This window comes from Nelumbo nucifera, chromosome 2 (genome assembly GCF_055504915.1).
Source record: "Nelumbo nucifera cultivar China Antique chromosome 2, China Antique-T2T, whole genome shotgun sequence".
Taxonomy (NCBI): domain Eukaryota; kingdom Viridiplantae; phylum Streptophyta; class Magnoliopsida; order Proteales; family Nelumbonaceae; genus Nelumbo; species Nelumbo nucifera.
Window position 1 is genome coordinate 18,832,359 of NC_142650.1, and position 60,948 is coordinate 18,893,306.

The 60,948-nt window shown below is 39.7% G+C and overlaps 1 protein-coding gene and 1 pseudogene across 2 annotated transcripts; both read left to right on the top strand.

Annotated features, from left to right (window-relative positions):
* The first annotated feature begins 2,524 nt into the window (after positions 1–2,524).
* Positions 2,525–3,340, top strand: LOC148801969 (uncharacterized; annotated as a pseudogene).
* Positions 3,341–7,198: 3,858 nt separating this feature from the next.
* On the top strand, positions 7,199–56,500 carry LOC104595033 (uncharacterized). Of its 2 annotated transcripts, XM_088898623.1 has the most exons (5): positions 7,199–8,777; positions 12,457–12,751; positions 53,045–53,222; positions 54,615–55,249; positions 55,991–56,500. In XM_088898623.1, the coding sequence occupies exons 1-4, from the start codon at positions 7,439–7,441 to the stop codon at positions 55,221–55,223; spliced, it is 2,421 nt and encodes an 806-aa protein (XP_088754749.1). In that variant the 5' UTR covers positions 7,199–7,438; the 3' UTR covers positions 55,224–55,249; positions 55,991–56,500. The 2 variants fall into 2 exon arrangements, with proteins under 2 accessions (XP_088754749.1, XP_010253883.1); XM_010255581.3 differs by lacking the exon at positions 55,991–56,500 and having other exon boundaries at positions 54,615–55,384.
* The last annotated feature ends 4,448 nt before the right edge of the window (positions 56,501–60,948 follow it).

Sequence of the window (60,948 nt, forward strand, 5' to 3'; positions counted from 1 at the left end):
TGTAATCAAACAAAATAAGCTAAAATTTGAAACAAAAATAGGTTAGAATTTACACTCAAACCATTTGCACTGCCATGGTTTTGCATCAGTGCAAATTTATTTGCATTGCAACCATACACAGTTTAGAAAGAGTAATACAAATATGTACACTAATAGATACAAAATAATACAAAGTACACGATTTTGCACTCTACATATTTGTATTTGTGCTTCTTCCAAACATAATACAATTTACTATTTTTTATCTGAAATGTCATTTGACGTTTATGTTTTTTTTTAACATAATGTGACAACGTATTTCTTGTTTTTGACAACATATTTCCTCCTATTTGTTTGTATTGACCAAGGCAAAATGTTTCAGGTAGACTTGGCAAAAAAAAATGTTTCAGGTAGAAAGAGCAAAGATACCAAATGCAACATTAGTATTATTGGTGTATTTACCGTATTTATAAGAGTTCTCCGTTATATCTAAGGCCCCATTCGTTTTTACTTACATGGGCAAGTATATTTGTTCGGGTAAGTGTTTCCTAGGTGAAACTTGTTTGGAGAAATGAGCTTTCAGCATTCTTGTATGATAGAAATTATCTAGGTAAAGAGAGAGACTACAGGGAGAGAACATTATTGGCACAGGAATAAATTGCTTACCCACCTTGTAAGAGGGCGGATAACTAATACTCTTTGATATCTTCAATTATTGTAAAACCCAATATAGCGGCAAATGAACACAGGTATCACTTACTCCGTTAAATATCGGAAAATTAACGAAGTCTATCCACTATATCCAAAATTAAAGCCTATTATAGTACATTCATATTCAACCTTATTTATGTAAGATGCTAAAATTTTGAACCTTAAGGCTCCATTTGCTTTTTGGTAAGTTATTTACTTAGGTAAATGTATTTATCCATGTTCTTTTATTTTCCACATAAATAAGAAAATGATCATTTTAGTCATAAAAAACCATTATTAAAAGGGACAATTTTGTTCCATCCAAGTCTTAACAACTTTCCTTGAATTGGAAAAGTTACTTACCCATAAATGATACCTAGGGAAAATAAGATTTTCGTGAGCCCCACATTAATCTAAAAACAAAACATGGGTATCTCAGTCAACGAGAACCAAAATCCCACTTATCAACTTTTCCCTCCGAAAGTTCAAAAAAAAAAAAAAAAAGAGAGCAGACCCTAATTATAATACATCCATTAAGATATTTGAAAATAAGGGGTTTTTATTGTTCAGTCCACCATAAATTTTAGTATAGTTGGAACAATAGCAAATTTCTTAAATTACTCTTATGATGTAGTTAATTAGCTAACTCTACCCTTACTGTTTACCTATTGTCTTAAAGTACCCCTACTGTTTCTGACAATTGATATCATTGTTAAGTAACAACGAAAAAAAATGATATGTTGAATTTTCCCTCCACAATTCCTCAAATTTTCAAAATAAAATCCAATTGCCAAAAAATTTCTCCATCCCCGATGTTGCTACATCCATCGTCTACCACCTCACAATCTTCCAAAACCTTTCTAAGTTTTTCATCTTCATGCATTTATCATATCTCGTTGGCTCCACCGATGTACTTTCCATTCATCAACACCCTTATCGTGAGTGCCACATCTGGATCACACTCCCTGACCTTCAGGGCGATGTGCCTCTGCAGGCCATCACATTGAGATCGCAATCCCCTATGGCTTGACCCTTTCAATATCCTTATTGATGAGGACATCTTCAATGACCCTAGTGCCACTTCTCAACTCCATCGCCTCTCCAGTCATGACAAAACAACACTAACAAAGGTATTTTTGGACATTATGGGTTGATTGGGCCAACTAGGCCCGAATAGGGCAGATCTAGAAAAAGCATTGGTTTGGTCAATCTGGGGCTTCAAAATGAAATCTTGGTGTGATAAAGGGGCAAATAAAGGTAGTTTTGGGTGAAATTTCATAAGGTAGGTTTTTGGATAGTTTGATGTAATTGGTAAGGTCATATTGGGCCATCTGGGCCTGGATCAGAAGGATTTGGAATCCAATCAATATATAGTCTTGAAACATGATCTAGGTGCGATGGAGGGGTAAACAAGATGTATTTTTTGTTGAAATTTTATAGGTGGGAATTTGGAGGTGTCAGAGATATGATGGTGATGTCTGATTAGTGTTGGAGGGTCAAGATCATAGGAATTTGGGTCAATTAAATGTTCTGAAATGGAATATTGGTTTGATGAAAGGGCAAATGGGGGAATTCGGGGTTAAAACTTTATGTGCAAGTGTTTTGATGTATTCAGAGTTCAATGGTGTGGTCGGATCTGTTCGGATGTGTTAAGATTAAGGGAATTTGGATTCTAAGTGTTTAGACTAATGAGGCATCGGAATGGAATTTTCGTTTGATGGGAGGGTAAACGGAGGAATTTTGATTTGAGATTTATCGAGTAGGTATTTTGAGAGGTCTTGAGTCTGATGGTGGTGTTTGATATGAGGGTAAAAGTGTAGACAAGGGTTATTCTGGGGCATCGGATTGGTATCAGATGAGTTTAACAGTGAATTTAGGGACTTTGGGATTGAAAGTTAGGATTTTTGGGTGCTTCGGAGGGCTTGATCAGATGTTTGAGACAAATTTGAAATCAAACGATAGGCCGAACAAAAATCAAGTATTGACAAATAGGAAGAACAAGGAGAATGGAGAAGCGGGCGGAGGAAACGTTTATGGACGGAGGCTCCTTTGGTGTTAACAATGATAATAATTTAAGCGGATGAAATTTGTATGATGAGTATGATGATGACAAGATTATATGTTTCTTTAAGAGGCTATTGAATGAGTGGAATTAGGAGCCCAACGAAATACCAGAGACCGAGAAGAGGACTACCAAAGGGAAATCGATGGTTGACATGTTAAGGAGTGTGCCCGGTACCCAAATCCCCTCTTCAAATTTTGTAGAAAAAAGATTCTTCCAGGTGATATTCGTTAAGCATTGTTGGTGGTAGTTGAATGTTGCACGCAACGGGATTACTTGGCTGTAATGGATCAATCCATCAAGATGCCTATTGGAAATGCACCCTGGCTATTGGTGTGACTACGGTTGGTGTCCATGCATGTTTAGCTTGGAAAAAGATTGAAACCAACAGTGTGGCTCATGTAATGAGACGCCCCACAAGTATCTACATTTTGTGAAAAAGACTTGTGACGTTGTGCCAACAGAGGTACCCTACCATGCAATCCAAGGCTCTTGAGTTTAACAACTTAGCTTAATGAGATGACTTGCAAATGCAATCCCTTCTTAACGAAGAAAGGGCACAAAGCTCAGGAAAGGTTGCGACTGATACCTACATCCAAGGATAGCTAGTTACCATGTAACATTAATTTTACACCAGAGGTTTTTTCCTTTTCCAACTATGTTGTCCTTTTTTTAATCAATTTATCAGAGATGTCTTCTTTTCTTCTTCTTCTTCTAGTGGCAATCACCAGTGAGATGATTAAAGTATTTCCCGATGAGAAATTATGGAAGTATTTTTGGGTCAATTTGGTTTTAAAAGAAAAATAGAAAAAGTTGGAGATGGTTTTGACCATGGTTTTCAAATCCGGACCAAACCGGAAAAACTAGGAACTGGTCAGGTGACTGGTTCCAGTTTTCCCCAAAACCAATTTTTTTCCAAAAAATGTTGATTTGGTTAGCAAGCTACTAACCTGAGCACTCGAACCGTTCAACGGTTTTGACCTTTTTTTTGTCAGAACGAGTCATCCATTCGGTTCGAATAGTTCGATTGTTTGACCTGAGAACCGGACCCCTGAACAGTTCGTTGTACATATCAGTTTTAAAAACCTTGATTTTGACAACTCCAGTTCAGAGTTTGAGCCCAAAATCTACCTTGTCTTGCCCACCATCCTTGGTATTCAAAGTTTGTTCTATCTTTCCAAGCGATTAGGTTAAGTTCAATCTTCCAAGAAGCTAATAGGGCATCTCGTCGTCTTTCTGATGAGACCATAGTTCTCTGTAATAGTGGCCCTTCAAGTTATTTCTTTGTTCAAGTTAAAGGAGATCTAACAGAAGTACTCGACCCATTTTATAGGCGGTTTTATATGGTGACGCTCTTAGTAGAACAAGGGAAGTGTTTTATCGATCTTCATCCGGTTCATTTTATGGCGTGAAAAATCATAACCTAGGAAAAACACTATTCTAATTATATAAGTGAGTCCCTCCTCACAAAGGAGAGGCATTTAAAGAAAGAAAATCCAACACTAAAGAATCAACCCTTGTAATTAGCTTTGATGGATTGTGAACAATTTCATGCCACTTCTCTGATTCACGATGATCTTCCCAACATGGACGATGATCTTGTATGTTGGGGCCACCCCACAAACCACGTAGTCTTTAGCGAGTCCGGATTTCCTGCACAATCCATGTGCCATGTCAGCACTCTCTTATGTTAAAATTTCACATGCGTGAGTTAGAGTATGCCAGGGCCACCCCACAAACCATGTAGTCTTTAGCGAGTCCGGATTTCCTAATCCTTCCTGAAGACCTTTTTGTACATCAAATCAAAATGTGCCATGTCAACACTCTCTTATGTTAAAATTTCACATGCGTGAGTTAGAGTAACAAATGTTTCAAATGTCCTCCCTATTTTTAGTATATTAAATTTTTAAAATAAATAAAAAAATGGTTTTTTTTCCTATTTCATTCAAATAAAAAACAAGAAAATTAAACAATCGAGAATAAGAATTCCACCTTGACTTCCGATTTCCAGGAATTAAATGCGTGAAAGCTTAGATGATTCTTCGACTGATAACCAACTAGAATCAACAATGGAGGTAAAGTAATTAATTGACCTTTCTCTGTCAATTTTAATATGTAGATAGACAATAAAAGATTCAAAAGAACAAAGAATCTATCACCACTCATCATTTAGAATCCGTGCATCTATATAATGTTTCGATGTCGAATTGCTATTAGAACAACAACATCTACACAAGAAGTTTTTCTTTATATACTCCATGGTTTTCGAATCACCGTTGATCCAGATAGTTAGAGATTTTAGCAACGTGAGAGAGCCATCATCTTTAGTCGCTCCCACCAATACCCATCAAAAGGTTAGCAGTGTATCTGCAACTAACTCTGTATCTTGGTACTCTTGTTAACTCCTACGAGATCGATGGGGATATTGATGCCAACAATGTCGGTGATGGCACCTCCAGTATGTCGCCCTATAGAAAACTAGGTTCCCCGAAGCTCTACTCGCTTCCGCCGCTTTTCCAACAAAGTTTTAGATAGAAACAGAAAAAATACAAATGATAATATGACTGTAGATGAGGAACAAACCTATGGGAGCAAGACAATTCACCAGTATCTTGACGATTTGATTGGAGTTGTTGGGGTTGAGTGAGCTCTTGATGAAGTCCATTTCATTTGATCGAATGATGATGCAATTGGTTCTACTAGCCTGTGACAACATATCATTGTGGATCAAGCAGCCACTCCTAATTCTTGGATAAATCATTGATTTTGTAGCTTAACATCACTACAAAAATACGAATCGGAATCCGTGCCTATCTCTAAAGCAGTATCGACTCAAATTAGACTTCCTACATAATAGCTTCTTCCATATCTTTTAGTAGATTATTGGGATGTTTTAGGTTCCCATTTCATTTTAGAAGTAACGGGTTTAGATGGTCAATAAGTTACGATGCATTCATCATCAACAATAGAACACACCAGCTATAGGCATGAGATTTGTGAAGATGATGACTCTCTCACGTTGCTAAAATCGGCAAAGAAAGGTCAATTAAATACTTTATTTCGATTGTTGAGAGAGTCATCTCAGCTTTCATGCGTTTAATTCTTGAAAATCGGAAGTCAAGGCGGAATTCTTATTCTCTATTGTTTAATTTTCTTTGTTTTTTATTTGAATGAAATAGGAAAAAGAAATCTTAACTTGTATTATTTATTTATTCTAAAATTTTAATATATCAAAAACAGAGAAGACGTTTGAAAAGTGCCACATGGCACTTTTTGATTTGATGTACAGAAAAATCTTCAAGAAGGATTGTGTAGGAAATCCAAACTTGTCTTCAGCGTCAATATGGCTGTCATCGCTGGGGACGCCCTCTTACTGCTCAGGTTCCAACACATCGTTTCCCAAACCCTTCTTGAACTCGCCCTAGAGACACGCCTCCTCCGCATTATAGCCGAGATAGCCCGTGCACTAGAAATTGTCCGTTGCACTTGGGTTTGAAACTCTATAGTAGAGTTTCCGTTCCCGATTTTGATGCCCTGAGTTTTGTGAAATAAAAGAGTATTTTAGGAGTTTTTGAAAAAATATCAGTCCATGGCGAAGAGCTCACAAAACAATAGGGGAGGTTTAAGAAATTTGCCCTTACCTTTTCCCTTAGCAAATTTTTAAGCAACTTTGAATTCACATCTGCACCCCACAAGGGGGTGCTCCAAAATGCCCCACATCACATCCCTACTTTGTATTGGGAACATCTCTTGATAACAGTACGGGAGATGATGAGACATCATTGGGAGATGCTCCCAATACAAGATGGAGATGTGTTGTGGGGCAATGGGGCCCATATGTGAACTTGTCACCAAAGTCCAAACATATATGGGTTGGAAGTGGGAATTAGCGAGTTTGGGACGAGTTATGGGCTTTACATCTGTGCCCTACAATGTCCCATGGTAAATCTCTGCAATGTGCTGGGAACAACTTCTTGATGATGTATCAGAAATGATGATGTCATTATCAGGAGATGTTCCCAATACATGACGGAAATGTGCCTTGGGATGTAGTGGGGCGCAGATTTGAACTCTAAGTTATGTATTGGGTGAGTTCAAATCAGCCCCCCACAACGTCCCATAACACATCCCCACATGGTGATAATACAAAAAATGATGATGTCATCGTTGGGAGATGTTTCCAATACAAGGAGGGAATGTGCTGTGAGATTAGTTCCAATTTACTGGGGCGCTTCACAATGTCCCACAGTGCATTCCTGTTGTGCATTGGGAACATCTCCCAATGATATATCAGACCTGATGATGTTCCCAATACAAGGCGGGGATGCGCTGTAGGACGTTGTGGGGCGCAGATCTGAACTCCTGTGGGACGTTGTGGGGGCAGTCTTGTGGGGGCTGATTCGCTCTGGTAGCGGGTACCCGTTACTCCGTTAGGTCTGGATTTTTAACTCCCTGCCACCTATAAGGGTTTCGTTCCTTTCGGCTTTCGCTCGCTATTTGCGAGTGCGTATCTCTCTCCTGCGAGCGCAACTTCAAAATATCAGGAATACACTGAATCACTAGACAGAACCACCCTACTGACTAGATGGACTTGAAAGATCCAAAGAACGGGCTCAGTCGTTCATAGTCTTCTTGGTTTATCTGTCTGAAATTGTAGTTCTTGATTCTTGAGGTTCCTAGCAATTGAACCTTTTCGTTTCACAAGTCATGGACGAAGAGACTGATCATGATAATTGCGGTCGGTTCAAACGAAAAATCGCTGAGATAGACAATGAGATTCAAGAAAAGCAAGAACTTGCGGAAAGCGAGTCGGATTTTGTTTCTGAAGTAGTTTTCTCCGAAGTTATTGATGAAAAGCAAGAGATGATCGTTTCTGAGATCGAAGAAAAGCAAGAAATTATAGAGAAAAAGGCGAGTTCCGTTTCTGAAAGATCCGGCACTGGTCTTCTGACCGAGACAATGGATTCGATTGGTTGTGAAAACACTGGAGTTTTCTCAGGTGTTGTAGAACCGCAGAAGATGGTTGCCCATTTTATCGATGACTGCGAGGGAGGTCTCTTGCAATCCAAAGGTCACAATAACAGTCTGAGCGAAGAGTGGGTCCAAGAGAAGGGTTCTGTTGCACGATCTCGCACGGAACCTATCTTGGAAGATTGCAAGATAAGTTTCTTAGCTTCTGAAAAAAAGGGAAAGATGGTGCAAGACGACGTTGTGTCTATCTATCAATCTCAATATCTCGTTGAGGAGGTCAGTAGTTTGAGGAGATGTCAAAGGAATCCTGAGAGTCTATTGGAAGTTAAAGAAACGCAATATGTGCTGGAGTCTGAGCTTAAATCCATCTCTAATGCTCATAACAACGATGCAAAAATGAAGGAGATCAGTCAAGAGCATGAAAAGTTGGAAAATGAAGTTCAGGATACTGATGAGAAGCTGAACGGTGGGCCTGAGTGTGAAACTTGTGTTTCGGAGGCCAAAGAAGCTCAAGAATTGATGGAAAATGATGGTTCCAGGACGAAAGATTTCAATGGAACTGAGGAGCACATAGAAAATTCCTCGTCGAGTAAAGAAAAAGGAGAAACGCCAGACACTCATCAAACATCGATTTCTAAACATGGACTTGACTGTGTTAAGATCGCGAGGGTGGTGGTTTTCGGTAAAGGTTCAGAGACAGATGTGAAAACTGATGTAAAAGAAGAAACAAGTGGGAAGGAGAAACTTTCCAGGAGAAAACTGAAGGCCATGAAGAAGGCTTCAGTGATGAATGAGACTCGAAGAGTGTTAAATCTTTGGGCTGAAGTTCGAGATATCTGCCCAATGAAACCGGATCAATGTAAGATTAGTTACTCAAGGAACGAAATGGATGCTCTGAGGTTTGTGGATGTTGAAAGACAGCAGACTATGTGGAAAGAGATATACAACGCTCTGGAGCCTGTTGTGGCGAAGGAGCTTGATGGCATGACAAGATGTAAGCAGCAGACACAGAGGCACAGAAATGTTGATAATCGACAACGTCCTGGAAAGAAGAAAGGGGGTGACGGAATTCTCCGTATGTTTCCTCATTTTGACTATCTTGTTCATTTCGAACGTTTCTTATTCTTTCTGTTTAACTTTATTTTTAATTATGCATATGCTTATTTATGGATTTGAATGATTGTTCTTAAGAAGAAATTATATTCTTGTTGGCCTTTGAGTATAGGACTAGGCTCTAGTTCAGCATCTGGTCTTGGAGATAGTTAACATTTGATTGTATGATGCTATTGAAGGAAAGCAAAGGTTGAGAAAAAAAATCAGGGTTTGAGGGGCATATATTTTAATGAAGGCTGGACTGTATATTAGTCAATGTGTTCATTGGTAATTGGTCATAAAACAGCAACTACAAAAGGAAATTTTCCTTGGTATTCAGTTTACGTGCTATATCCACTGTATTGAGTCTTTTGACAAATCAATTTGCAATTGTTCATGCCAACAGTTTAGCAAACACTCTTGCAAGGTTGAGTGTTAACAAAAGTGAGTTAGAATGGGGAATGCCTGGGCCAGGTATAAATGCGTACTGACTATTCTTACTTCAGCATGATATTGACAGTCTTTGACTACGATGTGTCTATACTACTACTCTAAGCATGTGGAGAGTAGTATTGCTTTTTTTGCTATTGAAAATTTCCAATATTAATGCGACATTGTTATTTATCAAAAAAATTTCATGTTTGTGACTTATAACCTTACCTACACTGAATATCCTGATAAAATTCCTATCGGTTCCTTAAAATGGGAAGACCTTCCTTCTTACTTGTGGGTGAAAAGAACGGATTCTTTTATTTATGCAGGATGTTAGAAAGTTCAAATTTCTTTATGTGCCAAACCCATAGGTTGTAAAGAGTATTTACTCTAATATCAAACCGGCTTAAGTTCATGAAAACACTCATCCATGGTTAGCTCTCTGTACCTTGGAACAAAATTTGCCACTTTATCATAAAAAGGAAACAGAAAAGAACACCTTTTACCACTTAGATTTAGGAAATCCACTATTACACCAATAAACTTCTACTACTATATGGTGGTACAAATGGACATTTGTTTACCTGTTGATGCTTTCTTGGATCTTGGGGCAATATTAAATAGATGCATATGGAAGGCTGAGTAATGGACCTGGGTGTTCTTTTAGGTATTTCCTAGTTGCTTAAGCCTCAAGGAAGGGGTTTTTATGTGTTTATAGGGTTTTCAGTTTTGGTTGCGGTGGGGATCTCAAAATGTAATTGATTATTTTAGGGTTGTTTTCTTAAGGTACAAGGGGTTTAGCTGATGTTGTTTTTCCTGGGTTGGGTGATGTCTTATCACCTAGTTGTATCCTCCTTTTTCTGTTTCGTTAATAAATTTTCTTCTTTATTTATCTTCAAAAAAAAAGCCTCAAGGAAACTCGGAATGTAGGTATTAAATGCCAATATGTATCCTTATATCTTTATTGATCAAGCCAATATGTATCCTTATAGTTAATAAAGTTCAACCAGCTTAAGTTCATGAAAACACTCATCCATGGTTAGTTCTCTGTACATTGGAACAAATTTTTGCACTTGCTCGTTTAAGAAAATAAAGAACACCTTTTACCTCTTAGGTTTAGGAAATCCACTATTGCACCAAGAATTTTTTACTATACGGTGGTACAAATGGACATTTGTTTACCTGCTGATTTCAGCTAACCCTAAGGCCCCAAAGAGAGGGCTTTTGCTTGGCGCAATATTAAATATATGCCTATTGGAAGGTTGTGTAATGAACTTGGGTATTTTCTAGGTATTTCCTAGTTGCTTAAGCCTCAAAGAAACTTGAAACGTGGGTATTGTATGCTAATATGTATCTTTATAGTTAATAAAGTTCACATTGTGTTACTGGAAAAATAACAGAAAAGGAAAAGCTATATTCTAAGAGGATAGGACCTAAAAGCTCTAGCCTTCTAAATGAGCCGTTTACAACTAACCTGGAAAGGAGAAAAGAAAATTCCATTGGTTTAGTTGATACTCGAAGGACCATGTTCGTAAGTTAACCCAAGGAACCCCATCAAAGATAGCAGTAATAGAGCCACCAAAAAGTTCATCAATACTATTGCCCATGGGCCATGGGTGTTGTCCAAAAAATGTGGTTATTACATCTGTACTCATTGCATTATGTTTAGGAATACCATTTTGACAGGGACAAAATTAGATTAAGGCCTTGTATTTTATTTTTTGGTGAAAACTTCTGCCATATTGGCAGAAAAGGCTGCTTTACCAGTTACCACTACTTCCTCCAGTTTCCATATCATATATGTTGACTGTTTCTAGTGTTGGTGTCGTAGTTGTTGTTATTATGTTTTCTCTTCATGAGACTAGTCACATTTTTTGACATTTTTTTTTCTCCTATTAATGATTTTGTTGGTATGCATTTCCTTATCTTATGGATCTTAATTTCCTATTTTGGTGTCAATTGGTTCTGAGTTAGGTTTAGACATAAACATGGTCCCCTTTATTTTGTTTTCTATTATACCCAGATACCTGACATGTCTAGAATACCAGTGTCAGATATGAATATATGATGAGCATCCAATATCACAGCAGATACTGCATAGACACTTATAGCATTAACACTTGTAGGATATATAAAGCAGTATATTTTAACAAACATACTATAAAGAAATTTGAATGTGTTAGAATTTCATCAAAAATGTTAGAAGTTAATTAAATCTGACAGGATACAAGTATTAAGAAATGTCACTTAGCTGTATATTTTAACTAACATATTATAAAGAAATCCGTATGTGTTAGAAATTCATCAAAAAATGTTAGAAGTTAATTATTTATCAAAAAAATGTTAGAAGTTAATTAAATTTGACAGGATACAAGTATTAAGAAATGTTGTATTGGTATTCGTGTCAGTATCTATATCCTAGTGCCATCTTTTTACATGCTGATATAGTGTAGACTGTAGAGGCACCTTTATTAACTTTCTGATTGTTCACAGATCTGTGGATAACTGATGAAACATTTCAATAAATAGTTTGTTTCTTTCCCTGGTGGAGAATGGAAGAAGAAAAAATAATGCCATTCCCATAGTCAAGTCCTCACCTCCTTTCTAGATGTTTTTTTTTGTCAAGCTATTTCTTCTCTTGGGTCTATGTGTCAGATTGTGTCAATTTGATGGGGTTTTATTTATACTGTGCACAGGTACGGTGGCTGCAAAGGGAAGATGGAACTACCTGCAAATCCATGTGCATTGAAGATATCTGCAAGCAATATGCACAATATTCCTGCCAAGAGCCACTAGACTTGAACCCTAGGGAGATGATAGTTTTAAGTGGCATAGACATTTGTATAAAACCCTTACAAAAAGCGCTTGCCCAATTTTAATGTTGACTTCTGAAGTAAATACTTTAGTGATAGTGTTCATGATAAAAATGTACTACCATTGTAAATGACAATAATAAGCTGATGATACTTCTTAATAAAACCTGTACTGCAAATAGTTGTAATTTCTTCTTTCCCTGGCTTCTCCTTTTGTTAAAAATGGGTTATTTATCGACTTTTACACGTTAATAAAACTTGTATTCATGATTACATGCACTTCAATGGGTTGAAATGGCTTATCCATGCACTTAATCATCTTGGATATTGTGCATCTCTTCTTTTGTATTCTTGCCATGGCTACTCCTACCCTCATTAAAAATGGATGAGAATGCTTTATTTGGTCATGTATTTCAGGTGAGTCCTGTCCTCCAAATACGGAGAATAATGAATACAAAGAGGCAAATCCTCTAGATCAAGCTTGTGGTGTCTATGTTAATCCCTTGGATCTTTCTTGTGGAGATTGTGTTAATGATCAAAATGATTGCACCATCATTCAAGAGGAGACCATCATTGAAGAGGTATTCAATGAAGATGAAGACAGTGAGGATGAGTATGAAAGCATCCATAAACTTGCCTTTTTAGTCGAAGGAGAACCTGATTTTGACTCTGGCTCCCCTCAAGATGGTTTTGAATATCTTAGACGTGTGAGGTATCTTTGCATCATGTTCTTTTTGAATTTGTATGGTTGATTATGTTACATATGGCGGGGTGGCATTTTTGTATTACTTTAGCATTCTTAGTTTTCTTCCTCAAATATCAGATCTTTATTGGCATTATTTGAAATTTTGATTTCATTAGGCATTTTTCCATGTGCAAATGGGGTAATATCAGGGATTTTATAAATTATGCTCAGATATTTGAAAAATCTAAAAAACTATAAAAAAAGAAAATGAAACTTATTTTATAAAACTTAAATAAATGTTAAACAAGATATAATCACACACTTAAAACCCAAAAAAATGACAATCCACTATATACCATAAACAATAAGAGATTAAAACTCTTAAATAGGTATCAATGGGAACATCTAATTATTCTCGTGCAAGATGAATATTCTTATAAATATTACTTTACCTTTTCCAAAAAAAATGAATATCCTTATAAACCAAGGTTAACCTTATATTCCTAATTCTTTCACATAGAGGTTCTTTAAGATGAACTCGAACTCTATCTTAAATTATGAGATCATATTAGTTATTGCTATGATTTATATTGTTGTATATTATTAATTATCCAATTAAAATTTTTAAAAGTTTTATATTTTTTAAAGCCTAGTTCAAGTTGTTGATTCAAAGATCTAAAATCAATAATTCCAAATGCTTTTTTTTTCCTTAATCTTATGCAAAAATGTGGTTTGAGGATTTTCTATGCATTAGGATTGTTTCCTATTGATTTTTGGCAAAACTACAGAAAATTTCCCAATATTTCACTGAAATTTTGAATATTTGCATATAATGAATTTAAAATTTTGTTTATATACCATTTTTGAAATATAGGGAAATATTGAGATAAATTTACTTTATTTTATTTTATTTTTTATTCTAGGATGTTTTTGTTTTGTCCCTTGGGGAAATAGGGAGATTTTGGAGAATCTCTATATTTCAGAAAAATGCAAATTATGCTTATTGGTTTCTCTCCCTTGAAGGGTTACATCTATATTTGGGTGAGCTGAAGTTTGGTTTTGTTATTTAAATGGTTAAGTGTATAAATCACAAGGATGTAGGAGTTAATTCTTATATTAAAAACCATCCAGTCTCCACAGATTGGACATATTTTCTCCCTACTTTGTGGAACTGTGACACATGTGTCAAGACACAAATGACTAAAACAGTGAGTCAAGTTTACAAGAAAAGGCCACGCCAGCCTTTAAAACAATACAAATGAAAGCCAACCACTAGAACAGAGTACATAACAGAACTTTACAAGTGGATAGGCTTGTGTAATTGATTGTATCACAATTATAAATAATGAAAGAAAGATCAGAGGGGGGCGACATTGATTTTGGAAATTTTCTCTCTCTCTCTCTCTCTCTCTCTTGTTTTAGGAGGTAGGCTCCCTCAAAGAGCTTTGCGTTAGGCAGCAACCTAACAAGTTGGTATCAGAGTGAAGATGCCAAGTACAAGGTCGTCCTCGATGGAGAACAAGGTCGACAACATGGAAGGGGAGATGCAACAATGTCGGCAGACATTAAAGAAATTAAGGAGAGCCTTTGTGTCCTTGCTTGGACGACTAGAGAAGATACCACTGGGTTTGAATCGAGAAGGGCAAGAAGAATACAGCGGTACCAGTCACTGGAGCAGATCAGGAACCAATAGAATGGCAACAATCGAGTTTCCCATCTTCGCAGGGGTGATCCAATGTCTTGGCTCCTTTGAACGGAAAGGTATTTCGATTACCACGACATGCCTGGACCTGATTGCATTCCCTTGGCCTCCGTGCACCTGGAAGGAGAAGTGATCGTCTGGTACCAGTGGTATCGGCAACAACACCCAAGAGCTACATGGGCGGACTTCACAATGCCTTAATAATTAGGTTTGGAGCATCGGCCTTTGAAAATTATGATGAAAGCCTTGCCAAATTACGACAAACCGGCTCCGTCCAAGATTACTAGATGGCATTTGAAAGATTGGCTGTGTGCGTGCAAGGGTGGCCGGAAAACGCATTGGTTGGTAGTTTTGTCGGCGGACTAAGGGAAGAACTGCGACTGGAGGTTAAAGCTATGCAACCTACCACTTTCTTGATGCAACAACTTTAGCTCGACTCCATAAGGATAAACCAAATCGAGCAAGAAGAATTAATCGACCTCTGGGAGCCACAGTTAGACCAGGTATACCTAACCCAGAACCTGGTATCTTAGGCAAACTGGATTCCAGACCAAGAGTGGGAATTGTGGGCAAGGAAGCCAGTTCAAGCCCATTTGCCCTAGGCAAGAGGTTAACCTGGGCCGAGATGCAAGCCTGTTGAGAGAAGGGTTTTTGTTATGCTTGTGGAGACAAATTTGGACCAGGCCATCGTTGCAAGATCCAACAGGTATTCTTCCTTCAACCCGAAACTGAGAACATAGAGGAGGAACCAACTGACATCAGCTTGCCAGTGGATAACCAAGAATGGGAGCAGTGGACAAAAGAATGTCCAGAAGTATCCTTGCAAGCCTGTTCAGTTATCTACTTTGGAGTGTGAGAGTTGTTAGTTAGGAAAGCATTGTAGACAGTCTTTTAAACCAAGTAATAAAAGAAGTACTTCTGCTTTTAATATCATTCACACTGATGTATGGGGGCCATATCATATCCCTTCCATGGGAGGATTCCGTTACTTTTTCTTGTTTGTGAATGATTATACACGATATTCTTGGATATATTTGATGAGATCACGTGATGAGGTTCCTAACTTGGTACGACAGTTCCACCAGATGGTTCTCACACAATTTGGAGTGAGAACTAAGGCTTTTAGATCAGATAATGCCAGAGAGTACTTTGAGAAGGACCTGACCACGTATCTCTTAGAACATGGTGTAGTTCATCAGAGTAGTTGTGCATATACACCGCAACAGAATGGAGTTGCTGAGAGGAAAAACAGACACATTGTGGAGGTGGCAAGGAGTCTTATGGTGTGTGCTTCAGTTCCTTTGCAGTTCTGGGGAGATGCAGTTTTTACAGCTGTGCATTTGATTAACCGTGTTCCTTCACGAACTTTGGGGTTTAAGGTGCCATTTAGTTTTATTTTTCCAGATGGGGTGATATTTCATATACCTCTGAGGGTTTTTGGCTGTGTTTCCTATGTTTACATTCTTGGCCCTCATCGCAAGAAATTGAATCCTAAGGCCAAGAAATGTGTTTTTCCTAGGTATGCTCAGAACCAAAAGGGGTATTGCTGTTATGACCCAGTGTCGATGAGCAGATTTGTCACTATGGATGTTACCTTCTTTGAATCCACCTTCTTCTCGAGTGGTTCTCCTCAGGAGGAGAGTTTTGGGGAGAACTCACAATCTGTTCCTCTTCCTGTTTCTTTGGTGCCTCTATTAGTTCAGCCAGCACCTCCATCAGTTCAGCCAGTACTTGCATCAGTTCACTTGCACTTCCAGTTTCATTACCTGAGCCACTATGGGCAGCCTCACAAAAATATCAGTGCTGGTAGATGATGGTTGACTCTACACATCCTCAACCGACACCACTCTCTGTCAGTCCTTCTAAAACTCCAGATTTGATAGATACAGTTCTAGTTTTTCCTCTTGAGCTTGAGCCTGTTATGTTTTATGATGATAATGTTCCTGTCCCTAACACCATTGTTGCAGCTGATCCAATGACCTTGATCTTCCCATTGCACTTCGTAAGGGGAAGAGAAAGTGTATAGCCCACTGCATTTCACACCATCTTTCCTACAGTGCCTTATCACCCTCTTACCGTGTTTTTCTTTCTTCCCTGGATTCTGTGTCTATACCCAGGAATGCTACTGAGGCTCTCTCCAAACCTGAGTGGAAAACAACCATGCAAGATGAGATGGATGCTTTGGTCAAAAATCAAACTTGGGAAATAGTTGATCTCCCCCCAGACAAGGAAACAGTCGGATGTAGATGGGTATTCACAGTGAAGGCCGATGGCAAGATAGAGAGGTACAAGGCAAGGTTGGTAGCAAAAGGGTATACTCTGATCTATAGTGTTGATTATCTGGAAACCTTTGCATCAATAGCTAAGATGAGTTCAATTTGTATCTTTTTATCTCTAGCAGCCACCTATTCATGGCCCTTGTTCTAGCTTGATGTCAAAAATGCCTTCCTCAATGGTGATTTATAGGAGGAGGTATATATGGACATTCCAACATGCTTTTATGAAAATATTAGTAGAGGAAAGGTGTGTAGACTCAGAAAATCTCTGTATGGACTGAAACAATCACCTAGGGCTTGGTTTGACAGGTTTAGAGGGGCACTCATCCGTTTTGGATACACACAGACACAGTCTGATCACACCCTCTTTGTGAAGAGGAGAGACGCTCTGGTGTCAATTTTGATTGTGTATGTGGATGATATAGTGGTGACAGGAAATGATCTAGAGGAGATTGATGATCTCAAAAAATCATTGTAGCAAGAATTTGAGATCAAAGATCTTGGTGAGCTCAAATACTTTTTGGGGATTGAAGTTGTAAGATCCAAGCATGGGATCTTCATTTCACAGAGAAAGTGTGTACTTGACCTATTGTGGGAGACTGGGCAGCTGGGGACCAAACCAGCAGACACTTCTATTGATTCAAATCACAGAATTAATGGTGTGGATGGCTAGTTGGTAAAGGATGCGAGGAGATATCAAAGAATGGTGGGCCGACTGCTGTGTTTGTATATGACACAACCAAATATTTCTTATGTTGTCAGTGTTGTGAGTCAGTATATGCATGCACCTCGGGTTTAGCATTGGGAATCTATTGAGAGAATACTTGCATATCTGGAAAAGCACCCTGGCATAGGCATTATTTTCTCAAATCATGAGAATCTGAAGCTAGAATCCTATACAGTTGCAGACTGGGCAGGATGCTTAGATGATAGGAGGTCTACATCAGGAGTGTGTACCTTTGTTGGTGGAAACTTGATCTCCTGGAAGAGTAAGAAGCAAGCAGTTGTGGCAAGGTCAAATGCAAAGGTTGAGTATAGGTCCATGGCTCATGGTGTCTCAGAACTTCTTTGGGTTAGATCTCTTTTGAGTGAAATTGGGGTGAAAGCAGAGGAACCTATGATGTTATGCTGTAACAATCAGGCTGCAATTAATATTGCCCACAATCCAATTCAGCATGATAGGACAAACCACATTGAAGTTGATAGACACTTTATAAGAGAAAGGGTAACAACCGGAGAAGTTTGTTTGCCTTATGTCTCTTCAGAGTTGGCTGATGTTCTCACTAAAGGGGTGGCAAAGAACAAGCTTGAACATAATCTACACAAGTTGGGAATGTGTGACATTTACTCCCAACTTGAGGGGGAGTGTTGAAGATTAATCAGTTTTATGATGTTTTTCTGAGTAGATGTTTTATCTTAGTTGTTAGATAGGAGGTGGGGACCACAGTAGTTATGTGAGTCCAAATTTTATTATGTTTTTGAGTGTTATATATGTTGTTTTATGTTTTGCCGCCCTATAAGGGCATAGTTGTCTTTGTACTGTTCTATTATTTTTAGTATAAATAATAAGTGAAGGGGGTGGCCAGATTATTGCTCTCTTTTCTTTTCAACTTCTCTTCTTCTCCTTCTCTCTTCCTTTTATCTTCAAGAAACTACTTTTCTTTCATATTTTTTAATTCAGCAGATTTCTACTCAAGCTTTTACCAGTCTTGCATCCTCTCAAACTATGAGAGTAACGGGTGATACAAGGGTGCCATGTGTCGGTTCTCATAGACACTGGCAACACCCTCAATTTCGTCACACAAACATTGGTCAGGCAACTAGGGATTCCGGTCCAACCGTCCACAACATTCCGGGTGCATGTAGCTAATGGGAGCAACCTGGTGTGTGATAGTATATGCACAGGGTTAAAACTAAAAATACAAGGACATGACTTCGAAGTAGGCCTACACCCCCTAGAAATTAGTGGAGCGGATGTAGTTCTTGAAGTCCAATGGTTAAAGGCAACTAGGGCCGGTGATCTGTGACTGGGTCCATCTCACAATGGACTTTCAGGTGGGAAAATCACAGGTGCATATTCAAGGGCAGATGTCTAAGGATCCAGGGCCCATTAGCCTTGCCACTCTAAGAAAACAAGTAGCAGATCCAACCCACATCACTCTAATGCAGATAGACTCCCATTGGAACATCCCAATTTTAGCCAAAGGAAGTAACTCCAGTAGATCTGAGGAATTCCACATACAACTACAACAACTACTTCAGCAGTTTTCGGTGGTCTTCAAAGAGCCTAAAGAACTTCCACCGGAATGTGCTCATGATCATTCCATTCCTTTGCTGCCCGGAGTTGTACCCATGAATGTAAGGCCCTATTGTTACTCTTATTTTCAGAAACTAGAAATTGAGAGACAAGTGCAAGATATGCTTGATAGAAAAGTTATACAACCTAGCCATAGCCCATTCTCCTCACCGGTATTACTCGTTAAAAAGAAGGATGGAACATGGAGGTTTTGTATAGACTATAGGGCCCTGAACAACATTACTATAAAAGATCGGTTTCCCATACCGTTGATTGATGAAGTACTAGATGAACTCGGCCGGGCCACAATATTCTCCAAACTAGACTTGAGATTAGGATATCATCAAATTCGGGTCCATGATGGCGACATCCACAAGACCGCCTTCCGTACACAAGATGGGCATTATGGGTTTTTGGTCATGCCGTTTGGATTGACCAATGCTCCGGCTACTTTCCAAGCACTCATGAATGATGTATTTCGACCCCACTTGAGCAAATTTATACTAATTTTTTTGATGATATACTAGTATATAGTGCTACATGGGATGGACACCTAGTGCATTTACAAACTACCTTGGAATTACTAAGGACTCATAAACTCTTTGCAAAGGAGTCAAATTGCGCATTCGGACAAACTCAAGTACACTACCTTGGGCATGTAGTTGAAAACGACACTGTAGTGGCAGACTCGGAAAAAATCGCAAGCATGATAAATTGGCCCCAACCTCAAAATGTCAAGGAGTTACGGGCCTTCTTAGGCCTAATAAGGTACTATCGTCGATTCATTAGAGGGTATGGACTGATTGCTGCACCTTTGACTAGTTTACTTAAGAAGAATGGATTTTTCTGGACTATGGAGGTCCAACAGGCCTTTGAGACACTAAAAACAACTGTTTCATCTCCACCGACGCTCACACTTCTAGATTTCACAAAGGACTTCATCATTGAATGTGATGCGTCAAGCCAAGGAGTGGGTGGGGTTCTCATGCAAGAAGGGAGGCCACTAGCTTTTTTCAGCAAAGCATTGACATCACAAAGATGGCCAGGTCAGTATATGAACAAGAATTGATAGTGGTTGTTCTTGCAGTTCAGCAATGGCGACCCTACCTTCTAGGGAGGAGGTTCATCATACAAACTGACCATAAGAGCTTGAAATTTCTGTTGGAACAGTCAGTTTTATCCCTAGAACAGCAGCGGTGGGTAGCCAAATTACTTGGTTATGATTATGTCATTGAATAGAAGGCGGGGCACACTAACAAAGCGGCAGATGCATTGTCACGCCAATCATAACTGATCCCACTACTACTCACGTCCCCAACATGTTCCTTCATGGATCAGTTACGGGAAGAAGCCAAAAGGCACCCAAAATTGAGCAACCTGTGTTCACAGGTTCGGGGAGGACCCTACCAGCCACCCAGGGTGGAGAATAACTTGCTGTTTATAAATACCGACTGGTGATATCACAGGATTCAGTCCATATTCATCAGCTTCTTGAACTATTCCACTCATCACCAGCAAGAGGCCACTCAGGAATTCTGCATACTTACAAGAGACTAGCCACCTAGTTCCATTGGAAAGGCATCCAGAATTCAGTCCAAAAATTCATAGCCGAATGTGTCGTTTGCCAAAAATATAAGGCAGATACCCAGAGCTCAGCAGGCCTACTACGACCACTCCCATTTCCTACACAAGTGTGGGCTGATATATCCATGGACTTTGTAACGGGGCTGCCCCTTTCCTATGGCAAGTCCGTCATTCTTGTAGTTGTTGATAGATTCACCAAATACTGCCACTCAGGAATTCTGCATACCTAACAGCACCAGTGATGAGAAGGCCTCTACCCTAGGTGGGATAGGATTGCCCAATATTCCTTTCGTAATGGAGTTATCCACCTGGTTCCTGATGATTACTTTATAGAATGATCTCACAGTAAACCATCCATTGTTACATTCCTTCTACTACCTTGTGTCCTCTTTTTTATTTATTTTTTGATAGGAAACAATAACTTTCATTAAACTTAAAAGGAAAAGCATTACAGTTGTCACCTTCAAAAACATTAGGTGACCCCTCATAACATAATCAACTTACAAACATCCCAAAATAAAGTCTCCCTATTAACCCCTTGCTTTGCCGAAGCGTCAACCAAACCATTTGCTGACCTCCTAGAGGAGGTTAGATGATTCACCATCTCACTACTATTCAAGCAAAGTCTACAAACGTGTGGGGATAAACATCAGTTTGGTCTCTTTCTTTGAAGCACATCCAAAGTGTTAATTTTTTGGAGAACAACTTCCCAACAAAAAGCCCTCACCTTTGAAGATACAGGAGCACTCCGTGTAGAGAACACTAATGTGGACCCCACTGGTGTGGTCCACACTATGTTCGTATGACAGCAACTAGTTAGCAATTAGTTATGTTAGTTTTAGTTTACACAATACCAACCACTCTCTCTTTTCTCAAACCACTCTACGAGTTCTCCCTCTCCATCTCTCTTCTCTTCTCTTTTCTTTTATTTTTCTGTTCAAAACCTAAGGCTATTTGTAGTCTTGTATGACTACTTGGTATCAGAGCAAGATCTAGGGCTTCTCATGTGAGTCTGATCCATCCGACCACATGAGAATTGCCTAGGGCTGGAAGAATAGAAAGGTCTTTCTTCGGCTGATTCTTGGAGGTTATCAGATATTGCAACAGCTGTCCAAAGATTGAATCATGCCCTTGATAACCATGAAGAATCAGAGAAAGATAAGAGGTTCAAGATCAGTTTTTTGATCAAGACTGGAGGTGGCGATGAATTTCAGAGGATTTCTGGATCAAGATAAGTGCTTTCAGAATTTTCTGGGGAGGTGATCAGACTTGTCTCTCGATTTAAAGTTTTGCTCTCTGGAAGACCCAGTAGAGCTGCTTCAGGACTGTTACTGCTGAATCTGATTTCTGCTACTACTGCTATCAGCTTCAAGACCAGTAGGCCAACTGTCGCAGTAATTAGAAAGGTTTTTTTTTTTTTTTAATTACTGAATCTGAATTCTGCTTCTAGACCCACTATTACTAGTTACAGACCCAGTAGGCCGACTGTTACAGTAATTAGGAGGTGTTTTTTGATTAATTCCTAATCAAGAATGGAGTTTAAGAGCCAAGGGGAGGGTGTTTTTGGGACTGGTTCAGGTAACATGACTGAGAACACTTTCCATATCACAACTGTTAAGTTTGATGGATTAAACTACTTAGAATGGGCCCAATCAGCCATGATGGCCATTGGGGGTAGAGGAAAACTGAGCTATTTGTTGGGGGATATGAAGGAACCAACTAAGGAGGATCCCACTTATGCTAAGTGGATTTAGGAGAATTATTTGGTGATGACTTGTTGTGCAACTCCATGCAGCCACACATTAGCCGAAACTACTTATGGGCAAAAACAGCTAAGGAAATATGGGATGCTATGAAAGAAACCTACTCTCAGCCCCTTAATGTTTATAGGGCTTATGAGCTGAAATGTGAGGTTAGAAATCTCAAGCAAGGTGAGAAACAGGTCTCTGTTTATTTTTCAACATTGAAATCTCTGTGGCATGAAATTGACCACCGTGAAACAATTGAATGGGAAAGTTAGAAGGATGCATAGACTTGCAGAAAGCAAGTTGAAACTAATAGAGTGTTTGAGTTCTTGGCTGGTCTGAATTTTGAGTATGATATTGTGAGACAACAGTTGTTGACAAGAGAGTGTAACTCTATCTCAAGCCTATTCCCTAGTGCACAGTGAAGAGATTAGGATAAAAGTTATGTTACAACAGCAACCTTTCGAATCAGCCCTGGCAGCAGTTAAACCCAAGTTTGGGGGTGATAAGGAAAGGGATATGAAGAAAGAAGCTAAGAAGGACCTAGTATGTGAACATTGCAAGAAACCTAAACACACTAAAGACACTTGTTTGAAGTTGCACCCACATCTAGTTCCAGCAAAACTCAGAAACGACTGGAAAGTGAAGTTAGTAATTCGGTGCCTTCTGGACACCCTAGCTACTGTCCGAGCTACTCTAACACAACTGGAAAGTGAAGTTAGTAATTTAGTGCCATCTCTTCAGCCATCATCAGCTCCTCCAAACTCTTCCTTTGCTCATTCAGGTAATTGGGCCTCAACTTACCATGTTTCAGCTCCAGGTAATTCATAACATTTTTGGGTAATAGACTCAGGAGCATCTGACCATATGACTGGCTTGCCATCACTGTTTACTACCTATCATTTATCCTCTGGCAGAGACAAAGTGTCTACTGCTGATGGCTCCCTTGTTCCTATTTTTGGCGAGGGAGACATCAAGTTGTCTAATGCCATTTCCCTATCCTCGGTTTTTCATGTTCCTAAATTTAGTACCAACTTGCTTTCAGTTAGTAGCATTACAAAAAACCAGAATTGTTCAGTAACCTTTTTCCCTGATCGATGTGTTTTTCAAGATTTGGAGGCAAGGAAAGTGATTGGGACTGGCTGTGAGATGAATATCTGCTTGGAGGGAATTCTCATTGGGAAGATAGTGAAACTAAGAGGTCTTTTGTTTCTCAGTCTGTTGATCAGGTGATGCTTTGGCATAATAGGAGTCATTATGCTTTCAGTTAGTAGCATTACAAAAAACCAGAATTGTTCAGTAACCTTTTTCCCTGATCGATGTGTTTTTCAAGATTTGGAGGCAAGGAAAGTGATTGGGACTGGCTGTGAGATGAATATCTGCTTGGAGGGAATTCTCATTGGGAAGATAGTGAAACTAAGAGGTCTTTTGTTTCTCAGTCTGTTGATCAGGTGATGCTTTGGCATAATAGGATGGGTCATTTATCCTTTTGGGCTTTGAAGAGTTTGTTTCCTAGTCTATTTGAGTCTATCCAGATGTCTAGCTTGAAATGTGAGAGTTGTGAACTTGCAAAACACTGTAGGACAACCTATTCGTTGAGTAATAGCAGAAGCAATACTCCTTTTAAAATTGTGCATACTGATGTGGGGACCTTATCATATCAATGCCATGGGGGGGGGGGGTACAAATATTTCCTGCTATTTGTTGATGATCATACTCGTTTTTCTTGGGTCTATGTTATGCGTTCTTGAGATGAGGTTCCAGCATTGACCGGATCTTTCATCAGATGATTTTAACCCAATTTGGGGTCAAAATCAAAATTTGTAGATTCGATAATGCGAAAGAATATTTTGGAAACCTATTAACCTCTTATTTGCTTGACCATGGGATTATTCATCAGAGTACCTGCCCTTATACACTACAGCAGAATGGGGTTGCTGAAAGAAAGAATAGACACATATTAGAGGTGGCCAGAAGCATTATGTTTACCTCCAATGTGCCTATACGTTTATGGGGGGATGCTATTCTTACAGCAGTATATTTTATCAATCGAATTCCTTCATGGGTTCTTGACATGAAAACTCCATTTACCCTCTTATATCCTAATAAAGAGTTGTTTACCGTTCCGCTTAAAACCTTTGGCTGTACTTGCTTTGCTCAGATTCTTGGTCCTCATCGTTCCAAATTTGATCCTAAGGCCTCAAAATGTATTTTCCTCGGCTATGCACAAACTCAAAAGGGATATTGCTGCTATGAACCCACTTCTGAGAAGAGATTTGTCTCTATGGATGTTACTTTCTTTGAGGATGTATCCTATTATCCAAGGGTTTCTCCTCAGGGGGAGAGTAGTGAGGTTGGGATTAACTCCTCAGAAATTCCTTTACTTGTCCCATTAAGTGAAGAGGGGTGTAATTGGGAGGGTTGTCAGAGGTGCCGGGATGTGAGAGTCTATCACAGACGGTGGAGGCAGGCTGATTTTGGTCATCAATAGTCCAAGCCAGCCCCAACTTCTTTTGTAGATCCAGATTCAGGTACCACAACTCCTGCAGATCAAGAACCAGGTACCACAATCCATTTGACAGAAATTACAGATGGGATACCTTCCACTGATGAACCTTCACCTTCAATAGATGACCTTGATCTCCCCATTGCAGTCCGTAAAGGAAAACGCTGTTGCTCCACATCCACAACTCACTGCATTTCCCAGTACTTGTCCTATCTCCTATGATCATCTATCCCCCTCTTATAAGTCCTTTCTTACATTCATTGCTAATATTCCCTTTCCCAAAACAGTATAGGAAGCCTCGTCAGTTCTTGAGTGGAAAGATGCAATAAAAGTAGAAATGGATGCCCTTATCAAAAACAATACCTGGGAGATAGTTGATCAGCCTAAAGGGAAGAAACCGATTGGATGTAGATGGGTATTCTCTGTGAAATATAATGCTAATGGTTCCACTGAAAGGTATAAGGCTTGATTAGTTGCAAAGGGATTTACTCAGACATATGGTATTGACTATTTGGAGACTTTTGCACCAGTAGCAAAGATGACTACTATCAGAGTCTTATTATCTCTTGCAACTAGTTACTCTTGGCCTTTGTTTTAGATGAATGTTAAAAATGCCTTCCTCAACGGAGACTTGCAGGGAGAAGTTTACATGTAGTTGCCTCTGGGATTTTATGGTGAAGAGATAGGAAAGAAGGTTTACAGGCTAAATAAAGCCTTGTATGGACTAAAACAGTTCCCTAGAGCTTGGTTTGATAGATTCAGACGAGCCCTTGAAATGTTCGGTTATGCACAGGCACAGTCAGACTACACCCTGTTCGGTTTTCTTGGGTTTATCTTATGCGTTCACGAGATGAAGTACCCGCCCTGACCCAAAACTTCCACCAAATGATCCTAACCCAATTTGATGCCAAGATCAAAGTTCTTAGATCTGATAATGCAAAGGAATACTTTGCTAAGCCATTGGCATCTTACCTTCTTCATCATGGGGTTATCCACCAGAGCACTTGCCCTCATACACCTCAATAGAATGGGGTTGCAGAAAGGAAGAATAGGCACATCTTGGAGGTGGCTAGAAGTATTATGTTTACCTCCAATGTCCCTATTCGCTTCTGGGGTGATGCTATCCTCAAAGCGGTATATCTTATTAATTGGGTTCCTTCTCGGGTTCTTGATATGAAACCTCCCTTTTCCCTTCTATACCCAAATGAGGAGTTATTTACTGTTCCCCTTAAAACATTTGGTTGTACCTGTTTTGTTCAGCTTCTCGAACCCCATCACTCCAAGTTCGAACCCAAGGCCTCCAAACGCATCTTTCTTGGTTATGTACAAACTCAAAAGGGTTATTGCTGCTATGATCTTGTTTCAGGGAAGAAGTTTGTCTCCATGGATGTCACTTTCTTTGAGGAGACACCCTACTATTCTCAGGTTTCTCCTCAGGGGGAGAGTAGTGAGAGTGGGGGTTTGGGTCCTTTTCTTCAGGGGGAGCGCAGTGAGGGCAGGGTTAATACTTTTGGGACTGTTCCTTTACCTATTCCATTGGGTGATGAGGGTTGCAGTAGTGAGGGTGGTCAGAGGGATCAGGAGTTGAGAGTCTATCACAGGCGATGCAGGCAGGTTGATCCCGGTCATCAGTAGTCCAGGCCAGCTCCAACCTCTTCTGCGGCTCCAAGTTCAGGTATTACAGTCCCAGGGCCCATAGAGACATCTTCCATTGTTTCCACTTCACCCCTTGCAGACGACCTTGACCTTCCCATTGCCATCCGTAAAGGAAAACGACATTGCACCACATCTACAGCCCACTGCATTTCCCAGTTTTTATCCTATGATCGCCTATCTCCCTCCTATAGGTCCTATCTTACTTTCGTTGCTAATGTCCCTATTCCAAGAACAGTGCAAGAAGCCCTATCAGTCCCGAAGTGGAGAGGTGCAATGCAAGTTGAAATGGATGCTCTGTTGAAAAATAATACCTGGGAGCTAGTTGATTTTCCCAAAGGAAAGAAACCAATTGGATGCAGATGGGTATTTACTGTGAAGCACAATGCAGATGGCTCCATTGAGAGGTACAAAGCTCGGCTAATTGCAAAATGGTTCACCCATACTTATGGTATAGATTACTTGGAGACATTTGCCCCGGTAGCCAAAATGACCACCATTCGAGTTCTATTATCTCTTGCAGCAAGCCACAATTGGCCTTTGTACCAAATGGACGTTAAAAATGTTTTTCTGAATGGAGACCTGCAGGAAGAGGTTTACATGCAGTTGCCTCCTGGATTCTATGATACAGAGATAGGTAAGAAGGTCTGCCGGCTCAATAAGGCATTGTATGGGTTGAAGCAGTCACCTAGAGCTTGGTTCGATAGATTCAAACTAGCCCTTGGGAAGTTCGGTTATGTACAGGCCCGGTCAGATCATACACTGTTCATCAAGAGGGTGGAGTCCTCTCTGACACTACTTGCAGTATATGTTGATGATATTGTGGTGACAGGAAATGACAGCCATGAAATTGAGTCCCTCAAATATCTCCTTCATCAAGAGTTTGAGGTGAAAGATCTTGGTGCTCTTCGATATTTTTTGGGTATTGAGGTTGCTAGATCTGAACAGGGGATCTTTGTCTCTCAGCGGAAATATGTTCTAGATCTGTTGGCGGAAACTGGAAAGTTAGGTGTCAAGCCTGCGGACACACCTATTGAACAGAACCACAGGATTAGTGCAGAGAGTGGGGAGCCTCTTGAAGACAAAGTTATGTTCCAGCGATTAGTGGGAAAGCTCCTATATCTCTGCCTCACTCGGCCAACTATCAGTTATGCAGTTAGTGTTGTCAGTTAGTACATGCATTCTCCTAGAACCACGCATTTTCTTGTAGCAGAAAGAATATTAGCATACTTGAAGAGATGCCCGGGTAGAGGTATACTATTCAAGAACAATGACCACATGAAGGTGGAGGTCTATACGGATGCCGATTGGGCTGGGAGTGTTGATGACAGAAGGTGTACCTCTGGATATTGTGCCCTTGTGGGAGGTAACCTTGTCTCTTGGAGGAGTAAGAAACAGAGTGTTGTCTCTCGATCTAGTGCTGAAGCTGAATACAGGTCAATGGCTAACGGAGTGGCTGAAATTCTATGGCTGAGATCACTACTTGAGGAGTTGGGTATTGAGTCTGAGAAGCCCCTGATGCTGTATTGTGATAATCAAGCGGCTATTAATATAGCACACAATCCGGTGCAACATGACAGAACCAAACATATTGAAGTTAATCGACATTTTGTACGAGAGAGGGTCTCATCACAAGAAGTGTGTCTCCCGTACATCACCTTCAACATGCAGCTAGCAGATATCCTCACCAAAGTTGTACCAAGGAAGAAGCTAGAAGCGGATCTATCCAAGTTGGGAATGATAAACATTTATTCCCAACTTGAGGGGAGTGTAGAGAACACTGATGTGGGCCCCACAGCTATGGTCCCACTGTGTTCGTAGGGTAGAAGGTGTTCTAGTCTTTCTAGGGTTAGCTGGTGGTTAGTTAGTTATGTCAGTTGTTATTTATTTCAGTCTTATTTTGTTTGTTATGTAAATACTAAGGGCAGATCTGTCCTTTCCATGTAATGAGCATAACCTATAAATACTAAATAAAGTGGCAGCGGCAGAACATTATGCTTCTGTTCCTCCTTTCAACTCTTGTGTTCTACTGCTCTCTCTTCTCTCTTTCTCCTCTCTTATCTATACCTTTTTCTCCTATTTTCGAACCTGAAATCCATTAGGGTTCAAGACTGATAGCAGTCCTGAACGTCTACTTAAACAATAAGGGTAATTCAGCCCTTTTGCCCTTCTTGTAATCCTTTTACAATTAAAACATTATGAATATAAGAGGGGGCAGCTATTTACACAATACCAACCGCTCTCTCTTTTCTCAAACCACTCTACGAGTTCTCCTCCATCTCTCTTCTCCTCCTCTCCTCTTCTCTTTTCTTTTATTTTTCTGTTCAAAACCCAAGGCTATTTGTAGTCTTGTACGACTACTCACCACACTTTTTTAATAGGAAAAGAGGTAACCAAGTTAGTGGATTGCAATAGAGCATTGGAAAATGAAGAACAGAGAAAAACCTAAGGAGGACTCTGACCAAATTCTACCATCAAGAGAAGACTAATCTAGAAACATTGAGTTTGGAAGAGAAATTAGTTCATTTGCCAAGCCCACTTCGGAGTCCCTTAATCCTAGATCCCAAGAATCCCCTAAGACACAAAAAGAAAAAATGACTTTAAATTTGCTCAAAGAGAGGGAATAGATGATCGGGAACCTGTTCTTAGGAGGAGAGTCCCCAATCCAAGTGTCCTCCCTAAAAAGAACTTTATTACCCAAGCATGGATCATACCCAATGAAAGGAGAAAAAGTGGGCAGCATGCCAACAATGTCTTTCCATGGGAATGCAAAGCCCTAGGGTCAAGACCAGCATCCCATCCACTAGCTGCCATTCCATGGATATTTCTTACTACTCTATGCCATAAGCTTTCCTGCTCCTTGGGAAATCTCCACAACCACTTACCTAGCAGCATTATGTTTCTTAATCTGACATTTCCAATCCCTAAACCCCCTTTATCTAAACCACTTCCGGCCACCAAATGATCCTTTTTTGAATCTCTTGGTTCCTAAAGAAGGTCTCATTGTCTTTTCAATATGATCCACTACCTTAACATGCAATTTGAAGGTAGACAAGAACACTGGCAGATTTGGTAGTACAAACTTGATTAAAGTGATTACCCCCTAGTGACAGTGAGATGTAGCTTTTTTTTTTGATCAATAACTGAAACATATTCATTGATATGGAAGAAAATTAAGCATCAGAATTACAACAGGGAGAGATAACCTCTCTTTTTATTTTTGAAAGGTAAAGTAATTTTATTCAAGAAGGAAAAAGATACAACAAGGCCCACACCAAAAGGAAGGCCTAGAAACAACTCAAGTTATAGACTCCACAAAGACTGAGTTTTAAACAACCGAGGCAAGTCCAGGTGCTTGAAATCATGAGTAACAGACACCCAAGAAATCAGCTTGCCCACAGCTCTCTGCACTAACTCTTATGGATTCTTAACTCTGTTACCAAAAAATCTGTTATTTCTTTCAGACCAAATGGACCACAAAACAGCTGCTGGTATGGTTTTCCACACTAATTTTCCCCTCTTATTTAAGCCTTTGATTTTCCAACAGCACAGCAGATCCTTGACAGACCTTGGCATAACCCAGCTGATCCCCAAAGCTTTTAAGAAATGCTCTCACACCAAGGAGGAAATAGGACACTGAATGCATGGGTGGTCTGTTGTTTCTGGGTGGATGCCACACAGACCACAAGAGGAGTCCAGATGCTGGATGCCTCATCTCTTCAAATTAGACCTAGACAGACATTTATCTAGAGCCATTATCCATATAAGAAAATTGGATTTAGAGGGACTTGTTGGATTCCAAATCTGATTGGCAGGAAAAACCGTAGAACCTGAACTGCTTAGCTTGAAGGCTAAGGATTTAACAGTGAGGCAGTCATCGGAATTCCATTTCCAACTCCATTCATCCTCCAAATTTATATTTATCCTCTTTTTCTGTAGAAGCTCCTGCAGCTCCACAATCTCTACCAACTCCCAGTCAAACAAGTTTCTCTCGAAGGGTTGGGGGGGGGGGGGTCCAAGTAATAGAATCTCCAGAAAAGTTATAAGTCTCAGCCACTGATGAATTTTGGTTAGCAACACACTGAAATAGGAGAGGAAAGGCTTCAGCCAGAGGGCCCTCCAAGCACCAAGGGTTCTTCCAAAAGTTAATTCTATCCCCTTTTCCAACCTTAAAACTGACACCTTCCAAGAATGCGGGAATACTTTCATGATGCCTTTCCAAAGAGAGCTGCCCCAATTTGGAGGAGGATTCCTAGATCTCTAGTTACCCCACTCCACTCCATATTTTGCAGCTAAAAGGTTTCTCCACAAAGCGTTCCTTTCAGAAGCAAATCTCCAAATCCACTTACTGAGAAGAGATGAAATTAAACTTCTTCCTTATTCCCAGCTCACCTTCTTCCTTGGGGAGGCACACTTTGTCTCACTTGACTAGGTACAATTTCTTTTCATCTTCCCAACCCCTCCAGAGGAAATTTCTCTATAACTGCTCCAATCTTTTTGCTGTTTTGTTTGGGATAGGGAAGAGAGAGAAAATAAGTGGGGAGGTTAGAAAGAGTACTCTTTGTCAGAGTCACCCTACCCCCAAACCCAAGCCAACACCTCAGCATAGTTTTCTAAATTTGAAACTCTATCTGGCAAGCAAACATGTTCCCAGAATTTGACAAGGTTCCCAGAGCATGGTTTATACCTGATATATATGATCAGAAGGAAGGAAGGGTGGCATGGATGGCTTTCTATGGAGAAGCTCTTGTAGCCCTAACCTGAACTCCAGACTCCCAGCCTTTAGCCACAAGACCATGAATGCTAATGACCACCTTTGCCCACAACGTTTCTCCATCCTCTGGCAGTCTCCACAACCATTTACCTAACAAAGCAGTATTTCTTTCCTATATATTCCCAATGCCTAGACTACCATACTTTTTACCCCGACACACCATCTCCCAATTTACCCTATGATCCTTTTAGTCCGCACCTAGTTCCCAAAGAAAGTCCCTCATCAGTTTTTCCAACCTTTTGCTAACCCCAAGTGGAATCCTAAAGACTGGCATGAAATACATCGGTAAATTAGCTAAAGTGGCTCTAATCAAGGTAATCCTTCCTCCCAAAGATAACCAATTACTTATCCATGAGGCCAGTTTCCTAGTGAATCTCTCTACTGCAGGATTTCAAAAATTGCTATTCCTTTAGGGCTATCCTCTAAAGGAAGACCCAAATAGTTCAAGGGCCATCGAGAGACCACACAACCTAAAATTTCTTCTCTCTCAGTTATTTCCTCATTCATATTCAAACCGACAATACAACTTTTATGAAGGTTGATTTTCAGGTTGGACATTTTTTCAAAGAGCTCCATAATCTGGTTTAGGTTCCTTACCCAATTCAAATCCTTGCTAATCTCTTTGTGAATCTTTCCAGCACTGGGTACTAGAAACTCTCTAACCTTGGATTTCCCCCCACAGATAAGCCTTAGTACTTTAAAGGTCACTCACTTATCTCATAGCCTAAAATTGTAGCCAAGGAAGACACCTTCTCTCTAGGCTCTCCTTGCCTATTTACCCCAGCTACACAGCTTTTGTTCCAATTTACTCTCAAGTTGGAGACGCTTTCAAAACATTCTACCAACAATTCGAGATTATCCATCCCTCTGGTTCACTACTACCTTGCATCCTCTTCTGAAGGAACAATTCATTGTTCTTCAAGCTTCTGCAATAGAGAAGTTATCTCTTCAAGCTCTTGATCCAAAAGAGGCTTCCTAAATGTAGGACACCATATCACCTGATCCCCTCTTACTTGAAAGTGCTATTAGTTGTGATATTCTTAACACTCAACCTATAAAATCTTGGACGTAACGGTAAAACTTCCCCACCCCACACCATTCGTCCTTGGAAAACTTCACCCGTGTACCCTTCCCCACTTTAAATTTTCTGTACCTTGTGAAGCTTTGTTGAAATTTCATGATTCCTTTCCACACGCTAAGCATGCCTCCAGCAAACATAATCTCTTTGGAGGATTTCCACCTGGAGCCTCCACTCTAATTATCTTCTTGCCAGAAATGCTGACTTCATATTCCTTCTGCCATTATAGGAACTCAAGTCGCAAGACATGAACTCTAGAAATCTAAAATTTTCTCATCAAGAACTTTCTCTTAGGCTACTCCATGCAAACAATCTTATCCCTTCAATCTGCTGTTAAGCTAAAGGAAAAAAAACAGAAAAAAAAAACAATGGGCTAAAGGTTGTTCTCCAATCACCTACTGTATCAGTAATGTGTATTGCCATTCATTCCAAAACGTGGTAGGATACATAGTGATAAAAATTTATTAATCACCTAATGCAAGCCATCAAAGGTGGGAACAAAAAGACAAAATCCTAGGTTATAAGAGAATTGGGATTTGGGAACAAATTTAGAAATTAGGTTAAGACTTAGAATTTGCAGCTATTTTAGGAGATTGCTCATGAGTTCAAATAATCAGAGTGGTTGCATTAGAATGGGTTTTCACCTACTTTACAAGAGCAAATGAGTTCATTTCTGGCCCTGTCCTTTGTAGTTTTTCCATTCATCCATATCAACATACACAAAAACTTACAAGAAAAAGAAAGAAATCTCAAGGAAGTTAAGGAATGCATATTAACAAGGGCCATCCTATGGCTGAAAACCTTAGAACTGTTTATGGACTACTCCTGTGATGATATTCAGAGGAGTTGGGCAGCGGTGGCTTCAATAGCTTCAAAGAAAACCAGATTACAAGCAAGGTGGACTTCTCCAGAATTTCGATGGCAGCAGTCACCCGGGGCCCTCAGGTATTGGTGGAATCTTGAGGGATAAGGACAGCAACGTTCTTTCCTTATTCTCAGGCCTAGTAGCAGTTGGAGACTCAACAAGGGCTGAATTACTAGCAGTTGTACAAGGCTTACAGATTGCAAGCCAACTTGGAGTGGAAAATTTGGTAGTTGAAGCAGAGTTCGGACACTATCACTTGGGGCTACAGAGATATTCTGAGGAAAGTAAAATGGCTTACAAGAAACATGACAATCAATGTTCAGTGTGTCAACAGATCAGCTAATGCATTGGCACTCTTTGGCTAAACAAGGGGTTTTTTGGGTTTCTTTGTATTGGGCTAATTTATAATTTTGCAGTTTTTGGGTCTGTACTCATCCCTTTGGGAAGGTAGCATCTCGTGCCTCCTCCAAGGCTGCTGATTGTACTTATCCTTTTTCTCTATAATAAAATTGCCTAACCATTCATAAAAAAAACACAGAAACTTAGTAATAGGCTCCTATAGCTGACAAAATGAGGGAAAATTGATTAAGATGGTTTGGTTATGTGCAGCACCTGTAAGAAGAAATGATCTGTTATAAGTGGAAAAGGCTAGAAAAGCTAGTGGTAGACCAAAAAAAGACATGCCTTGAGGTAGTAAGGAATGATTTAAGGGATCATAATTCATGTAGCCAACCTCATATAGTTGAGACAAGGCAATGGTGATGATGATGATTGAGAGAGGACTTTCTCTCCATGAGAAATTTCTAAAAGTTAGGTTTGTCATGAATATCGAAGGGAATCTGAAATTCCCAGTGTCTACTCTGCTTACACTACTGAATCCTGTGGTTCTTAGGGATGGGGGTGTGGACTATATGTCATGTTGGGCTCTTCACTTGTAAATCTTTGTTTAGTTCACTTGTAGCCTCCTCTTCTTCCCATTCCCTTCTTTCCCTGTTAAAGAAATTTGGTTTTCCCCCACTCCTCCTAGAGTCGGTGCTTTTTGCTGGGAAGTGTATCATGACTACATTAACACGTGATAAGCTCCAAATGAAGAGACCAAACTGGTGTTTGTCCCCCAATTGGCGCTGCTTATGTAAGTTAAATGGTGAGACTGCATTTCATCTCTTAATCTCCCGCCCCTTTGTTGGCTTTATTTGGGATTGGTTTGCTTCACTTTTTGGTTGCAGATGGCTTCCTCCTGTCAGCATTGAAGGATTGTTTTACCCTTCAAATTGCAGTTGTACAAATAGAAGAGGCAAGCTTATGTGGAGATGTACCAGGGCAGCAGTAGTTTGGACAGTTTAGCAGGAAAGAAATTCAAGAATATTTGGTGATAAGGAGAGGAATAAGGAAGCCTCGATCGAGATCATAACCCTAAGGTGGCTCATTGGGTTAAACCATCGGATCTGTTTTCAGACTTTCAGGTTGATGATTTCTTCAGTTCATGGGGGGCTATAGCTGCTCCCTCCTTTAGAAGACAAATAGCTACAGTGGACTGGTCACCTCCATCAAGTGGCTGGCTGAAGTTGAATTTCGATGGGAGTTGTGTGGGCAATCCTGGATCCATTGGACCTGAATTTCGCCAACTCCTCCTAATTTGTGCCAAATTCCTCATCAACCCTTAGGGAGATCATCCGCCCCTTATTTTTCTAGTTTTTCTAATCCGCAGGCCTCTGTCCTCCCTCTTGTCTCTCATTGAGTTTCCTCTCCCTCTTGTTTTTCAGGTTCAAATGGATTGCCATCCCACCAAAGCAGAGGAACACACTTTAGACAGCTCCAATATCAAGCATTGGTAGGAAGGTTGCGGTGAATATAGGAGCCTTTAAGATCGCTAGAGCATTGGGGATTGAAAGGAGGAAAGTGGTGAGAAACAAAAACAACCGAGAAAGAACTTATTAAGAGTGGGAAGCATCAGGAGAGAAGTGGAAAAAAGGGCCCCAAAAGAGAATTAAAAAGGCTTCAGTGGGGATTGATGAATCACACCTCAGATGGAAGTAGGATGAACAAGGGAACTTCTGTAAGAGTGACTCTATGAAGATTTTAATCTGGAATGGCAGGGGATTGGGAGGTCAGGTTAAAAGAAGTCTAGTGAAAGAAACTCTAAAAAGAGAAAACCTGGGCATAATCATCTTACAAGAATAAAAAAAGGAAGTAGTTGACAGAAAACTTATGAAAGCTATTTAGGGAATAAGGGGAAGGAAATGGACTACTGTTCTAGTGGTGGGGTCTGTAGGTGGAATCATTCTAGCTTGGAAGTGTAATCATTCATGGAGAGAGAGAGACGAGAGAGAGAAAGTGAAGAGAAGAGAAGAGAGAAAAGAGGAGAAGAGGAAGATATGATTGAGAGACACGAACAAAAAACTATTCTGGCTGCCGCCAGTTTAGTTATTTATATTAACTTAATGTAAAAGGAATGGGAGATTACAAGTATGCCCCTGGTGGCACTCCCTAGTAACAAACTAATAAGAAAGAAAGAAACTAACTGGCTGACAGCACACTAACAACAACTGTAAAATAACAATTAAATAATCCTCACAACACTTCCCCTCAAGTTGGGCTGAATATGTCTATCATGCCCAGCTTGTCACATAACTCATTGTGCCGCGAATATGCCTATCATTTCCCTTTTTTCTAATTTTTCCCTTATGAAGTGTTTGTCCACCTCAATGTGCTTGGTCCTCTCGTGTAGGACAGGGTTGCTGGCAATGTTTATGGCTGCCTTGTTGTCACAGTAAAGAGACATAGGATTATGAACAACAACTCCAAGCTCCCCTAGAAGATTTTTTAGTCAAAGGACTTCAGCCACCCCATGTGCCATAGCTCTATATTCAGCTTCAGCACTTGACCTTACAACCACACTTTGTTTCTTGCTTTTCTAGGTCACTAGGTTTCCTCCCACAAATGTGCAATACCCACTTGTGGACTTTCTATCATCCACAGCACCTGCCCAATCAACATCTGTAAAGACTTCCACCTTTAGGTGATTATGTTTACTGAATAGTAGACCTGTTCCGGGATACTTTTTTAAGTATCTAAGAACTCTCTCTGCTGCCTCCATGTGTGTTTTCTTAGGAGAGTGCATGAATTGGCTTAGAACCCCAACTGAATAGGCAATGTCTGGACGGGTCATGGACAAATAAATCAACTTTCCCACTAACCTTTGGAACTGTTTCACATCTTTCAGAGGTTCACCATCACAGTCACCCAACTTGTGATCAACATCCATGGGAGTATCTGCTGGCCTTGCGCCTAATTTGCTTGCGTCTTGTAATAGATCAAGGGTGTATTTCCTTTGAGAAACGAAGATACCTCTTTCTGAGTGGGCGACTTCAATTCCAAGGAAATACTTTAGGGGACCTAAATCTTTCACTTCAAATTTAGATGCAAGGAATTGTTTCAATTTTTGTATTTCTAAACTCCAATTTCCTGTAATGATGATATCATCCACATACACTATCAATACAACAACCTGTTCCTGACATCTCTTCACAAAGAGTGCGTGATCAGATTGACATTGTTTGAAGCCTACCTTATTTTCCAAGCTATGAGAGATTGTTTTAAACCATAAAGAGACTTTCTTAGCTTACACACCTTATTTTCACTTCCCTTGGCACAAAATCAAGGGGGTTGAACCATGTATACTTCCTCTTCTAGGTCACCATTTAAAAAAGCATTCTTTATGTCCAGTTGATGCAATTCCCAGTCAAGGTTAGCAGTTAATGACAGGAGGACCCTAATTGAGTTCATCTTAGCTACTGGAACAAAAGTCCCATCATAGTCAACCCCGTACACTTAAGTGTACCCTTTGGCTACTAATCTTGCTTTGTACCTTTCAACTGTCCCGTTTGCCTTGTGTTTAACCGTAAACACCCACTTACACCCCATTGGGTCTTTCCCCTTGGAAGATCCACCAATTCCCAAGTTTGATTTTTATGAAGGGCATTAATCTCCTCCTTCATAGCATTTGTCAATTCAGGGCATTTTAAGGCTTCTGCAACATTTCTGGGAACAGGGATGCAATCAACTGCAGATAGAAAGGCTCGGTATGAGGGGGAAATGTGATCATAGGAGACATACTAGGTAATGGGGTGTTTGGTAGTGCATGACCCGACTCGCTTTCTTTGAGCAATAGGAATGTCAAGGTCATCCACAGTAGGAGCAGGAGTATCAATAGATGCAATAGGGTTTAGACTTACCTCCTGGGAGTCTAATAGTGTCGGTTGCTCAATGTTTGGCTGCTCCACATCTCTATCACATTGTTGATCTCTACGGCGTGTACGTTGGAAGACACGAAAGGGAGCAAGGCCCGGAATAGAAGGAAGAGAGATTTGGTGGATCTGAACCTGCTTCTCCTCTTCCACACTACTACTCTCCCCCTGAGAAGAAGCAGGGAAGAACGGTTCAGACTCAAAGAAGGACACATCCATAGACAAAAAACTTATGACTAACGGGATAGAAGAAAAACAACCTTTTGAGAAGAGAGGACTGTTTAGAAAGTTGCGAAAATTCAAAAGAAAGTAGCAGAAACCAGAGTTCAAGAGGAGAGAAGAAGGTGGCGGCAACTTGGGTTCAGAGAGAGAGATTTTCGAACATAATCCCTTCTCTTACTCCCTTAATTCTATTTCATTAAGTTAAACTTTAGTACTTTACAAAGAAGCCCCTAGTTGGGCAGAAAATTAAAAAGACATAACATAAGAAAGAATAAAGCCCAGATTAAGGCCCATTACAGCAAAGAACATAAAAGATAAAAAGGATAAATAGCCTATGGGCCATTCGGCCCATCTTCTCTACACTCCCCCTCAAGCTGAGCATAGATGTCAATCATGCCAAGCTTGCCAGTATCATGCTGAAGTTTAGCCTTGGGAATGCCGTTGGTGAGGAAATTAACTAACTGTCCTTCAGAGGTGATGAAAGGTAGACACACTTCTCCAGAAGCCACTCTTTCTCGAATGAAGTGTATGTCAACTTCAATATGCTTAGTTCTGTCATGTTGCACTGGGTTGTGAGCAATGTTGATGGTGGCCTGATTATCACAGTATAACATCGTTGGCTTATCATGCTCAATACCCAGTTCCTCCATCAAGGATTTAAGCCACAATAGTTTAGAAACTCCATGAGCCATGGCTCTGTATTCCGCTTCGGCTGAAGATCGAGCAATAACTGATTGTTTCTTGCTTCTCCAAGAGACAATATTACCTGCCACCAAGCTACAGTACCCAGAGGTAGATCTTCGGTCATCAATGTTTCTGGCCCAGTCAGCATCTGTGTAGGCTTCAAGTTTCATATGGCCATGCTTAGCAAATAGAATTCCCTTTCCAGGGGAGCCCTTTAAATAACACAAAATCCGTTTTGCTGTTGCCATTTTAGTATCCCTGGGAGCATGCATGAATTGACTGATGCAACTGACAACATGCAATGTCTGGCCGAGTCATGCATAGATAAAGAAGTTTTCCAAATAGTCTCTAGAAGACTCCCTTATCTTCTAACAATATTACATTTGAAGTAGAGAGTTTATGGCTCATATTGATAGGAGTAGCAACTGGTCTAGCACCCATCTTCCTTGTTTCAGAGAGCAAATCAATAACATACTTTCTCTGAGAGATAAGGATTCCATCCTTGGATCTAGTAACTTCTATGCCAAGAAAGTATCTCAATTCCCCCAGATATTTGATCTCAAACTCTGTATGAAGGAAAGATTTGAGATCATTAATCCCTGAGACATCATTACCTGTCACAACAATATCATCAACATACACAATCAGGTAAACGGCTAGGATCCTCTCCTCTTCACAAAGAGGGTATGATCAGACTATGTCTGTACATAGCCAAAGCTAACAAGGGCAGCCCTAAACCTTTCAAACCATGCTTTAGGGGACTGTTTGAGTCCATAAAGAGATTTCTTCAGCCTACAGACCTTTCCTTTCATATCTGTTTCAGACATCCCTGGAGGAAGAGACATATAGACCTCCTCATGTAACTCTCCATTCAGAAATGCATTCTTTACATCTAGTTGATAAAGTGGCCAGTCTGAGTGTGCAGCAAAAGATAGCAGAACTCTCACAGAAGTCATCTTGGCAACACGGGCAAAGGTCTCCAGATAATCAATCCCATATGTCTATGTATAGCCTTTTGCAACCAGCCTAGCCTTGTACCTTTCAATGGTGCCATCAACATGATGTTTGATAGTAAAAACCCACTTACAACCTACTGGATCCTTCCCTTCAGGCAAGTCAACCACTTCCCAAGTGTCATTCTTATGCAGGGCATCAATTTCTGTTCTCATAGCATCCCTCCATTCTGAAATAGTAAGAGCTTCTGACACAGACCTGGGAATTGGGTTAGAAGCAACAAAAGAAAGGTAGGCAAAATATGAAGGAGAGAGCAAACTATAAGAAAGGTGTTTGGAAATGCAATGTGCAGTACACTTCCTTTTTCCTTTCCTAATAGCAATGGGGATATCAAGGTCTGGGAAGGATGACTCCAAAGGGGCTGTAACAGTACCTGTTGTCTCATTTGTAATTGGAAGTGCATGAGACTCATGTGTTGTAGGGGAAACAATCTGCTCATTTCTGGTTCTCTGTCGTTGGTACAACCTGGGATTAAAAAGAGGGCGAGGAGGTAAAGGAGGAGGAATAGGAACACTGGAATGAAAGTGAAGTGACTGATCCTCCCTTGACTCATTTGAAGAAGGAAGAGACTCAGCAAAAGACTCAACTGGGAAAGGAAGAGGAAGAGCAAACACCTGTGACAAATCCTCCCCCTTTGGACAATGTCTCTCCAGAGAAGAACCATAAAAGGAAGAAAGCTCATCAAAGGTGACATCCATTGAGACATACTGAGTGCCAGTCTTCGGATCAAAACAACAGTAACCCTTCTGTGTGGGGGAATAACCAAGGAAGATACACTTATGGGGTTTTGGTTCAAATTTATGTCTTTGGACACTTGGGATATGTACATAACAAGTGCAGCCAAAGACATGAAGAGGAATAGGAAAAAGATCCTTGTCCGGATGAATAAGACTGAAGGGAGACTTAAACCCTAAAACTCTGGATGGCATACAGTTTTTAAGGCAGGTAGCAGTGAGAACAACATCACCCCAAAATTTTGTAGGGACATGAGGCAAATAGAATACTTCTTGCAACTTCAACAATATTCTTTTGCATTGTCGGATTTGAAAATTTAAATTCTGGTATCAAACTGGGTTAGGACAAATTCATGGAATTGCCTCACAAGTCTGGGAACTTCATCACGGGACTTCATCAAAAATATCCAAGTGAATCGAGAAAAGTCATCAATGAACAAGATAAAATATTTGTAGCCACCCATAGAAGGTAAGTGGTAAGGTCTCCACACATTAGAGTGCACAATATTAAAAGGAGAAGAAGATCTTTTATTACTCAGAGGATAACTGTTTCTACAATGTTTTGATAGTTCACAAGACTCACAATGAAGATTGGACAAACTAATTCCCTTAAACAGTTATGGGAATAAATGATTTAATGTAGAAAAAGAAAGATGACCCAAACGAAAATGACATAACATGACTTGACTGATGGACTCTATAGATGTAGACCCAAAAGCAGCTTTTCCAGGTTGTTCATGGCACTGTCCAGGAGTATCCAGTAGATATATTCCATTCGCCTCACGGCCTCTCCCAATCACCTTCTGAGACTCCAGATCCTGAAAAGCACAGTAGGAAGGGAAGAAGGTTACACAACAGTTTAATGACTTAGTTAGGCTACTTACAGATAACAAGTTTGTATTTAGTCTGGGTACATGAAGAGTAGAAGGAAGAACCAAGGAGTCTGTAGGCTTGGTGGTTCCCTTGCCGGAGATAGGGGCAAGAGAGCCATCGGCTAGGGTGATTTTGTCACGTCTAGGAAGTAAATCATATAAAATAAACAAAGTAGAAAGCCTGGTCATATGATCAGAAGCACCAGAATCAATAATCCAAGGGATCCTACGATTACCTAAAATGGTTGCATGATTGGCAGAAGCCCGTATACCTGAATGAGCAAATGCAGAAGATGTTGAATTTCCTGGAGGGTTGGAAGAAGAGGTCACACCCTCTAGGTGGCTGATCATCCTCCCAAACTTCTCATATTCTGCCTTCATAGATGCTAACTGCTCACTAGCCGTCATCTCTTCAGTTTGGTATCTGTCACTATTTGGACCAACAGCAACATTGGCACTCCCTGCCTTTATATTATCAAACTTCTTCTGAAACCGAAGTGGTAGGAGCTCAGGATGCAATTTCCAGCACTTGTCTTTAGTGCGTTTTGGCCTTTTACAGTACTCACAAATAATCTCTTTCTTCCCTGAACTACTTGGAGTCCCTGCAACCCCCTTGGGTTTCACTCCCATATTAGCAAAGTGATCATTTAGACCAGCCCCTTGGACATGGACAGGTCTTCTGCTTTCTCCGCTACTTACCAAGGCATATGCTTGAGACAGTGAGACACTATCCTTGGATAAAATATTTTGCTTTGTAATGTCGTACTCTAGATTTAGCCCTGTTAAGAACTCAAACACCTTATTTCTCTCAACCAGTTTTCTGTAGGTCTCAGCATCCTTAGTGGTGTCCCAGGCTACAACTTCTATCAAATCTATTTCTTACCATAAAGACTTCAGTGTTGAGAAATATACAGCTAATGGTTTCTCCCCCTGTCTCAAATTCTTCACATCACTTCTCAACTTGTAAACCTTGGCCACATTTAATTTTTGGGAATATGTTTCAGCAACACTATCCCAAATTTCCTTTGTTGAATTCATTCACAAATAGTGTTGACTAATCTGTGGTTGCATTGAGTTCGCAAGCCATCCAGTAACAGTATAATTTTCTTGCATCCACTTTTCATATGATGGATCATCTTCCGGAGGAGCCTTTTTGCTCCCGGAGATAAAACCCCATTTGCCTCTACTACAAATATGAATTTTTACTGATTGTGACCAAGCCAGATAATTAGTTCCATCCAGCTTGACTATGGTCATAGCCAATAGAGAGTCTACAGAGGCTCCCAGAACTTGTCCGGATTTAGCAACAAGCTTGTTTTCAAAGTCTGAGGAGTTCATCTTCTTAAATACTTCAAAAATGACTTCAAACAACTTCGAATAACAACAAATGAAGACAGAACAAAAACTGTGTTGTGAGCCAACCTCTATGCAGTCGTACCTATAACCTGCATCACACCCGGAAGCTGGGAGAAACAGAGAAAACTCAGCGCTCCTTGTAGACTTCATAGAGCACCAATCCACTTGATTTGATCTTCAAGAAGAAGAATGAGAAGGCCTTCAGTCACTGAGCGCCTAGGTCAAACTCCCTGTGGGGCTCGCAATCAGATTTTTCCAGAAAATTTGGGTTTTGGGCAACACACTTGAATCTGTCAAGAGGACGACAAAACCAGTTCCCTTCTCTCCAAAAACCACTAACAACTTGGCTGAAATAGGTTTCTTTAACTATTCATACGATTCAGTTCTTCATACACACTATGTATGGGGAAAAAAAGGTGAAAAGAAAGGGAAAAACGAGCCTGCTCTGATACCAAGAAGAAAAACAGCCTTTTGAGAAGAAAGGACTGTTTAGAAAGTTGCAAAAATTCAAAAGAAAGTAGTAGAAATCAGAGTTCAAGAGGAGAGAAGAAGAAGAAGAAGAAGAAGAAGGTGGCGGCAACTTGGGTTCAGAGAGAGAGATTTTTGAACATAATCCCTTCTCTTACTCCCTTAATTCTATTTCATTAAGTTAAACATTAGTAATTTACAGAGAAGCCCCTAGTTGGGCAGAAAATTAAGAAGACATAACATAAGAAAGAATAAAGCCCTGATTAAGGCCCATTATGGCAAAGAACATAAAAGATAAAAAGGATAAATAGCCTATGGGCCATTTGGCCCATCTTCTCTATAGGGATCAAAGCACTGATACCCTTTTTGAGAGGAGGGATACCCCAGTAAGATACAAGGAATGGACCGAGGGTCTAACTTACCTCGAGGCGGAGATAAATCCTAGACAAAGGCACGATAACCAAAAACTCTCATGGGAATGGAAAATAAAGGGGATTGAGGGAACAACAACTGATGAGGGGCCATGTAGTTCAACACTCTGGAGGGCATGCGATTGATGACATAAGCAGCTGCAAGTATAGCATCCATCCAAAACCTTTTTGGAACATTCATGTGTAACATCATCCTGCGAGGTATCTCAAGGAGGTGTTTGTTTTTTCTTTCTGCAACACCATTTTGTTGTGGTGTTCTTGCGCATGAGCTCCTATGAATAGATCCGTGGGAGGCAAAGAACTCATTAAGACATGTTGGATAAAAAGATCAGCTAATTCCCTAGGTGACGGTTTAGCAAAACAAGGGGCAGAAAGGGATTCTTTGTTTTGGGCTAAGATGTAACGTTAGTGTCTTTGTATATTCGTATTTTCTTTTTTCATTTCTTGAAGTTCTTTGTGACTCTTGGAAGATAAGTGTGTTTGTCTTCCACTTGTAAATTTTCTACTGATGAATTAATGAAAGTGTTATTGATAAAAAAAAAAAAGAACTCATTAAGCTCACCATGGAAATATTCTTTTGCATTGTCTTATTGGAAGATCTGTATTTCAACATGGAATTGCGTAAATACCATCCTTTGGAAGTCTTTCACAATCTTTGGAACTTCGTCTCTACTATGCATAGGGAATACCCATGTATAGCGAGAGAAGTCATCGATCAATGTGATAAAGTACTTATGTCCGCCCTCAGAGATTATAGTAGTAGGCCTCCATACATCAGAATACACAACATGAAAATGAACACTTGATCTTTTATTATTTGAGTGAAAAGTTGTTCTACATTGTTTGCTCAACCGACACGTTTGACACTGGAACTCTGACACTGAACATGACTTAAATAAAAACGGAAACAAAGACTTTACTATTTCAAAAGAAACATAACCTAACCGACTATGCCACAAAAAAAATTGACTCTTATTTGATTGACTATATGACTTTGAGGATGACACCGAGAGACCAGCTTTGTTGTCGAGAATGTAGAGACCATCCATTAGGCTCCTTCTACCAATCGCCCTCCCAGAAGTTAGATCCTGAAAAACACATGAACCAGGAAAAAATGTTACACTACAGTTTAAAGAGTTTGTGATACTACTGATTGAAAGCAAATTTATAGGAAGTTGAGGGACATGCAATACACAATTCAGGTTAAGGCCATGGGGAAGAGATATTGATCCTTGGCCTGCAATGGAGGAGAATGAACCATCTGCAAGCCTCACTTTATCCCTTCCTGACAAAAGGCTATAAGTCTAAAACAAGTTCGGCTTATCGGTCATGTGGTTAGAGGCCCCTGAGTCAATGATCCAAGGGGTACCAGTGGTAGTAGTGACATGGAATGCAGAAGCCGCATTACTTGATGTAGATGTAAATGAAGTAGGAGTACCAGTGACTGAACTATCCATCTGTAGCAAAGCCCTACCATATGACTTCAAGTGGTCTCTGAAGGAATTCATGATATCTTCCTTAGGGTCAGAATTAGTAAGGTGGTCCCGGGTAGTACCATCAACCTGAGTATCTTGGGTTGCCACATGTAGCTGCATTATGTGTTGTGTTCGTCTTCTTCTGACCTTGCCCTTTACCCTGTTCTTGGTTCTTCACTATCTACTTGGGTTTCCCGTGAATTTCCCAACATGTGTCACGTGTATGTCGTGAGCGCCGACAGTGGGTACAAAACAACTTGTCTTTATCATCAACCTTCTTGGTGTCACTTTTCTTCCCCATGTTGTTATTACTCATTGCAGCCAATGCAACTTGTTGCTCCCCCTCGGTTGTAACCATCACACTCCACCTACTTTCTTCAGATTGAACAAGGGCATATACCTCGTGAACCGACGACAACTCTTTACTTCCTAAGATCTGAACTCTCGAGGGTTCATAGACAGGGTTCAGTCCCAACAAGAAGGCAAACACACGTTGCTGAGAAACCAGCTTCTTGTAGGCCTTAGCATCATCATCATGTTTCCACTCTATAGCCTGATAATGATCAAATTCTTTCCATATGGAAGTAAGGGCTGAATAATAGGTAGACAAACTACGATTTCCCTGTTTACAGGTTGAGGATTCAGCTTGCAACTGGTAAACCTTGGCATAATGCCTTTGCTCAGAATAGGTGGTTTTGGCCTGTTTCCAAATCTCACTAGCGGTGTCTACCCACATAAAGTTCTTCTTCACATCAGGTTCCATGGCTGCAAGGAGACAAGACATCACCATACTGTTTTCTTGGTCCCTCCTATCATGTTCAGCTGTCTCACTCTTAGGTTCTTTCACCCTTCCATTTATGTAACCAGCTTTTCCCCTTGCTGTTATATAAAGTTTTACACTTTTAGCCCACTCCAGGTAGTTTAAACCATTTAAAGGGGTAATGGGCATGGGAAACATAATGTTTTCACTTCCCAAACCAGCTGTGCTGCGGGTTGGTATAACCCCCGATGAAGTTAAATCATAGTTTGCCATAGAGTACTGCTGAATCAGACCAAATCCCACACAACTACACAACAGCCACAATCAGAATACCAACCCCCAAGAAATTTACTTCTGGATTGCGGAAAAACAAAGAACTGCTGAAATCAACTCAGTGATGATTCAGCCATTAAAACAGCCCAGTAATCAATCCAGCACCAGCCATTAGAATAGTATACTAGCAGTTCGACTACAGCACATGCAATCTAACAGTCCAGCATCTAAACGAAGGTATAAAACCAAAAAAGTAAGGCCTTCACACCATTGGCCATAGAAAAACACAAGAACACATACCCTGTCCAGCACCTGTACGAAGGTGCCAGCCCAGAAATTAACTTCACAGCATCAAACAGATAAGGAAGGGAGTCTTTACTGCATCGCCCTTCTTCTGCTAGGGTCTCTTTGATGTTACGACCAAGGAAGAACCCAAACAAAGAGCTGCAAGTGGCCTGCTAGGGTTTCTGTCTTCCACGTCCAAGAAATCAAAGAAGAAAGAGGACGAAGCAGGTTCAGATGGGAGAAACAGGTTTTTATAGCCCAGAACCTTGCTCTGATACCATGTAATCATTCATGGAGAGAGAGAGATGAGAGAGAGAAAAAGAAGAGAAGAGAGAAAAGAGAAGAGGAAGATATGATTGAGAGACACAAACAAAAAACTATTCTGGCTGCTGCCAGTTTAGTTATTTATATTAACTTAATGTAAAAGGAATGGGAGATTACAAGTATGCCCCTGGTGGCACTCCCTAGTAACAAACTAATAAGAAAGAAAGAAACTAACTGGCTGAGAGCATCTTAAGCTGACAGCACACTAACAGCAAGTGTAAAATAACAATTAAATAATCCTCACAACATGAAGGATGATGAAATATCGGGTTTGGAGATTGATAAAGGTGAACTCTCAATCTCAGTCTTGTTCACCAATAATAAAGATGGATTCAGTTAGATATTTTAACTGGAGTGTATAACCCCAACTCTCCCTCTGATAGAGGTTTTGGGATGAACTGGACTCTTTGCATGAGGATGAAGGTATCCCGTGGTGTTTAGCAGGAGATTTCAATATCACTATATTTAGTCAAGAACACTCCAATGGCAGAGTCCTGACCAGAAGCACGAGGAATTTTTCTAATTTCATATCTAGACACAATCTGTGTGATTTCCCCCTCAATAGTGGACTCTTCACCTGGTCAAATATGCAAGAAAATGCCATAAGCTGCAGACTTGACAGATATCTGCTATCTCAGGACTGGACTCTTTGCATGAGGATGAAGGTATCCCGTGGTGTTTAGCAGGAGATTTCAATATCACTATATTTAGTCAAGAACACTCCAATGGCAGAGTCCTGACCAGAAGCATGAGGAATTTTTCTAATTTCATATCTAGACACAATCTGTGTGATTTCCCCCTCAATAGTGGACTCTTCACCTGGTCAAATATGCAAGAAAATGCCATAAGCTGCAGACTTGACAGATATCTGCTATCTCAGGACTGGATGGAGAGATTTCCCAACCTTTCTCCAAGAACTTCGCCCACGGTGCACTTCAGGTCACTGGCCTATCTTGCTGAACACTGATAGGATCACCAAAGGAAAACCACCCTTCAGATTGGAAAATTCTGGATATCACACAAAGACTTCAACAACAAGGTTGTTGCTTGGTGGGAAGAATGCAAAGTAGAGGGCTAGGCTGGATTCAGGCTGTTACAGAAATTAAAATACCTAAAGAGAAACCTAAAATCTTGGGGAAGCGAGGAATTTAAAGCTTATAAAGACGAGAAGAACAGAATTCTTATGGAGTTAGAGGAGATGGATAGTAGAAAGCAAAATGGTACCTTAGATGATTTAAGCAGAGGTAGAAGAGCTTATTTGAGGAAGTTATGGGAGAAAATGGTTAGAAGAGAATAAATCTATTGGAGACAAGACAACAACTCTAGATTCTTCCATCCTTACGCTTCGGGAAGGCTTAGAAAAAATTTAATTTCTAAGCTGAAAGTGGACCAAAGGGAAGTGGAGAGTCCTGAGGAAATTAAGGAAGCCTTCCTCTCCTACTTCAAAAGCCTTTACTCAAAAGACAACAATAGCCGGTTTACCTTGAGCATGTGGGAAGGTACGATTCTGTCAATTGACAAGAGAGTATGGCTGGAAAGAAGTTTTGAAGAGGAAGAAGTTAAAGAGGCAATCTTTAGTATGAATGGAGATAGGGCTCCTGAGCCTGATGGCTTCCCCTTATTTTTCTTCCAAAAGTATTGGGAAATTGTAAAAATAGATCTGATGGAGTTTTTCAGGGACTTCCACTCTTTTGCCATTGTTAACAAAGGCTTAAACTCAACCTTTCTTTGTCTCATTCCAAAGAAAGGGGGAGTCTTGGAGGGTAAAGACTTCAGACCAATAAGTTTGATAGGGAGCACTTATAAAATTCTAGCTAAGGTGTTGGCAAGAAGGCTAAAAGAAGTGCTAGGAGACCTAATTTCCCAAAATCAATGTGTTGGACAGCATTCTAATAGCAAATGAATGTTTGGAAGACAAGAAAGTTTTTGGGAATCCGGGGTCCTAGTCAAACTAGATCTTGAAAATGCTTATGATAAAGTGGATTGAGATTGCATTTTAGACTGCCTTAAGAATTGGAAGGAAATGGATCCGATGGATCAAAGGCTGTATTGGTTCTTCTTGGTTTTCAGTGCTGCTAAATGGAGAACCTAAGGGCTATTTTCAAGGTTAGCAGGGGTCTCAAACAAGGTTACCTGTTTCTCCCTTTTTCTCTTCACCTTGGTGATGCACATTTTTAATTATCTTTTTTGATTAGGCCAATCTTCTTAATCTGGTGAAAGGATTTCAAGTGGGAAGAGATAAGATTTGCATTTCCCACTTATAATTTGCTGATGACATCATCTTGTTCTTGGATATCTCTTTAATCAACATCTCAAACACAAAAAAGGGTAATTGAATACTTCGAATTAATCACTGGACTGAGGGTTAACTTCTGCAAAAGTGGTATAGTTAGCTCTAAACTCAATGGAAGAGGAACTTCTAGAAAACCTCAAATCTTTGTTGGGATGTAAAGTGGAGAATCTTCCTATTTCCTATCTAGGGATGCCTCTTGGAGGGAATCCAAGAACTTTCAACTTTTGGGGGCCGGTGGTGGAGAAATGTGAGAAGAAATTAGCATCTTGGAAGAAGTGCTATCTTTCAAAAGGGGGAAAGCTTATTCTCTTAAAGACCTCCTTAGAAAATCTGCTAGTCTACTTCCTTTCAGTATTCCAAATTCTGACCAAAGTCAGAAATTAGATTGAGAAGCTTTAAAGGAACTTTCTTTGGGAAGGTGGGGAGAAAAGAAGCCACTTAGTCAGTTGGGAACAAGTTTGCAAGCCTAAAGAGGAAGGAGGTTTGGGAATTGGGCACTTGAAAGAGAAAAATTCCTCTCTCCAGGGTAAATGGCTTTGGAGGTTCCCTAAAGAATCCAATGCCCTTTTGGCAGCTATCATTTCAAGCAAGTATGGGTCAAACACAAACGGGTGGGATAACAATCTCCATTTGAACAAGATAAAGTCAACAAATCCTTGGAAAGGTATAGTCTCCACTCACACTTTTTTCTTTCCTTTTATAAGATATAAAGTAGGTAATGGTTCTAAAATAAAATTTTGGAAAGACCTTTGGTGGGGAGAATTTACCCTTGCTGCCTCTTTCCCCAGACTTTTCAACCTCACCCTAGACCAAGAAGCTACTGTTTCTTCCTGCCTTCCAGACCAAACTGCTGAAAACACCTTGGACCTTCGCCTTAGAAGACCCCTAAGAGACCCAGAGATCTCTGACTTAATTGCTTTATTTCAGACCCTTTAAGAAGCCTACATTTCCTCCTCCTCCTTTGACACCCGAGTCTGGACCCTCCACCCAACTGGCGATTTTTCTTCTAAGTCTATGTTCATGGCTCTGACTGCAGGTGAGCAAAATTCCTCTTTCCCTTTCAAGAAGATCTGGTTTAGCCATATCCCACCAAGAGTCTGTTTCTTTGTTTGGGAAGCTTGTCTTCTGAGATTAAATACTTGTGATCTCCTACAGAAGAACTTGGGAAGACTATCTCTCCTCATGTTTGCATTTTATGTTTGAGTGAGGGTGAATCAGCAGATCACATTCTTCTTCACTGTAAGTTCACTCAAAACATATGGTTTCATTTCTTGAGAATGTCGGATACAATTGGGTTATATCAGAGCATATTCTGGATTTCTTGCATCAGTGGTAAGGAATAGGCCTAAGAAAAAGGGTTAAAGTTTATTGGCATCTGTGCTACATGCAGTAATGTGGGAGAGTTTGGGATGAAAGAAATAAACGCCTATTTGATAATAAATTTAGGCCCCTCAAAGAGTTAATTTCAGATATCACTTACCTTTCTAACTTCTGGACTGTCAATTCAGATATGTTCAAAGGTCTCTTAGTCAATGACCTCAATAGAGATGCTCACACCTTTCTGTTTCTTCCTTAAACTCAACAAGCAATCCTTGAGACAGCCAGCTGTTCTCAGTGATGGAGTGGTGACCCTAAACTTTAATGGAAGTGCTTTAGGTAATCATGGCTTAGCTGGCATTGGAGGCATAGTAAGGGATGCAAGGGGCAGCATCTGCTGGACTTTCAGCAGTCCAATTGGATTGGCTGATTCTACAAAGACTGAAGTGGTGGATGCTCTAACCGGAATCAGAGTAGTGAAAAATTTGGGAATTCAGAACTCAACCATTACAGGTGACTCAGCAAACACTATAAAATGGTTAAGGGACAAGGAGGGGGGAACCTTGGAGACTGAGCCACTATTTGGCAGAGGCTAGGGACTCCCTAGGCTGTTAAAATGCAAGATTAACTTGGATTCCTAGGAAACTAAATCATATAGCAGATGGATTAGCCATATGTGGTGTGCATTTGGATTATTTGTATAGTGACAAGTTTCCTCCTCTGTAGGCTTTTGGGGATCTTCCCCTGTTTTGTACATCTTCTCATGTACCTCTTCTTTCTTTAATGAAATTTGGTTAAATTTGCCTTAAAAAAAAAAAAAACAAAAAACAAAAAATCCTGGCCCCTCCGGAATTGGAGGTGTAATCAGAGATGAGGAAGGAAACATACGTGCTTTCTTTGTCAGGTCCAATTGAGCAAGGTGATGTGGCATCTGCAGACTTCTTGTCTGCTGTTTTTGGAGTTGAGAAAGCCAAAGAATTGGGTATTGAAAGATTAATTATTGAAGGTGACTCCAAAACAGTAGTAGAATGGCTAAAGAAGGGTGAGGGAGTATCTTGGCATCTAAGGAATGTCCTTAGGCATTTCAAATGGCTCTCTAGGGGCATGTTTATTCAGGTTAATTGGATTAGATCTGCCAAGAGTCTGGCAGATGGTCTAGCTCAGCAAAGGGGTTCAGAGACAGTATGTTTTGGGCTCAGCTGTAATATGTTCAGGGGGTTTAGACATTTGGTGTCATCTGTATTTTCCACAACGTTTTGCTTCTCTGCTTCCTTTTAAAATTAATTAAATCCTTTCATGAGTTCCTGATAAAAAAAAGATATACCTGCATCAATTTCAGTCCTTTAGAGATGTTGGATGATTGTTGTTGGAAGCTTTCGTGAGGTATTATTGAAACTTGAAATCTTGCAGAGAAAGAAAGGAAAGCCTAGATTCACTGTAGGGTTGGTAGAAACCATTTACCATCACAATAGTAAGCAAGATTTGACTAAAAATAGTATCCATGTTTTGACAAACATAAAACAAACAAACAAAGACACATATAGACTATAAGATTGGCCCAAACTCTGTTTTAGTACAATTCTGCCACTGTAATATAAAGTATAAGCTACTAAACTGAACTCACTGAAAATTTAAACATCACTAATGACATGACTTAAAAGTAATCATCTCTTGGACTAGATGCAATAGAAATGTACCTTGGACTCTAAAAAATGTCTACAGGGAAGTTGAAAGAATTGCAAGAGAGTCAAATGCTGAATTCAAGTGGGTAAAGAGTGCAAATGGGTTGGCTGATTCCCTTGCTAAACAAGGGACAGCAAGGCAACAATTGTTTTGGGCTTGTTTGTAGTCTAGCTTATGTTTTTGGGGAGACACTCTGGTCAACAAATTGTAATGCTTTTTCACATGTCAATTATTAAACAAAGTTATTTGCTGATCAAAAAAAAAAAAAGATTAAGATACCCCTCTGACTAAATTCAGCCCAAATCCCATGAACAATGTCTTTAAGTGTGCTGATTGATCCCTATTACCAAGGCACCAAACATATCCTTTTTTCTAGAACATGTAGATTAAGATAAACATGACCATATGCAATTTGCACCCTTTTGACCTATATCACCTTCTCATACCACAAAAACCATCGCGAGAAATATATGGGTTATATTTTCTACGGGATTTGGCTTTATTTGTTCCATTGATATTCATTAACTGGAATACCAATAAAAAACATTTATTAACTTGAATGCTCTGTCTGTCCTGTAGCAAACAACTAGACAGCTGGAGAAACTAATGTGTTCATACTTCGTATATATACCCCCTCCAAATTCTTTTGAATGTGTTCATATTCACTCTTGTTAACAAAAAAGGAATGTTCTTGCAAAAAAGAAACCTAGATTGCTGCTACTATGTTGATTTGAAGTTTTTACTCCCAATGTGTGTCTTTTTATGACATCACAGAAACAACATGGTCCAATTGATAACTGTTGGTCATATCAAATTTAAATTACCAGTTTCTTTGGTCCAGGCAAAATCTGGTCTGTGTTTCCAAGGGCAAGAACTTGGAAACAGGAATATACTTCATAAACAGCCCATAGACTGCACCCAAGGTACAGCAGATGCTATTCCCAACAGAAGGATTTGATAAATATTATAAAATGAACAAGAACTGAGAGAAAGCTTACCTCCAACAAGAGAGGTGGAGGGAACAAAAAAAGCACCCCAAAACCCAAATTGGAGATGCCTTGCAGTGAATTTCTTTGGTTATGCAACTGGAGCAACAAAGTTCTTTATCTGGTATTGTAACTTGGTTGTGCATCTTAAATGTAGATCCTGAAAATTCAGTCTCTTAGGCTTAAGGGTTAAGAACCACCTTCTGGGATTCAAGAATCCAATAAAGTGATTCCATGTTAAGACTTAAGATTAAGTCTAGACTATAGAAAACTTACCTATAAAAACAAAAAGAAAAAAATACAAGTCTATGAGAGACTTATTTTTGGCAATTTGCAGAGGCAATTGTAACTCTGTTATTATTTATTTCATCTATTTGTTTATTTATGCTTAACAACTAAGTGTTGCATCCATGTAAGGTGGGAAGCTGCACATATCCCGAAAGTGAAAGTGGCAAAACTTGATAAGACCAAGCTTATGAGTGATCAAACAGTTTATATGCCCAAGATTCCAGATATAGCAAAGTGCCCAGAGCACCTTCTGCCATTGAAAGAGTGGGAGGATTCTTTCCTTTCTGATTTTTCAGAGCTTAGAATGGTTAGTTTTTCTGATCTTCAATTTTTTTAAACCATCTCTCTCTCTCTCTCTCTCTCCTGATCTAATAATGCTGATTTTGAGTTAAGAACTATGGTATGACTGACTACTTGTTGAGAAACTGTAATACTGACTGGACCTTTGTAATCCTATGCTGTTTAAGTACTCTCTGTGGAAACTTCTTTTCCCTTCTACTTGTACAGAAACTTCTTTTCCCTCCCAGGGGTGCCACCAGGGCTTGCCAAGTTGTCTTGATGGCCAATCTAAATCTAGCGCATGGGACTAACAATCTGTTTATAACCTGATCTAAAGGTCTCTAAGGAGCTCAATCTGAACCTGATTGACACTAGTCCAACCTGAGTGGGGGCAACAAAGTGTGGAGAAGATTGGATAAACAAATTACATAAGCAATCCAAGTAAAAACCTCTTTCTCAGAACTCAAAGGCATCCTCTAATAAATAATAGGCATTTTGAAACAAGCTAGAATGAAGTAATTTCATTTGTGTGTACATTGCATTTGAGAGTACTAGGTAACCATCTTAAATAAAGTTGTTCCTTTTAAGAGTAGGATTCTTTGAAGCAAGGTCAGTGCAGGATCTCATAAAATAAATAATTTTTGGCCCATTTTTTTTCCTGCTGATTGAAAATAACCTCATTTTAGACCAAGAAATTGTGAATTTATATTTTATTTTATGTCACAGACAGGATCAGCCTATATTGTGTTTTGTTGTAGGCGTTGCAGCTAAATGTCCTGGGAATCTTATCAAGGAAAATCAGTCTGTTGAGGGGCATAACTCTTATGCTATGTTTGGTTTTGAAGGTGAAGTTAGGGAAACAAAGGGAAAGGTAAGGAAACCTGTATTTTGTAAAGGTTTCCCTACCTCTCCCTTCCTTTCCCTACTTTTTCCTTCAAACCAAACACAGCATCAGGGTTAACATTGTTAAATAGTCTGCAGGACAAAATTCTGTTGCTCGATGAAAACATAAATTTTGGTGCTTTAAGTTTTTGAACCCTGTGAAGGTCATATAACAGAAAAAAAAAAAAAAAGAGCCCTGTTTTATGGATGAAAAGTATCATTCATGTTTCCTTTTTTGAGGGGTGGGGGGCTCTTTATGCATAGGGGGAAGAGCTCAATTAATAGCAACAGAACTTAGTGACTTGCACTGGTTGATTGGTTCTTAGAATTAGTCAAATTATTTGTACCATTTAAATGCCTTACCAGATTAATCCCGAGTTCCTTTTCTATCAAATTGACATTAGACAGCTGTTTGTGTGCATGGATGTGGGTGTGGGTGTCTGTGTGCATGTGCAAGAGCATGCTTTCTGCGCTTTCACTTATTTATTTGACTTTTCAGCATTGGCTTAATTTCTTCCATTTGTTTTAATAATTTCAGGCTCTGTTGGATATTGGAAGTACTAGTAACAGATACTCTCACTGCATGCAACCTTTGGTGACTGCAATTGAAACTACCAGCTTGCAAAAGCATTGTGATAGTACTGATCTTAACAATTTTGAAGACCTGGAATTATTTACGACTATTGATGAAGTTGAGACCTGCCAGCATCTTGGGAGTTTTGGGCCTAAAGGTTCTGATAACCAGAAACTACTCACACTCTCTGGTGAAGACAACAACTGCCAGCCTCTTGAGAGTTGCATTCTCAAAACTACAGGTAACCACCACCAGTCAGATCTAACTGATGGAGCTCCTACATTGCCTGCAATATTAGGAATGGACTTCATATCTCGAGCTTTGATGCTTAAGAGTCACATACACTCGTTAGAAACCAAAAACGGTTTGTCTTGGGATGATTGTGCATGGTTATTTGCTCTATGTGCATCCGTAGATACTCCTTTTGATGCTGACATGTCTGCATCAATGCGAAGTTTACTTAGAAAGTGTGCAAGCTTGCGAGCTGGAAAATCTGAATCCGATGACGAGGTTGTGATGCTGAACATACTGGTCACGATTGCTGGGAGGTATTTTGGGCAGTCAGAAGGGTGAGGCCAAACATAAATGGTTATCTTCAGGTAAAGGCCATCCTTATCAAAAAAGTGTTAATATAGGCTTGTAAGATCACTTCATTATCTTGGTATTAGCTTTTTGGACAAGTGAAGATGAAAAGGAACCCTTTTCTCAATGATTTTGCATGGAAAATTGGTATAGATGAATAATGTTATTCTCTTCTTGAAAAAACAGGGGTTGCAATTCTCGACCCAACCTATGCAATCCGTCCAACCAACTCATTTATCAGGGGGTTGGATTGGTGATTTTATCCATGCTTTCTAACGTGTCAAAATACTCTCCCCACCTCCAAAATCAAACCAGTGTTTCAGATTCAGTTGCATATTCTCGCAAAAAATTCAACCGTAAATCTTCGATGTAGCTATCTTGTGAGCTGCAGTTGACTTAAGAGAAAGATTCAAATATCAAGGGACATGGATATCAGTATCATATGGCATTGAAACCTACATATTATCTTTTTATTTTTTGGCACAAAAAAAGAGACCACTAATCAAGCTTTGAAAACAGTACAGTTTTGTTCCAGGGCTGGGTGAGTGCACAGATCTCTCAGCCAGCTCGGTTCCATATCTTGGAATTCCATACCTCTCCTTATCATCCTAGCTTTAGTCTCTTGTTATATTATGTGCAGCTGTATCATATTCCTTAGGTATATATACAAATTGATAGTAATCAAAAGATTGTAAAAGATAAGAGGCCTCCTTTCCCATCTTGGTTTCTTAGTTGTACTGATGTCCTTCATTATATAGGTTGGGCATCCATAAATATCTGAGTCCTGTGGAGAGTCCATCATTCAGCCTGTACTGCATGTTGAGCAATGCAAAAGTTTCCAATTGTCACAATGAAAGAGTCGGAAGGCGAGAAAAGAACATATCCTACTGTGGATTCATGCAAATTTACACAAGAATCATCAACATAAATAACATAAATGGAAAAACAAGTATTGTTATGCATGAATGATGCTGTATTTTGCAGCTTAGGAGTTGGGAGTACTTCCGATGCTGAAATTGATAGGTACTGGTAGCTCCAGTATTGAACTCTTCTTGGGTCTGGCTTAACTCTTTTGAAAACAGCCTTATTTCATTCTTCCCAAATAAATCGGGCATACACAATTTCCACTGCTCAATTGACTCTATAAATAAGGTATAAGCATGCACTAAATATCAACATTTTACAGGTTATGTGAAGTAATTCAGTGTAAAACATACATCAACCCACTGTAATTTTTAAATATATATAAATATAAATTTGTACTAAAACTGCGTACTTTATAGAATCAATACTAATGCTGTGATGCGCTCATTTAGATTGTGAAATCTGATTGGCCATTTGATGATCCCACCGAAAATGTGCTGATCATGAGGCCAAACAGTTCTCTTCGATACCTCCAAATTCCAAACGGGTGGTGAACGAAAATGATGAAACCCCTGATCAGGTCAAAATTATCCCACAGACCAACTCATGAATTTAGCCCACAAAGCAAGGTAGCAACTAGAGAGGATCATCCCCAGGAATATCCACATACGTATTGGATTCTATTACCATCTAATTTAAACAGTAATGTTATCACATCTCATGAACTTGGTAGTTGGTATTACAATTTAGAGAATGCTGGAACAAATTGAATGTTGGTAGTTAATGTTATTGTTGTTTTATTCATTCTATAAGAAATAGGATAATGCTAATCTTACCAATAAGAAATGCAGATAGCATCCACACATGCATTTCCTAGTAACAGTACTTCGCTGTACATAATGACAATATTCCAAATCAACCGCTGAATTGAATTCATAGATACCATGTTAATTTCCTTTTTTTTATTTCTTTTGAAGGGCGATACAACGGGGGCTAACCCATCCCCCAACCAATGTTCATTTCTTATGCGTGTGGCATTAGCATCCCCTTGCAGATACTGAGGTTAGTCCTCCACCTCTCTCTTGGGTAGAAACCACATATATTAAGCAATGAGTAAATACTAAAAAAGGCAATGAGTATGTTTTGTAACGCCTTTCCATCTCCCATCAGTGTGTATATATATATATATATATATATTGAATTGCCTCATCAGTATAAAATTTGATACTCCCCCTTGTCTCACCTATTAATAAAAATCAATAATTTTTATTTTTTAAAAGCCTAAAAAGGGGAAGGGAACAAGTCATGAAGCTCTCCATGTCTCCATGTGTCTTGCATATAAAAAGTTTCAACAGTAATCTTTGCAAATGAAAATGACCTTGGTTTTCCCTTCAATATCTATATCAATTTTCTATTGTATTCTGCATTCATTTATGCAACCAAGTTCAGATATTAGCTCAAGAAGAACAAGATTCCAATGTGACGATCAACATTCAATGTTGGTTAACATGATTATGAATATAAAGACGAGTTTGGCTAGCATTTTTCTTGCTCTTTGCTTTCCTCCACTTCATATTCCTCATCATCGTCATCGTTATCATCTTTATCAATGTCCTCATCACCAAACAAACTACTTCTTTGAAACCTGCCCAGGTCATCCTTACCGCCATCCTCATTCATCAAGTCCAGGCCAAATTTAACATCCCTGTGCTTTACTAAGAGCCAGCGGAGAAGCCTATCTTCCTTATTCAGATAATGCAACTCCTTATTGAAGTTGGGAGTTACCATCATTGTCATCTGCATCAGCTGACCCTGTTTGAGGCAATATCAAAATGGTGTTTATTACTTTTTTATACAATTAGAAACAAGTTTTGGTGAAAGGGAAAATTTTTCTCAATCTACTTGGAGAAAAAGACTATCAAGCTTCCAAATACATGAGATGGCACAACTCCAACATGAGTGCATCTGTTTATTATGTCAAAACCAATTTCTTATAATTTCCAACACAGTGTTTATCAAGGAAATAAAAGAAGCAGAAAAAAAAAGATGCCCTTATATACCTATCACATATGTTCTGTAAAAGATTAACACATGGCAAAAATAATCACTTTCTTCTAATTCCAATCATTATAGTGATAAATCATTCTGAAGGGGAACTTGTCTAAAAATTGTATTATTTTTGCAAGCTGCATTTATTGTCTAAACTTAATTCCGCTAGGCTTTCAGACCACCCTTTTCCATAGTTACATTGAGAGCTTAATTTCCTGACAATGTGATGTCAATATATCAATACGCTATTGGATTTTAGAAACAGACGTTTCTTTCTTTTTTTTTTTTCTTTTGAAGGGCTATACAATAGGGGGTAGCCTATCCCCCAACCCCCAACCCAGGTGCAGGCGGGACTCGATCCCAAGTCTCCGCTACGACCAGCAGGAGACTATGTAACGTATTTTACCTAGTGGGAGTGGGATATAGGTGGATCATGTAAATAGATATTCTTATTGTGCCATTTTCACGTCTTCATGTAAGCATTTCTCATTGTGCTATTAGAAACTATAAATAACTAAATTTTAACAAGAAGCATAGTTTCCCAATTGTTCCCTTTCCTACTCAATCTAGCAAAATAGGGTTGAAACCACCCACTGACTTGAGTAATGAAAAAGACTCCGGAAGTGCACCAGAATGGGTTTGCAAATGGTATCCATTTGTCCAAATTCAAATATGAATCCAATCTGATTAATGCAATCTAAATTCAATCTGTTTATAATTGGATTAAATATGGATTCACCCCCAATCAAATTCAATAATATTTAATTATATATCCCATTTACTTCCTCCACCTTCCGTATCTCGGTCAAAATAGTAAGACAATTAGAGAAGTATATGAGAGGCTTTCTTTGGGAACCAGGAGAGGACAAAAAGGATCACTTAGTTAAATGGGAACAGGTCAGTAAGCCCAAAGAAAGTGGAGGTCTAGGGATAGGAAACATTATCTCTAGAAACACTGCTATATTGGGTAAGTGGTTATGGAGATTCCCATTTGAGAGTGATAGGCTGTGGCACAAGGTAATAGTAAACATTCATGGGTTGGAAGGCAAAATTAGCCCCTCATTCTTCTTCAGCTTTCCCATGGAAAGCGATTCGTGAAGTGTACCCAGACTTTCTTAATTCCACCATGTTTGATGTGGGAAGGGGTGACAAAATTCGGTTTTGGGAGGATTGTGGGTGAGTGAAATTCCACTTAAAGATCAATATCCTGATCTCTTTGCTTTGTCTCTCCTTAAGGGAGAAATCATCTTCAAATAGGGAACACCTCCAACTGGGATGGACTGGAACTTGGGGTTCAGAAGAGAGTTTAGAGAAAACAAATGCTCTTCCTTGATTCACCTCTTAGACACTCTAAGACAAGTTTCTTTGGACCCTTCCCTTGAGAACTCTAGAATTTGGTTGCCTTCCCTAGATGGCCTCTTCACTTGCTCTACCTTCTACAAATCCCTTGCCTCATCTACCACTCAAGGGGTGGACTTCCGGGTGAAAGAGATATAGTGTAAGCCTATCCCCCCTAAAATTCAAGCCTTCTGCTGGGAAATTTTCCTTTGTAGGGTAAATACTTGTGATATGATACAGAGAAGAAGGGCTTTTGTTTGCCTTTCTCCTCATATTTGCTTCTTGTGTAGGGGCAATGGTGAGAACCTATCTATTAATCTCCTGTCTTGTTGTGCATACTGCATAGAATTTGGGTGTTTTTCCGCTCTCTTTCTGGTTGCAGATAGATCCCCCCCTTTTCAAGGGGACTCAGCAAACGCATATATGCTTGCTTGGGAAGCTAGAGCTCTCAGAATATGATTATCTTTTGAGAAAAGATTTAGGGGTCATTTGGCAACATCTATGTGGCTGAACTGAATACTTGTTTTGTCTTCACTGCCCCCCCCCCCCCCCCCCCACACACACACACATAGGGGTGAGCATTCAGTTTATTCAGTTAAAAATAGAACTAAATAAACCAAAATTTTAAAAACCGAACTAAAAAAATGAAACCGAATTATAGAAAAACCGAAATAACCAAAACTGAAATTTTCAATTTGATTTTTGGTTAAAACTGAATTTTAATAATATATACTCTTATATATTATAACATATAATATATTGTATATTATAAAATAAATATTATGAAATCAAATTTCATTTTATTATATATTGTTTCTACTATTGCTACAGTAGTCTGAACCAATAAGAAGAAGAAGAAGAGAAGAAGAAGAAGAAGATGAAAGAACTGTCGAACCTGATAGCTAAACCCTATCAGTCGACCTCTTAATAGTGATTAGGCTCTAATTAAATGTACAAGGACTAAACTACCCCTACTTAAGTATGGGATAGAGAGCCTCTAATAAGACTACCACATAAGCTCATAACTTAACCAAGGTGAGTTGACTAATCTACCCTTATTCGGCTAACTCTAACACTCCCCCTCAAGTTGGAGAATATATGTCATATAATCCCAGCTTGTTACATATATAGTTCACTCTCCCTGAGCTTAAGGCTTTTGTAAACAAATCTGCCCACTGATCACCTGAGCCTACATGATCTGTGCTTATCTCTCCAGTAAGAACCTTCTCCCTCACAAAGTGGTAATCAATCTCTATGTGCTTTGTTCTCTCATGAAAAACAGGGTTGGATGAGATATGGAGCGCAGCTTGATTGTCATAGTACAACTTCATAGGTTTATCCATGTGGAACCCGATTTCTTGTAGGAGATTCCTCAACCACACTAATTCACATGTAGTGTGTGCCATGGCTCTGTACTCGGCTTCAGCACTGCTTCTAGCCACAACCGTCTGCTTTTTATTCTTCC

What these genes read in the sequence shown, in the direction of transcription:
- LOC104595033 (XM_088898623.1), top strand. Translation starts at nt 7,439, where the DNA reads ATGGACGAAGAGACTGATCATGATAATTGCGGTCGGTTCAAACGAAAA. An exon ending in AGGGGGTGACGGAATTCTCC is followed by an intron (nt 8,778 to 12,456) that starts GTATGTTTCCTC and finishes CATGTATTTCAG; the next exon opens with GTGAGTCCTGTCCTCCAAAT. An exon ending in GAATATCTTAGACGTGTGAG is followed by an intron (nt 12,752 to 53,044) that starts GTATCTTTGCAT and finishes CATCCATGTAAG; the next exon opens with GTGGGAAGCTGCACATATCC.